The 71394-nt window shown below is 45.1% G+C and overlaps 3 protein-coding genes and 2 pseudogenes across 4 annotated transcripts; 1 reads left to right on the forward strand and 4 right to left on the reverse strand.

Moving 5' to 3' along the window:
* Positions 1–12480: 12480 nt before the first annotated feature.
* Positions 12481–15906, reverse strand: LOC123155742 (putative F-box/LRR-repeat protein At5g54820). Of its 2 annotated transcripts, none has more exons than XM_044573886.1 (6): positions 15762–15906; positions 15539–15643; positions 14210–15085; positions 13953–14114; positions 13531–13876; positions 12481–12773 (listed from the first exon to the last, which is right to left on the reverse strand). In XM_044573886.1, the coding sequence occupies exons 1-6, from the start codon at positions 15828–15830 to the stop codon at positions 12718–12720; spliced, it is 1614 nt and encodes a 537-aa protein (XP_044429821.1). In that variant the 5' UTR covers positions 15831–15906; the 3' UTR covers positions 12481–12717. The 2 variants fall into 2 exon arrangements, with proteins under 2 accessions (XP_044429821.1, XP_044429822.1); XM_044573887.1 differs by having other exon boundaries at positions 15539–15640; positions 15762–15870.
* Positions 15907–18718: 2812 nt separating this feature from the next.
* On the forward strand, positions 18719–22643 carry LOC123158610 (pentatricopeptide repeat-containing protein At4g15720-like; annotated as a pseudogene).
* Positions 22644–24766: 2123 nt separating this feature from the next.
* LOC123158611 (uncharacterized) lies at positions 24767–26647 on the reverse strand (annotated as a pseudogene).
* Positions 26648–27909: 1262 nt separating this feature from the next.
* On the reverse strand, positions 27910–31026 carry LOC123158612 (uncharacterized). The gene is made up of 5 exons (XM_044576531.1): positions 30979–31026; positions 30627–30896; positions 28833–29747; positions 28572–28736; positions 27910–28464 (listed from the first exon to the last, which is right to left on the reverse strand). Exons 1-5 carry the CDS (start codon positions 31024–31026, stop codon positions 28129–28131), a joined length of 1734 nt encoding a protein of 577 aa, XP_044432466.1. The 3' UTR covers positions 27910–28128.
* A 149-nt stretch (positions 31027–31175) lies between these two features.
* Positions 31176–36578, reverse strand: LOC123160040 (endoplasmin homolog). The gene is made up of 15 exons (XM_044577866.1): positions 36355–36578; positions 35515–35635; positions 35274–35427; positions 35103–35183; positions 34899–35010; positions 34600–34726; positions 34336–34474; positions 33993–34107; positions 33721–33902; positions 33398–33613; positions 33145–33310; positions 32926–33064; positions 32683–32833; positions 31817–32221; positions 31176–31706 (listed from the first exon to the last, which is right to left on the reverse strand). The coding sequence occupies exons 1-15, from the start codon at positions 36419–36421 to the stop codon at positions 31464–31466; spliced, it is 2418 nt and encodes an 805-aa protein (XP_044433801.1). The 5' UTR covers positions 36422–36578; the 3' UTR covers positions 31176–31463.
* Positions 36579–71394: the final 34816 nt, after the last annotated feature.

Genomic DNA, 71394 nt, shown 5'->3' on the forward strand with positions numbered 1-71394 from the left:
CCCAATTAAGAGGGGCGCGGGATTCTAAATGAGTATAGCGCCAAGCTGCTCCTATCAATCTCAACACTTGTATCTTTGCTTGTTGCAATCTAAACTATATCACGACAAGTTCTATGATGCATCCAAACTTGTGAAATTCGTGCATAGATTCAAGTATGATATTAAGTGAGCAGGTAGAATCACCCAAGCATGGAGGCAAGTGTCTCACCTGCGGCAACTGACCAGGAGCAAAGTTGAGCACGGCCGGGGCAGGAGCAGCTAGAGTAGCACGGCCTGCCTTGAGGTTCGGGGCATCCACAGCCTGCCTGGCATCGGGTGCCCAGAGCGAGGGGAGCATCGGGGCGTGCCTGCATGATGAAGGAAAGCAGCATCAGAGAGTTAAAGACCAAAGGACATGTGGTAGCAAAAGGAATATCAAACTGCTATCATAACTAGACTGTGAAGTTAAGGAACCTCAAGGAGCATGTAGGTTCATGATAACTAATGTACTAGTAGAGAAGTGGTAAATTAGAAGATCCTCTGGACAATGAATGGGCAGATCCATCCTTGAACCCACTCTAATGGCTCGGAAAGATTAATCTCAAACAGCAACCAAATTCCAGAGTGCTCAGGCCCAAATTCTACAAGACGTCTAAAGTACAGTAATATACAATACATCATAGCAAACCGACTGGACGAGTTTAGTTTAACAACCCACTAAACAATTCAGCAATAAGAGCATACAACTACAACAAAACAGAGCATAATTCCGTTCTAATATGCACGACTGAAACTACTCCAATTTTGGTTTTAATATGTATACAACACGCATCATTGACCACGGAGCATACGGCCACAACAAAACAAGGGAGCAATTCAGGGAAAGGAATACTACAATTGCTTGAGACATGTGCTACTCGCTCGAAAGTAATCGGCAACCAATGAGTCAATAAAAGTGTGCAAGTAGGTCACTCTACCCAGTGAGATTAATACACTACAGTATCTATCTAAGACAAGACCACCACCGACATTAAATTGTACTATATTTCTTGACAGCAAACTAAATAGACAGCTGCTCTCAAACCATACATCCAAACGAAACAAACAAGTACTCTACGGAAACCTTAGAACATGCTTTACAACTCATATGTAGAGGCCAACTTGAAATTATGAGCATAACAAACTCGTTTTTCAGTTAAAAGCTCGCTGCTCAAAACTGTCAGGTAGTGCAGTTCTTTAACTGAACCAAATTCGGTTTACGGAACAGCCAGAGAAATCCAATTCTACAGGAGACATTATCATATTCCTAATCCTATCAGGATTGTATAGGGAAATTCTAAGCAGCGTACATAGCTTTGTCTTATGTAATTAGAATTGTTGAGATGCAAGAAAGGGCAAAACAATCCACACTAACAGTCCAACTAATCAGCCCCATGGCTAACAAAACCTACATGGACTAGGTTGCTCCAGTGCTATTGAAATAACTAAAATAACACAAGGAGTAGAGAGACAACAGACCGGGTGTTGGCCGATGGCCAGCAGCAGCCCGTGCTCCAACGACAGCGGCAGCCACGACAACGCAAGGAACAGGGGAACAACAGGAAGTAGATAACAACTTACATAGAGTCATTTGTTTGCTGACTAGAATGAAAACAACCAACAACTCACAGTGAGGCATTTGTTATTATACTACAGGAACATAAGATGCAATAACTAAATCAGACGAAGACCAAACTATATAAGTTGTGTCAGTGACATTCGTCACAATCTCTACAACAAACACTGCACTGGCGGCAGAGCCTAAGGCAAGCAGATAGGGGGGCGTCTGGTGGATCTGACGGTGATGTAGAGGAGCACAACATATGAAGAGCAAAAAGAGAGTTGATTTGGGCAGTGCAGATTGAATCAACCTTGCCCGCCGCCGATGAGCTTGACCTGGACGCCCTTGTCGACGAACTTGGCCAGGTCGAGCGCCGTCTCGTTGCGCCCCACCTGAGCAGAAACAAACAACAACACAAGACTCGCATCAAACAAACAGAAGCAGCAAAACCACGGGGCCAGACGAACAATTATCACATAGAATAAGATACCATGAGATGAATGATGGCACTCAAATTCTAATCTCACATAGATAAAATTCATTGCCATAGTAAATTAGTAACAATACATCTTCACTTGGGTATATATAGTAAGTCAAGTTCGTTCTCATAAGCAAGTGTTATCAGGTTACCCTTAACATGGCTGCTTAACTTATACTTAAATGTGAACAAACAGTACATATCAGAATCATGGATTTGACTTAAAGTGACAGCGCCCAGGTTAATTGAACAGACAGGGATTTTTCCGTTGATGATGGCGGATACATACTACACCAGATAGCGCATTGTAAACTAGGCAGCATACCGGGCCTTCATTCAGCTACAACTGAATCATGAAGTCCAGGCCAAGACCATACTACACCAGATTTTACTACATTAATTATAGTAACACGTTCAGGAATTACCGTGGAAGGAAAACCCACCGCAATAGCAGAAGTAGCAAGACCCGGGCACTCTCGGGGATCCCTGTTGTAGTACTTCCAGCAGTAAAGAGTCGTTGCGCAGTACCAAAGCAATGGACACAAGAAACCTAAAAGAAATCTGCAAACGGAACATGTTTGATATTTAGAAGATGAAGAATTTAAAGTCAAACTGATGTTTATGTTGATGGTAAAGGATTCTTACGAGGACCATCCTATTCCGCAACCAAAGCAAGGAAGCCGCCTCTCAAACTTTGCCAGCTGTGGGTTCTCTTCATCTCTGAGTAGGGTGTACTTGCCAAGACACCCTTGATAATGGCAAAGATCATCCGAGCTTGCTGCGCAATTACAAGTGTGATTAAGATTAAGAAGTAACCTTATAAGCAAAACTAAAATAATGCACACCACGATCAAGCTAAAGCCCTAATAAACAGAGGAAATTGTAAACTCTGAAACATAATTAAGTTGCCCCTCAATGATGTTCAATGCTACCACATATGCCAATATCGTTATGTAATAGGTGTTACTGGATGAACATTTTTTTACAATGACAGCTAAGGATTCTGTGCTCCTGGAATCAGCTCAACAAGTTTGATCCGAAGAGTAAAACAGAGCAGTACGCAGCTTGGCACGTAAACCCTGCAAGTGCATCAGAATGGTCATCTTGCTGCATCGGAGAGAAAATTATATACATAATGTAATTCCTCTACAAACACGACAAATGTTGTGAGCAATGGCAGGTATTCTTTCATGGCAAAGATAAAAGTAAACCAGCATGTGTCTAAATTCCAGGCATTAGCAGCTATACTAGTTCTTACCGGCAAAAGGAAGAAGGGAACCGCAAGATGAACTCACACACAAATCCGTATCAAGATAATCAAGTCAGGATAGGATAGGGTTTCTTACCGGCAAGACAAGAACCCAATCCAACGCCAGCACGAGCGTCAGCACCAGCACCAGCGCTCCAGGTGTTGTTTCCGCAGCGCTCCAGGAGGGCACCAGCATGGAGAGCAGGTCGGCAGTGGTCGCCGCCGCATCCATCCCCGTCTTCGCGGCCAAAGGGGATCTCAAAAGCCAACGATGGGCGGTGCGGCGGCGAGGGGAGACGAGGCGGCGAGGGAAGAGGGAGGTGGGTGGCGGATCTGGATCTGGAGCGAGGTGGGGAGACGGCTGCAAGGGAGAGGGTCAGGGAGAGTGCTAGGGTTCGCGTGCGGGGCTGTGGGCCGGGTGAGAGGGTGAGGGTGCGGGGCTGTGGGGCGGGTGAGAGCGGGGTGAGGGAGAAAGGGCTGTCGTCGGATCCGGGAGCATCCGACGGTGTTGAAGGCACGATCCGCGTGACATGCCCATGGACCAATCAGAACCCAGTACACGTTATGACCATTTAAATTGGTCGTAATGGACTAAAAATAAGGTGTTGAATCATATAAACAGTTTTATGATATGAAAAATTCAAAAAAATAAAAACATTCTCATTGTGTCAGCAAAGGTGACATAATTTTTAGGAAAACTAACAAACTTCGAATTGGAACAAGACAAATATCTTTAAAAAGTGTTATGAGAATGAGTTTTTAGGAAAAAAATCATTTTCCATTTTTCGAGTGACAAAAGGAGATTTTTTTGTGAAGGACCTACCAAATATTTGTTGCAAAATTGTACCAAATCAATTTTCTAAAATACTAGGCCATATTTAATGCACAATTGATCAAATGATTGGGTGTGAAGAGCTTTTATCCACCTCTGATGAAAAAGACAAATTCCCGCCGATTCAGTAGGAAGCGGGTCCAATTTGAACTTCAGCTGCCTCATAGTTTGCCATTTATTTTTTCCAAAAATCATTTCTAGGTACATAAGTATCTATTTAATTAGAGAAACATCAAAAGTTTTCTAAGATTCAACCACTAGCTAGGAACGATCAAGCCCGCCGTTTTGACCGCATTTTGAAACAAGCATAAAAAATTCAAAAAATTGGAAAACCTTCGCATTGTGTCATTATATGTGACCAAGTTTCCAGGAAAAATAATAAACTTGTAATACGGAAATTATTTTAAAAAAGTGTTCTCAGAAATGAGCTATCATGCGTGAAGATTCATGGCTTTCAAGCCAAATGATCAATCTTATGGCCACATTCATGGCATAGTTTGTTCAAACGATCTCATATTGTGCACAAGGGTGCATCTTGGAATGGCAAACAATGTTCCCCAAGGAAGTTTTCATTTTCTTTGCACGGAAAATTCATTTTCCATTTTCCGAGTGCCTGAAATGACTTTTTTTACGAAGGACCTACAATATTTGTTGCAAAATTGGACCAAATCAATTTTATAAAATACTAGGACATATTTAATGCACAATTGACCAAATGGTTGGGTGTAAAAAGTTTTGATCCACCTCTGGTGAAAAAGACAAATTCCCGCCGATTCAGTTGGAAGCGGGTCAAATTTGAACTGCAGCTGCCTCATAGTTTGTTCTTTATTTTTTTCCAAAAATCATTTCTAGGTACATAAGTATCTATTTAATCAGAGAAACATCAAAAGTTTTCCAAGATTCAACCACTAGCTAGGAACGGTCAAGCCCGCTGTTTTGACCGCATTTTGAAACGGGCATAAAAAATTCAAAAAATTGGAAAACCTTTGCATTATGTCATTATATGTGACCAAGTTTCCAGAAAAAATAATAAACTTGTAATACGGAAATTATTTTAAAAAAGTGTTCTCAGAAATGAGCTATCATGCGTGAAGATTCATGGCTTTCAAGCCAAATGATCAATCTTATGGCCACATTCATGGCATAGTTTGTTAAAATGATCTCATATTGTGCACAAGGGTGCATCTTGGAATGGCAAACAATGTTGCCTAAGGAAGTTTTCATTTTCTTTGCACGGAAAATTCCATTTTCCGCGTGCCTGAAATGAGTTTTTTTATGAAGGACCTACCATATATTTGTTGCAAAATTGGACCAACTCAATTTTATAAAATTCTAGGCCATATTTAATGCACAATTTACAAAATGGTTGGGTGTCAAAAGTTTTGATCCACCTCTGGTGAAAAAGACAAATTCCCGCCAATTCAGCTAGAAGCGGGTCAAATTTGAACTTCAGCTGCATCATAGTTTGCTATTTATTTTTTCCAAAAATCATTTCTAGTTACATAAGTACCTATTTAATCATAAATACATGGTTTGGTGGCGATACGTCTAGGTTTGGACGGTGGCCGATGGCCCCAACTGTAGAGCGCGTAAACTCGCATGCCCGCCGCATGGTCACCGCATGACCGTGGCGTTGCCATGTGTTCTGGGCTGCCTAGGCAAGTCTAGTGGGCTGGGCACTCCCTAGGTAGGTGCTAGGAAGAAAATCACAACATAAGATTCTCACGAGGAGACCGATCGATGCTCAAACATGAATAAGAAGCCAAGTGTTTGATTAGCGGTACGGAAAATGCACATGGCTAATGGGTGTGAGTTTTTGCTGAGGATGATCAATTACTAAGAAGACCGTCTTCACAAATTTTCAGCTCAAAAGGAGGAGCCTAGGTGGTACTTGCTTTGCAAAGTACCACACTGGACATAAATACGAATGTTGAAGCCGGGCTCAAAATAATGAATGGATTGAGCTGGCATTTGGTGGATGATGGTTATTTGGGTAGAGGAAAGCACTGTAGAAAATGGATACCATTTGAACATGCCAAAGTGGTACTTCCTTCACGAAGTGTTTTTCTGAACAGAATAGGAAAATGAATATTTTTGAACTACGCAAGGAAGGTTTTTTTACATATTTGACGAACATATGACCCAAAGAATTTATGAGATTTTTTTGGGAATTTTGGGAATGACAGAAATATAGGTTGCTTCACAACCTAGGGCAAAAACTGCCACATGGACATGACACATAGGCAAAACTGATGAGGTGGCGCCTAGTCATAGCAACCCACCACAATTTACAAGGTTATGACCATCTATATTGGTCATGATCAACTAGAAATAAGGCAGCGAACCTGTGCTATCTGCTTTATGACCATTTCGTGTAAGGAAATTACGACCTTTCTAACCAAAATGGTCGTTATAGTTTAGGGTTTGGAGCCCCCCGAACAGCTTTTGACCAATTGGTCTGAAATGGTCATAGATCTATGACCAATTCTTCCAGGGTCACTGACAGAAGGTCACTAGTTGACATATTTATTGTAGTGCTTGTGTCGAGGAGGACCGCGAGTGGCGGCGTTGGCCGAGGACTTGAAGCCACCGCCGGTGCTGTGAAAATGAGCTACACGCTGATCGAAGTTGCTCAGCATGGAATACAGCTCGTCGAGGGAGACCGGCGTGACACGGGCGTCGAGGGCAGAGACGAGGGGCTGGTAGTCCATATCCAGCCCATGCAGCAGGTAGGAGATAAGCTCATCGTCCTGGATGGGCTTGCCGGTCGCGGCGAGTTCATCGACAAGGCCACGCATATGAGCGTAGTATGCAGCAACCGATTGGGTGCCCTTCTGTGCATTGATCAAGGCAGTGCAAATATTGTTGACATGACTCAAGGATTGAGAGGAAAACATGCCTGCAAGCGCCGCCCAAAGGGTGTGCGCGGTGGTGACCGTGGTCACCGCGATTAGCACTTCTTTGGAGAGGTTGTTGAGGAGGTAGCCGAGCACCTGCTGATCCTCCCTCACCCAGATGGGATGGAGAGGATTGAGCTCGGATGACTCCTTTCTCTCCTTGTCCTTGGTGACGAGGAGGCGGGTGGGTTCCGGCATCGTTCCATCGACGTAGCCGAAGAGCCCAGCTCCCCTCAGCTGCGGCGTAACTTGAGTTCGCCACAGGACATAGTTTGTCCAGGAAAGCTTCTCCGTGACCTGGCCAAGATTGCTTGGGGCGGCGCTGGAGGAAGACATGGCTTGGGACTATGGAGCAGCTAGGGTTTGGAAGAGGAGGCTCTAATTACCATGTGCGAATAGGCGAAAGCGTCTTACCCATCGTGGGAGCGCTATTGCGTGTTATAAAGGACAGGGGCGCACCTCCCTGGATAGCGCATACAGTAGTTGGGATTACAATCTTGAGAAAGAAGAAAGAGGTAGAGATAAGGACTATGGTTAAGATAAATGTCCTTCCTAACTACCTAATGTACATGCGCAAGTAATGTAACCCTGACACGCTACAGAACTATGTTTAACACTCCGTAGATGGGTAAGCAGCCCGCTGCCGGTTTCAACGCCCGACCGGTTTAGAACAACTCTGCGGCCGGGGGTTCCGCTACCGCCCGGCCTCGCAAACCGAAGGGCGGTAAGGGTGGCCGTCCCACAAACCGACAGGGGGCGGTGCCGCCATCTGCTGCTCCTCCTCAGGTGGCTGCTCCTCCTCCTCAGGTGGCTGCTGCTCCGTCGATGCCGCCGGTGGTCCACGTGCCCTTCGCGTCCTCTACATCCACAATGGCAGTAGGGCACGGGCAATACGACCCATTGCATTTGGGCGCTCAGCATCATCAGCCAACGCCTCCTGCCTCTCAGTCTTCAGGTGCAGCTGGAGTTGCAACAGTGCCCAAAAAATTTTGGTGTTCTAAATGTCAGTCTGCAGGTCATAAAGCTGATGAATGCGAGCGAGACGCAACAATACTGTTTTATATGTAACAAGACTAATCACCCGATGACCATGCGCTGGTGCCCTGCTCTCAAATTGCCGATGCCGGTGGCGATAATTTGAGGCTATGGAACTGAGATGCCTCCAGCTTCTTCATCACTAGCTATGACGGATCCTCCGGCGGCCCCGACACCTCCAGTTACCTCTCCAAAGGCTAGGACGCCCATGATAGCACCGCCTCGCCGCGACGAGGGGTCTCAGGTGCCGCCTCACCTTCGGGGGGAGGCAGTGGCTTCGACCAGTTCAACGGAGGCAGTAGCACGGGGCGTCCGCTTGGTTGGGAATGTACAGATGTTCTTGATGCCTTTATATCTTCCTACTTGAAGCAGCAATTTGTCTCGTCCAAGTACGTGTATGCAGTTTCAGTTCTTCAGCAATTTCAGATCGTTGTTGCTTTGTTTCTTAGTTATAATCTGTGTACTGCGATGTACTTGTGATGCTTTAGATTTAGGAGAGGTCCCTGGTAAATGGCTTGGCAAATGCATATATCATACGGGGTTGAGAAAAAAGTGAGTCTTGATGAGTTGAACGTACAACAGTGACATTATTAATCTGAAATATACATGCATCTGGTAGTCACCAAGGATTCTCACAATGTTTTGGTATGGTATATAATCTGAAACATACATGCATCTGGTAGTCACTAAGGATGCTCATGATCTGGTAATATTTATTTTGGTCCAACAAAAAAGTGGGTTACAAACGTTATTCTGAACATCCTAAAATATATAATCGTTCCATAGATCTGGGCTGTGTGCTTGTTTTTGAGCTGTTGAGATGATGCTTGTGTGCAATATTAAAGTTTTTTTATCACATCCAACCACTGGCTTGTATATTTGCAGAAGCATCTCATGTTTGAATTGATCATTTATTTAGATCTACAGCACGTCCAACAAAAACTCAGTTGTGTTACTTGTGTATTTAACTAAGTAGATGTTGACCGATGGTTAATTTCAATGTTCAGCGGTACCATTAAGTGGTGGTTCTAGAACTAAGCTTCGAAGTATCTTTCTCAAGAATAGTTTATAGTTTGTGACTTTCTATTTGGCAAACTAGAGCATCAGGTTGTGGGAAATACACTTTGGTTCTTGGTTTTATATGTACCCTATATGTTTTTTTTAATATTTTAATAAAAAGTCAAAATAGGTAAGAACTATTTTGACAAAACACTTGATTTACTTTTGCACTAGTATATAGATCTCGACGGAAAAAACAAAAGTTGACCTCACAGCTAAAAAGACAAAAATTGTTTGACTATTCACACTATTTTAGCCAAAAAATTGTCTTTTTTGAAAAGAAGTCAAAGGGATGTTTTTTTTGTGGATTTTATTTCTCACGAGTAGAATAGAAGGTCAAGTTTATTTCAAAATATTTTCAGGAATTTTCGACTTTTTGTTGAATTACTAAAAAAATTCCCACATAGGATGCATATGTCCCTATAGACCAAAATTTCCCCTCGTATGTAAATTACTTATTCCTTAGTATCTAAAGTAGATCATTGAGCTGTACTGTTTTTGTTTATCATTCATATGAGGACACCCAAGTAAGCAAGGGTTGCTTCCTTAGTTACCTACTCTTCATAACTGACCGCTGTTCTTTTGTCATGTGATTTTCAGGTCTTGAAACTGCAAATAGGAGTGGCAGTGGCAATCATGATGCAAATGCAAGTGGTTCCCAAACCTCTTGGAAAGGTATTACTATGTTATGCTTGTTCACACGATGCAAATGGAACCATGATCTTGATTTGCTAGGTTCAATTAAAGTGATGTTGTTTGTAACTTTGCAATGCAGGAATTAAAGACAATAACTTATATGATTCTTGGAACCATGCATGGCCGTATTATGGTGGTTACTATTTGTGTCTCTTGCAAGCATAGTACGGCCATGGATGGCACAAATGCAAGTGGAAAAAGAGACACAAATTCAAGTGGAAAAGGAGACACATATAATGTTATAACTAGATTCAAAATGTTGGTTTATATTCGAAGTAGTAACCTAGTTTACAGGGCTAAGCTATGCGCTTAATGAATATAGTCCCTCCATTCCATAATATAAGAACGTTTTTGACACTATACTAGCGTAAAAAACGCTCTTATATTATGGGACGAAGGGAGTAGTACCTTGTATGCCACTTTGTAACTTTTAATTCCCGTTGAATCGAAATTTCTTCAATCTACTATAACTAGGGTGCACCTTACCGTTTAGATCAAAGATAGGAAGTTTTGGCTACAACTCATTACCAGACAGGTTTAAAGAGATTATGTCGTATTCACCTTTATGACCAGGGATAGAAAAAAAAACTTTTAAGTATGATAGTAATACATATAAAATACTTTTTATGAACTGAAATTAACAGTCTGAGCGAATTAGCTCATGTGCATCATCTGCGTGCTAAGTCTAGTCTTACTCCTAATGGTTCTCGAAAAGTTTTCACTCAAACTTCAAGCATTGACATCACATAAAATGTTTAGTCAACTCTCCAAGTTTGACCACTGATATCTTCTAAAATCTAAAGATTATATATGTACAAGTCTCGTAGAGCACAACTTCAAAATTGCATTTTGTTCAAAGCAACATCTTTAGACAACCAGAGAGTATAAATCAAGAAACCTTTCATTCTTTTTTTGCAATAAATAAATAAATTAAGCAAAACCTTAACCAGCAATCTGTTCCATTCCAGTTATCAAGCCATGAAATCCAAGCGGAGCTATAGATATTGAAGGAGGTCGTCATGTATCCACTGCGGCTTCCATCTTCTTGGTATGCCACTTCACTGTGTTCGTTCCACAGGGCTTTCATCTCCGTTCGTGCTACATTGCAATTGGCGTTTATGTTCGACAGCTGGCTATGCAATCATGTTGTACACCCCTAGTTCTAGCTAGTGCATAGTATCAAATCTCTGAAATTTTGCTAGTTCCTGGAGACGTAGGCAGTACTACCTACGGGCATTGTTGCGACAAAACAAAAGGATGAAAGGCATCAAAGTCTTTCAGAGTTGGTGTAACTCTATCAGCAAATGCTAATCAGTAGACAAGGGCGCTCGTCTGCCATCTTCTATATATTCTTGTTTGAGTGCTATCTGTTACAGGTGTTGTACATAAATACATAATAGCTGTTAATCTACCTTTGGTATATATGCATGCATAGTCTGTACATAACAAACATTTATCTCGCCGGAAATAATTGCTGCACAGAATCAAAATCCCCATCTGCTACGTCCCCTAGATGTTCTAGCCCATCAGACCTGAACCTGGATCGCCGTCGTGTGGGTGCCGGTGTTGTTATGCATGATGATGGCAGATTTTATTTTTGGACGGGCTGTCGGTGCTCGCTACTCTTTTGAGAACGTCTGTAACACTGAGAATGCTGAAGCCTGTGTGGTAAGGTATGCTGTACTTTTAGCGGTATTGAGGATTTGGTAAGGTATGCTTCAGACTGTCTTTCTTCTTTGGTTAACAAGCTGAACTCATCATTGTGCAACTCCATGACATCAAATTGAAGGCTGAAACTCTGAGTTCTTTTTCTTTTACCCGTGATATATCGCTCAGTCTGCGATACATGATGCGGGCCTTGTGTGTGTTGGTAAGGCGCCGGAGCTGTTCCGTGCCTTCCTCTCTACAAAACAAGCTTTGTTCCATCAATAGAACCCTGTTGATTATATGAGCAAAATTCTGTTTAATTCAAACTCTTCAGAATTGGAGCTATCGAGATTCTTTCGATTCTAGCCTCTGCTCTAATTCTTTGCTGAACCGCGCAAACAAACAACAAATTCATCTTGATGCCAAACCGTTTTACTTCATCTTTCAAGAGCTGGCAAATGTATACGAGCAGAGAGGGTTTGAGCTTCTATCAGTACAGATTTTTTTTTTGGCATAAAAATGCTCCTCACTATATTTAATTACATACCTGGGAAAGTCAATGCGTTCGTAATGGACTTGTAGGCTGTAGCGCCAGGGCTTGTAACTTCTTTTGTGGAAATGACCTGAATTTATTAACTAAAAAATAAACAAGTTACACTGGACTGAAGAAATTGAACCATACACGGACAAGAAAGGCCTCTGATATAACCTCAAATTTCTTCAAACATTGGTTGTCACAGACAAAAAAAAGATAGTTTCATTTTAGATCAGTCTGGTTTGGTTTTGGTGCCCCACCCACTGAACATGACAGTCATCAGCCTGCTCCTCCTCGTCTTTGTGTTGTCAGACACACTGAGCCTGATGATCAACACAATATGCTGCAGGGCAACCCCAGGTATTTCAGTTGGTATGGCCAAACAAACCGCAAATTCGTCACAATGCCAAACCAAACGAGCAGCAAGATGTCATGTAGCAAAATTTATGTAGATGTTTTGTATGGCTTGAAGATTTGACAGCTTTTCGTTAGAACAAAAGGTAACAACGTTTACTCGGGCTACCAGTTAGTACATAGGAATAATAATCACTCCCGAACATGGTGCAAGACTCCCCAACAGAGAAACACACTCACTCACTCCAGGATCAGGATACAGAGGGGTTAAACAGATATCAGGGGACTACAGAATCTGAGCAACATAGCATCCCACCAATTAAGATCTACTCCTTACAATCTGCAGGCGGCACTCGCTAATGATGGTGCTGAAGAGACCCTGTGTCTTGCCCGGCCAAAGAAGCCTCCATCGCTGCAGGAAAAGCAATATGCAAAAGGTAACGTCAGTTGGATGCTTGATAGCCTTGCGTGTTAAAAAATTACATCATCATTTCAGCTGTTCCAGAGAGCCCACCAAACAGCAGTAACCCCAAACCAAATATAACCGATGCTCCCACTCCTCTCATATTTTAGCCAAGTAATCATATCTTGAGCTGATACCCGGCAAAAGACCAGACAGAGATAGCAATGGGACAACAAAACAAAAGATAATCAGTTGTTTCAGTTTCCCAGAACAGGGGACATCTATAGGCCCATGTCTATGAAGTATTTGTTCTCTCGTTTGGATTTCCAACCGAATGTTTAGCTTCATAGTTTGACCAAATATGGGGTTTGGACTCCCATTACAGCGATGTATACATTTTGTGCGGTAAGTTCTGCTACCAGTGGAGATGCAAGTTTTACTTCTTTCAAGAGTTGGCAAATGTACATGAACATACAGAGATGCAAGTTTCTTTCAGTAGCTCCAACGACGGGGCACCAGGAGAAATAACCATCTTAAATACAGGTTCAAACAAGGCATGATGTGAAAGGAAGGAAAAGGAACATGACAATTAACTATTTATCCCCAGGCACTAAAAGGCACAAAGTCCTGAATAGTAACCAAAACAGTCACTACAGAACATTACATAAATGAATAAACTTCTCCCAGCTACACTGAAATGCTGCAGACTGCAGATTATCGAAGATTTCAATGCTACATAAGATGGGAAAGGGATTGGTTTACTCACTGTGAAGGGGGGCACCTAAGACGTTGATCACCTTACCAAAGCGCTTCGAGGTGAGCTGTGCCCACTCACAGATCCACGGTAAAGTTTCTTTGAGGCCGGTATTCCACGCAGAAAAATCACCTGACCGCCATACTGTGTCTCTGATCCTTGGTTCTATTATCAGCTGCTCAAGAACAGAAGCATTTCCCAAGATACAGAATGCCAGCTCAATCTGAGCCTTGTAACAACGAAACCCGCTCATGAAGACCGTCTTGAGATGATCATGGCGGCGCATATCCGCCACCTCACCGCTGGAGCAACCACTGGACATCTTACACATCATCTCCATTGGAAGCTTGTAGTCAAACTAATAAAAATACAGTTTTTTTACTTGAAGGTCCATATATATATTAATCTTTCTAAATAAATAAAATGACACTCACATGCAAGTGCAATGACTCCAGTCCGGGTGCAACATCCAAACAATTGGCCAGTTGAAGAACTCCATTATCACCATTTGGGTCGTTAGAGTTGACAATTAATTGACAAGTCATATGCCTCGAATGCAAAAACATTCCCTGTTGTCTTGTTGGCAGCTTCTGCAACTGAAACATGACCCAAACGAATAAGATGACGCTGACAGTAACACCAAGTTTGAAGAACTATGAGGTGAACAAAAAAAACAGAAAGACCAGCTAACCTGTGCATATTTTGATATGAAAGCTTGCAGATGTAACGCCTTCACTGGCAAAATGCTTGGAACTGCAGTGAATGCATGTGCCAGTGCTTTAGTGCCATTAAACTTCATTGTTGCCTTCTCTATTTTCGAGCAACCATTAAGCACTATAGGGATCACTCGCCCTTTGTACTCAAAATGAGCAAGATCAGTAGCATGAAACTCAACCATCTGGATGTCCATTCCGGCAATCAGCAAATGTTGAAGTTTATCGAGTTTGTGTGGTACGATTAAGTTGTGCACACCATAGCACCCGATGATCTCTAAGTCCTCAAGTCCTGAACATTTTGCTAGCAAGCCTGGAAAATCTCCTAATATCTTAACAAATTCCAGAACAAGCCTTGTGAGTATTGTAAAGCCAGATATTCCTGAGTTTGGCTTTATAGAAACACTGGCGAGAAATAAGGACTGCACAAATGAGCAACCTTGTGAATCTAAGGCCTCAAGAGGGAAGTGGTGAAATTCGAATGGCTGATAAATTTTCTTTAGATTAAAATGTATTATCTTTGCCTTTGATGAAGTGGCAAACCCAATCCACCTGTCAAGATGATCAGTGTACTCTTTGTGCATGCCGCACCTGACGCTGAACTTATTGATTCCTATCCCACTATGCTGTTGAATAACAGAATTTACAGTCTCAATGAACTTTGCTCGTTTCATTTTGGTAGTATCCTGACCAGCGAACTCGTCATCGGTGTCAGAATCCAGATCATTGGGAGTGGGACCATCAAAACATAGATCACAGTGGAATGTCCAGAGCATTCTCCAACTCCTTGAAACAATGCTTGTCCTCACGGCCTCTTTCAGTGGCAGCAGTGACATTATAACAGGTTGAACCTCCTGTAACAAGAAAGGAGCTGAATTTTTAGCCAGGTTGAATTTTTGATTAGAACTAACTGCCACCTGTAGACACAATGAGCTGAATGTGCATATATTTTGGAAGAGAAATCTGGTGCAAACTGCAATTTTTTGCTGTAGAGAAATCTGGTCCTTGATGATATTTCTAGGAAAGATTTTTTTTTTGCGGTATAAAAAAAAAGTTAAGCAAGATGACCTAAAACATCGAGCCCCCACTTAAAAAACAATAATCATGAAGTGGGTAATAGCTGAAGCCCCCAGGCAATAACTCAAACAGAAGACCAAATATATTTTTGCCGCAGGGGTTCAGATCCGTGGAGAACACAGCAGGCATCACACCAAAGATCAATTATTTCAGCAAACACTTTATTTCCCTTGCTGTAATGGAAGGGGGGAAACAGAGGAACTGAACTGAACTGACGGAATGGAAGTTACCGCGGGAAGGTCCTCCATCCGGAAGGACGGCGGGTCGGCGGCGCCGTGGTGGTGCTCCAGCCTGGTGAGCTTGCCCGCTGCCGCCGCTGTCTCTTCCATGGGCTGCTGCAGGGAGGGAGGATCCATGGGTTAATGGCGAAACAGGAACTCCGCATCCGGCATCGGTGGATCTGTCAGAAACACCTACGGAGAAGGAGAGGGAGGGTATGATACCGCAGCTTACCTTCTGATCTACTAGTAGTGAAAAACAACCATTACAACGTGGATCTACATGACATATCACTGCATACATACCCCCATCGCGAGGTGCTCGCCGGACCAGCAGAAGACGACCCGTCACAAGTCACAACCCTAACTGGCCCGCCCTGACCCAATTCAGGCCCTTTTGGGCCTAGATCTGGGCTTGCGGGGTGTCGCCGGCCACTGCCCACCCGAAGCGCCATCCAGGCCGTGCCGAAGCGTCATCAGCCGAGCCACACCTCCACCAAGCCCACCTGCCCAAGCCGGCGGCAACGGCAAGAGGGAGGGGGTCCACGGAGGTCGGAGAGGTGGGGCAGAGAGGGCCGCCCCGGTCGCCTCGCTCGGGGAGGCGAAGCGCGGGGTACGATGGGGGAGCGGGGCCAATACGAGGGGATGTCTGATTCCAAATGGCGGCAGTTGCAGAGTCCCAAAAGCCAAGTCATTTTTCAAGGAAGACATAATCATATTGCTGACAACATGGAGCCAGGGATAAATCAAGATATGACTCGTACATTATTTAAACATCTATTTAAAAATATTAACTGGTCAATATTACAACTTACCAAAGTCTGTATTATAGACACTCGTGCATGTTAAATATACCGCATACACACTCTATTCAGTCGCATCTAAATTGGTCGGTCTTGATATCTATCAAGTTACTTAATTGATACACTATAAAACACTACCCGGTTCTCTTGATATTTAGGAATACAATAAGAAAGGATACATACAAATACAATATAATCATTAAATGTGTAGTTTATTTTTGAAATATTTTGATAATATTGAATTGCTCAAATCTATGATGAAATCCATTCTAACAAAAAAATAATCTTAAGCATGCATTCTTTTTTTGCAAAATGACGCATTTCACATAGCACTAGAAATGTATTACTAATGATAAATAGTAGAAATGGATGCATTTTATAGTATTATATGAGTTTGTTTACATTCTTAATGTTAATAGTTACCTAAAAGTACTAATAACATAGTATGTCAAAAGCAATCTACATTTGATGATGAGATAGTTAGGAAATAGAAAAATTCGGTATAAACAGACAATTACATATTACTAGACTGGTGAAAGTGTGAATGACGACATAAACGATAAGTTTTTGTCATACCCTCCAATTTTATCACCATCGTCTGGTTGCTGTTTCACGAGACATTTCGCAAAGACTCAACAGGCAAAAACGAAATTTAATGTATTAATCTTTAATTTAATGTGCTCTATAAACCATATCTGATGTAGGTGCAATTATAAATGTTCGTAAATTATGAGTTACCTTTCTTTATTCTGGATTTTATATACGGGCTGTCTCATTTCTCATCTATTGTTGTCAGTTTATTCCTAGTATTGATCTCTGGAGGCCTTTCCTAGGCAAAAGTTATCCCAATTATTTTGTAAACTATTTGATTTCTCCGCTCACGAGAGATTCCTCACTGGTTGAACCTATAAAATCACACTATGAAATGTACTTGATCACTCCGATGAACTAGCAGAAAGTCTTTAAGAGAGTTAGGATTGCCTCAAAGATGTTCAGCAACGTCATGAAAATTTAATTGTGCAGTTTTTTAAATTTCATGATTTTGAGTATGTAAAATCTTTTTTAAATTACATGAAAATTAGAAAACATGTGCATTTTTAATCACATAAAAGTTTCTAAGCGCATTAATAGTTTTCTTAATTGCATGAAACACTTTATAAAATCAGATTAAAAAATTCAAAAAGTGATGGACACATTTTGTTAATTTCATGAATGTTTTTTGAGATGTGTAATTAGTTTTTTTATACATGAACACTTTTTAAAAGTACATGAAACATTTTTTTAGAAGTACATGAGATATTTGAGACATGCCTATTTTTTTACGGATGCCTATTTTCTTTGTAACACACAAATGTTTTGTACTTATGCTATTATTAACTAAATTATATAGATAAATATATATTTTGGAGTTTTCTTAAAAAAAATACGGAGTACTTTTTTGTGGGTCGCACCCGACATCCGGCCCAACTGACTCGGCGACGCGCGCTAAACGGTCGCTAAGAGCGCGGTATAGACGCGCACGCCTCTGCCAGCGGCGCACGCGGGCTAGCTGCTCCACGGAGGCGGCGCGCTCACCTCCGGTGCCGCTCCTCCGTCCGGCGCTCAAAGTAGCTGCATAGCCACTACTAGGGCGCTCAACGTCCCTGCATCGCCACGCCTCTGCAGTGCCGCTCCGCCCTTCAGCGATCAACCTCGCTGCGTCGCCACACCTCCGACGCCGCTCCATCGTCCGGCGGGCGGCGTGCTCAGCTCCTCGTTCGTCCGAAGTCGCACCCACTAGCCCTCGCAGCTTCCAGGTTTTCTCCGTCCCCAGCTCCAAGCACAGCGCACGACCTAAAAAGCTGCAGCCTACAGGTAATTCATATACTACCTGCAAAAAAAAAGGTAATTCCTGTACAATTCTATCGAAACTGACAATAATAATTCTATCGTTATCACACATATGTCACTTAAGTTGATGTTGGCTATCTCACCTGGCTTTTTCAGATTTAGAGGAACTTGCAAATACTTACATTTCAATCTGTATTGACTATTCAATAGTCCTTCTGAATTATTTTCTTGTGTGGGATTGCAGGTTGAAGCTGTAGTTGTGCCAAATTCTACATTGGCATTATTAAAAGGTATTAGTGGGGGGCATGATCCAAGCTCTTGTAATCAGGCCTTCAACCACTCTCTGGTAATCAGTACTTCCTCCGTCCGGAAATACTCGTCATTAAAATGTAAGAAAGTGGATGTATCTAGACGTATTTTAGTTCTAGATACATCTTTTTTTTATCCATTTTAATGGCAAGTATTTTTGGACGGAGGGAGTACCTGGCAATTTCCATTCACCATGCCTATGAAACATCAGATTCTGATCAATTTAAAAAGTTAATTCCATTTGTTAAGTATGCCCTACATTTTAGTGACGCCGTTGTCAATCCACCTACTGCCTGGCACCACCGACCACTTGTCCATAGCCGCCACCCACGCGAAGCTCCTGAAGATCGGCAATGCCTCCGCTGTCTCTTCTTGCTACCACATCATCGCTGCTTACTGCCGATGCGGTGCAACAGCCCGTGCCCATTGCCTGTTTGACAGAATGGACGTTGTCTCCTGGATGGCCCTCGTATCCGGGTACTCTAGCACTGGCCAACCCTGCCTGGCTGTTTCCCTCCCCCGTGACATGTCTCACAGCGGCGTGCCACCGAATGCCTTCAACTTCTCGACTGCCATCAGCAGGTGTGCATGCCTTGCTGATGCTGGACTTGGGTGGAAAGTGCATGCCCGTGCTGAGGTCGAGGACTATGCATCTGACGCCATCGCCACCGCGCTCATTGACATGTATGGCAAGACCGGAGATGTGGAGGGTGCACGTGCATTGTTTGATGGAATGGCTGCTCCAGCGAAGAATATGGTGTCCTGGGGCTCGGTACTGTTTTGTATACGTACAGAATGCACTTGGGCGCGAGGTCATCCAACTTTTTGTCGAGTTCAGAACCAAAAGCAACTCCATGGCGCCCAACCACTTGATGTTGTCAAGCGTTGTGAATGCATGTGCAGGTGGGCCTCAAGATGGCAATGCGGACGAAACCAATCGGGTTTTGCTTGCCCAAACCCATCCGCAAGAGAAAATCGCAAACCCGTCCCCATCCCCATCGCCATGCATGGAGCTAGTTTTTTGCCCGTCCCCAAAACTCGTCGGGTTTTCTAAACCCACGGGGAACCCGTCCCTGCAAGCAGTGAACGAAAACAACATCATTTGAAAAAAAGGAGCATACTACAGCAACAAAAAATCAACATATTTAAGCAACATACATAGTAGTACATTTCATAGGCAGCAACATAAAATAAATAGTAGCAACAATGAATATCATTTCAGTAGCAACATAGTATATTTTCAGCAGCAAAAAGAGCATATTTCAGTAGCAAAACAACAAATTTTAGCAGCAAAAAAATGTATTTTGCCGGGTATTGTCGGGTTTCGGATTCGGGGACTACCGAAACGGGTGTAAACCCACGAAACATACAGGGTTGTACAATATGCCTAGCAACAGCCCTGCAGGATGAAAAGACGTCCATCCCCGTCCCTTAATAGGGTAAGAATCCGCGGGGATGCAAGTTTCGGGGCCCCATTGCCATCTTGAGGCGGGCTGGCTTGGAGCTGGCAAGTCTGTGCATGGAACAGTCCTTTGGTTTGGGCATGGATGCAATGGCGTGATTGTTGAGGATTTGGTTGACATGTATTCCAAGTATGGATTCTACAAGTACTCAGGAAAGTTGTTCAACAGGATTAAAGCAGCCGTCGGTTTTCTGCTATCCCTCCATCATCGTAGCAGCAGCAAAGTACGGTTTTGGGAGGTGCGTACTCACTTTTTTCAATGAGATGATCGATCGAGTTGTGCAACCAAACAGTGTTACACTGCTTGGCGTCATGCACGTTTGCAGCCATTCAGATCTTGTTGACACCGGCCTCCATCTCCTCTACTCCATGCAGAGCAAATATGGCGTCAGTCCATGAGCCAGTTATGACCCACAAGTATAGGGGATCAATCTAGTCCTTTCAATAAGTAAGAGTGTCAAACCCAACAAGGAGCAGAAGAAAATGACAAGCGGTTTTCGGTAAGGTAATTTCTGCAAGCACTGAATTAAGTGATAACAGATAGTTTGATAGAAAAATATTTCGTAACAAGTAACAAGTAATAGCAGTAACCAAGTGCAGCAAGGTGGCCCAATCCTTTTTATAGCAAACGACAAACCGGAAGGGTTTCTTATAATATGTAAAACACTCTTGAGGACACACGAGAATTTCGTCAAGTCACTTTCATCATGTTTGTTTGATTCGCGTTCGCTACTTTGATAATTTGATATGTGGGTGGACCAGTGCTTGGATGTTGTTCTTACTTGAACAAACCTCCCACTTATGATTAACCCCTCTCGCAAGCATCCGCAATTACGAAAGGAAAATGAAGATAAATCTAACCATAGCATGAAACATATAGATCCAAATCAGCCCCTTATGAAATAGCGCATAAACTAGGGTTTAAGTTTCTGTCACTCTAGCAACCCATCATCTAATTACTACTCCACAATGCATTCCCTTAGGCCCAAAGATGGTGAAGTGTCATGTAGTCGACGTTCACATAACACCACTAAAGGGATCAACAACATACATATTATCAAAATATCGAATGAATGCCAAATTCACATGATTACTTATGACAAGACTTCTCCCATGTCCTAAAGAACAAAAGTAACTACTCACAAATCATCGTCATGCTCATGATCAGAGGATATTAAATAGCATATTGGATCTGAACACATAATCTTCCATCAAGTAAACCATCTAGCATCAACTCTAAGATGTAATCAACACTACTAGAAACCCACAATTACCAATCTGAGGATTTGAGACAAAAATTGAATACAAGAGATGAACTAGGGTTTGAGATGAGATGGTGTTGTTGAAGATGTTGATGAAGATTGGTCCTTCCAGGATGAGAGGGTTGTTGGTGATGACGAAGGCTTCGATTTCCCCCTCCCGGAAGGAAGTGTCCCCGGCAGATTCTCTCTGCCGGAGAGCAAAAGTGCTCCTGCTCAAGTTCCGCCTCCTAGCGGCGATGCCTCGTCTTGAAAGTTCTCCCTTCATTTTTTAGGGTAAAAGACCTTATATACGAAAAGATGGGGGCCAGAAGTGGGCCAGGGGCCCCACATAGTACCTGGATGCGCCAAGGGGATGGCGTGCCCAGGTGCTATGTGGGCACCTGACGGCTCCCCTCTGGTACATTTTCCTTCCAATATTTTTAATATATTTCAAAATAATTCTCCCTGAAATTTCAGCTCATTTGGAGTTGTGCAGAATAGGTATCTCTGTTGTAGCTTTTTCAGGCCTTGAATTCCATCTATCGGCATTCTCCCTCCTTGTGTAAACCTTGCATATTAAGAGAGAAAAGGCATTAGAATTACTTCATAAAGTGTTATAACAACCCATAATGGCATAAATATCAATATAAAAACATGATGAAAAATGAACATATCACCAGCCAGTACATATGTGCAGTTGACATGCTCAGCCGAGCAGGACGGCTTGAGGAGGCATTTGAGCTGGCCAACGAGGCGCAGGTCGAACATCGTGACGCCCTCATGCTGTAGAGCTCATTGATGTCAGCTTGCCGGACACACAAGCACTTAGATCTAGCCGCCAGGGCGGGCCACAGAGTGTCATAGTTCAACCGGGATGTAGCAGGTGCACCGGTAGTGGTGTCAAATGCATACATTTCAGCCGGCCAGGCTGACAATGCTTTTGCTGAATGGTCGAACATGGGGCGACAAGGCATACCCTGTGTGCAGTTGGATTGAGATAAAGGACATACCCTGTGTGCAGGTGATGTGATGAAGTAGCTTGATAAGTTAAGAGGGTAAGATGCAGGAGAAGGGTTACAAGGGGTGGACTAGGTAGTAACAGAGTCTTTGATGATCCTGAAGACAATGGATAGGACATGAAAGGTGAGATGGTTGGAGTGCACATTGAGTTGTTGGCATTGGGGTTTGGTTTGCTGGTTATTTCTAAGGGGATGATCATCAAGGTGATGAAGAACCAGAGGATGTGCTGTGACTGCCATGACGCCTTCAAGCTTATAAGTGGCATTTTGGAGCGCGGGTTTGTTTTGAGGGATTTGAATAGGTTCAATGCGGCTAGGCAGGTGACACATGCATCTCTTTCGGAGACATCGAGCAATGCCTGTCGCCGGCAGGTGAAGCCACCGGCGGATACTACACATGACGTCTATTGCGGAGACGTCAAGTCATGTCTGCTACCGGCAGATGCCGCATGATGACTCCGACAGAGGTGTCATGTTTAACCTGTTGCTGCTGGATTGAAGGTGGTGCAATAGTGACGGGGGGTAGGCGGTATGGGACGTCTTTGTCTTTCTGGTGTCCTCTCCAGAGGTATCCGATTATCGAGGAGTCAGAAGCCAGATAATGAATGATGGTACAGACGGCTTCAACGACGAATTTATGCACTTCGGTCAGGCTATTCCGACGCACACCTGTGTCATGTCCTTGCTGAAGGTGGTGGATTCAAGCATGGCTGTAGGGATGAGAATCTGGAGTTCAACCTTGTATTGGACTCGTCATCATCAACGCACGTGCGATGATTCCTTCTTGAAGGCGTAGTCTCGGAGTTGTATATTTTTTGTTTTGATTTCGTCTTGTATCATAGGGTTAGTGTCTATCTGGTGGAGATATTGTCACGAGACATGCAACCTCTTGTTTTCTATTCGCTTTATTTCAGGGTCGATGTTGTTTGGCTGCTGGATTTTGCATCCGTAATAATATATGGCTGTATGCATCGATGCAGAGGCCAGGGGTTATCCTCCTTTTCGAGAGAAAACTCTTGAATTGCCAATTCAAATATATTTTTTTTCTTGAAATAAACGGGAATAATTCTGACAATAAGTAACACATATCTTAGCATCACATGAGATTCCAAAGAAGGAGGAAAATGACAAAACCACCGATCAAGAGGCCTCGCCACCACCATATGTCCAAAAACATACAACTATTGTTCATCCACCTGTTTAGAGGTAGGGCGAGAATATTTCCATAATATCATCATTGTTCATTAATAAATAGGGTCTAGCATATTAGTTCCATATCCAAAATTCAAAAGGGAGTGCTGGCAGGGGAAACAAGACCTAATGTAGGTGTGGTTTATGCTAAATTTTATTCCTCTTAACGGGTAGGAGCGCGTGATTGGAACCGAAGCGGAAGCAAGCCGAGATAGTAAGGGTAAGGCTGAAAAGAGCCGGCAACAGTAGTGGAGCCCCAAAAATGTCATGTAATCTTTGAAATGGGTACACTATTTAGGCAAGTCACGCCAATTATTTTAGAGATATTCTGCTATAGATATCGTGTACACTCTGTAATCATCTATTTTTGGTTTGGGGGGGGGGGGGGGGGGGGGGTCACGGTCTTGAACTTAACAATATCTACCAAGTTACTTGATTCATACACACAAAAGACTCTACCAAATTCTCTAGATATTTAGGAATACATGGGAAAAGATACAAACAAATGAAGTAGCCAACGAAGGCATAAATTTATTTGTGGGATATTGTGATAATATTGAATTGCTTAAATCTATGATGAAATCCATTTAATGAAATATTTTCTTAAGCGCTCAAAACTTTTCTTTGTGCGAAAAAAGCACATTTCACATACCACTAGAAATGTATTGTAATGATAAACATTATAAATGGATGCATTTTTATAATAATACATATAATTTGTTTCACATTCTTAATGATGCTAGTTATACCTAAAAATAATATTAATATAGTATGTCAAAAGATTTATCGTCAAAATGGAAAAAAATGATGAGAAAAATAGCTACGAAGTATAAAAGTTGAATATAAATAGACGATGACATTTCATCGTCAAAAGGACTAAAATTTATGCAGAACCGCAACATAGGCGCAGCTCAACTTGACGATGTTGGTAGGCCCGTTCGCCGCGAACGCGCGCTCCAGCGGCGGCGCGACGGCGCCCTGGACCAGCTCACGTGCAGCCACCCCGTCCGTGGTGTCTCCGTCGTGCCTGCTGGGAATGTGTTGTGGCTTCCCAGAGAAGCCCGGCGGTGGCGAGCACACGATGGACAGCGACATGTTCAGCGCCGAAAGACTCGGAACCTCCTCCCCGCCGCGGGCTTCCTCCCGAATCCTCTTCTTCCCCGACGCTTGCGCGGCCGCCTTGTCCGCAAGCATAGACTTCATCATGTTGTGGATAGGAAGAGATATACCTTCCTCGTCGTTGGCTTCCTCCAAACCCCTTTTCTCCCCGCACAAATATGGACAGGAAGAGATTTCCCAAAAATAAGCGTGATGCCGGAGACAAGACGAAGCTGCTCAGCCTGACATCGACTCTGGGCACCTGCTGGTCACCACAAGCTGGGTCCCCCCCCCCCCCCCGCTGAAGACGGCAAAGGCGATGCCCACCCAGCAAGTGTGCTTTCAGTAGTTACTTTCCTCATGTCTTCTGACATGGGTTGCCAAACAGATTTGTAGCCATTTTCTTTTTAACTTTGTTCTTTCTGTCGAACTACCCTTCTCAGTGGGTTGATGCTGTTTGTGTTGTGTCGGTTTCATTGTTGAAATGGAACCGGGGAGAGGCCTCCCTGTTCTTCTAAAAGATACAAGCATGCATAAATATACTAGAGGTCTGTCTATTTATCTAACTACACGAATAAAATGGCACTCACATCCAATTGTAGAGTCTCCAGTTGGGGTGCAACATCCAAACAGTAGGCCAGTTGAAGAACACCATTGTCGGAATTTGGTAGGTTAATAGACATGACAGTTAATTGACAAGTCATATGCCTCAAATGTATAAACATGTGATATGGACTTGGTGTCAGCTTCTGCAACTGGAAATATGCAAAGACAAAATGAATGACATTAGAGCCCACTTTTTATAACTATGAGGTAAAAAACAAGAATAGATAAATAGACACCAGGGGTAACCTGTTCATAAGCAGATATACAAGCTTGCACATTTAGCATCTTCGCTCACAAAATGATTGGAACCATGGTGGATACATGGGCCAGTCCATTTCTGCCTTCAAACATTATTGTAGCCTTCTCTAACTTCGAGCGACAATTAAAATACTATAGGATTATCTTTTCCTTTGTACTCAAAATGAGCAAGAGCAGCACCATGAGACTCAATCGTCTCGACATCCATCTTCTTAACTAGCAAATGCTGAAGTTTATCAAGTTGGTGCGGTATGCTTAAATTGCTTACACGAGAGCACTTGATCATCTCTAAGTCCTCAAGTGCCAGACAGTTTGCTAAAAAGCCTGAAAAGTCTCCAAATATCTAAACATATTCTAGAACAAGCCTTCTGAGTACTGTAAAGCTTTATATTCCCGAGTGTGGCTTTGCAGAAACGCCGTTGAGAACCAAGGATCGCACAAATGAGCTACCTTGAGTGCCTAAGGCCTCAAGCGGGAAGTGGTGAAATTCAAATGGATCATCAATTATTACCATAGCAAAAGCTATTATATTTGCCTTCGATGTAGCAGCAAACTCAATCCACCTGTCAAGATTATCAGAGTCCTCTTTATGCAGGCCATACCTGATGCTGAACTTCTTAATTCCTATCCCACTGTGTTCTTGAATAACCCAATTTATAGTCTCAATGAACTCTGCTTGTTTTATTTAGTAATACCCTTGAACTCATCATTGGTGTCACAATTCGGATCAGTGAGGCCATCGAAACATAGATTGAAGTGGAATCTCCATAGCAATCTCCAACTTGTGGAAACAATACGTGACCTAACAACCTCTTACAGTGGCAGCAGTGAAATTATAATAGGTTGAACCTCCTGTGACAAAAATGGATGAATTTTTAGGCTTATTGAATTTGACTAGAACTAACTGCCATTGGTAGGCATAATGAGCTAAATGTGCATTTATTTGAATGAGAAATGTAAGCAGACGCAAACATTTTTTTTTTGCGGTTGTTATTGTACTAGGTTTTTTATGATCTTTTCTAGCAATTTGATATGATATCACACATAAAAACCGGTTATGCAAGATGTCGTAAACATTCGTGTCACTAACAAAATAACACGAAGTGATGTTAGAAAACATTTTAGTAAGTACTTAATTTCCTTTTATGTAATTTCTAAAAAAAAGACCATGGTGGAATGGAAGTTGCCGCAGGAAGTTCCTCCATCCGAAATGATGACGGTGAGCTGCGCGCGTCAGCGACACAGTGGTGGCGCTCGGATCTGGCCAGCTTGCCCGCTGTTGCCTCTTCCATGGGCTGCTGCATGGATGAAGAAACCATAAGTTAATGGAGAAAGGGATTTTGAAAGCCAAATAAGAGTTTCTTATGGTCGAAATCAAATGGTAACATGTTTTTATTAATCTCAAAAGCTTACAAATAAGATTTAGCAGTATGTTTGCATGCCATGTTTTTGGTCAACATTGATCTATCTAGCGGAAACACCTACGAGGAAGGATAAGGTAGATGATGATTGTGTTGCTTACTTGTGTGTCTAGAGGGGGAGGAGGAGGAGGAGCTACTTCGTCTTCTCCGGATCTGGCCATCGCAACCCACCCCGCCGTCGGAAGATTGGACGAGTTTAGTCTGGTTTCCCTTTTATGGGGATATTTGATCTTTTGCTACACACATCTTTGCTCGCACATTGATTACTTGCCCTTTTTTACCCGATTTGAGTCAATTTTTGAGTTTACACTAGAAAGTGAATGACCAAAATGTCCCTAGTGCCCACTCGCGAATTCCTCCTCTTCCCTTTGCAGGTTAATTCAGTATATTATCCATGTTTTGGATCCGGTCATCAGCGTCCTTTTTTTTATCTGAATTTTCTTCCAGGGAGAAGGGTGGTCTGTTCATCCTTTGCTTTGGATCTTGCTTGCAGCAACCAAACAAAAAATGTGTTTTGCTCATATTTGTTGGATCACGTGTTTACTTTTTCATTACCGTTCGTCGACCAAACACTTTCTATCTTCCTCTGTTGGTGATGTGCATCCACAACCCTCCTCCTGACCATCTTCCTGGTAATGTTGGTGCGGTGAATAGGCCATATCCAACTTTTGGCAAAATTTTGTTCACTTGGGTTGGGTGGCATTCCGCCCACAAAAACCCGTAAATTCATGCCCGCGTGACCGCTACAGTGAAAACAGGCCTTCTTCACCCCTGAAACACGCTAAAAAACCATGTTCACTTGAGGTCAGGCACCATGGTGTGCTTGGGCGAGCAAATGAGTGCCAGCCAAGTAAAACGACATGCAGCAAATTCTGTGTACATGTAAATGAATGCAGACTTGGCGCAGACTTTTGACTCAAGATGATTTGGCGCAGACTTTGAAGACACATTTCATTTTTAACCCGGAAATAGTTCTACTTCTTTCACAAGAGTCGGCAAATGTAAATGAACGCAGAGTTGTCGTTCAAGCTTTCTTTAAGAGAAAAGATCATATGGTCCTGCTTTATAGAGCGCATACTGGGAAAGTTACAGCTGACAGAATAACAGCATTCATCCAAACAGATAAACAGCCTGAAGAACACATAGAAAACAACGCCAGCCAACATTAACTTTGAAAAGACATGACAAGATCGTTTTGTAGTACACAGAAGGGCAAATGACATAGGCTTACTCACTCTGAAGGGCCGTCTAAGACGGTGATCGCCTTACCAAAGTGCTCCGAGGTGAGTCGTGCCCACTTGCGAACCCTTGGTAGAAATTTTCAACGCCGCTGATAGTTTGATGGTACACAGAAATAGCCTTACTCACTCTGAAGGGGCGTCTAAGACAGTGATTGCCTTACCAAAGCGTTCCGAAGCAAGCTGTGCCCACTCGCGAACCCCGGGTAAAAATCTTCTTTCAACAGCGAAATTCTTCAGATCAGCATAACTGCATATTGCGGCCGCGACCCTTGGTTGTAATTCCATGTGGTCAAGAACACGAGCATTTTCCAGGATACAACATGCCAGTTCGGCCTGAGCCTTGTAGCACCGGAACCCGCTGATGTGGACAGTCTTAAGATGACCATGGTGATGCATGTGGGGGCCTTCCTCCTCCGCCACCTCAGCAGGCGCTGAAGCCTTGAAGTATGAATATATCATCTGCATTTGAAAGTTAGCAGTTAGTCGGTCAGAAACCGTCCGGGCACATGTCTTTCGTGGAAACCATCTGTTTATCTACCAATACCAGTTAATAACATGGCACTCACATCCAAGTGCAACGTCTGCAGTAGGGGTGCAACATTCAGACAGTGGACCAGTTGAAGAACTCCATTATCGGAATTTGGTTTCTTAAGAGACAAGACAGTTAACCCACAAGTCATGTGTCTCAAATGCATAAACATGCCACACGGTCTTGGTGCCAGCTTCTGCAACTGAGTCATGACAAGGACAAATAAGATGACATTAAAATCCAGTTTCTAAAACTACAAGGTAAGAAAACAAGAATATGTAAATATAGACCAGGTAACCTGTTCATAAGCAGATATTTGAGCTTGCACATTTAGCACCTTCACTCTCAAAATGATTGGAACTGCAGTGAATGCACGGGCCAATCCATTGCTGCCTTCAAACATTATTGTAGCCATCTCTAGCTTTGAGCGACCATGAAGTACTATAGGGATCTCTTTTCCTTTGTACTTAAGATGAGCAAGATCGGCAGCATGAGACTCAACCGTCTCGACATCCATTCTGTCAATTAGCAAATGTTGAAGTTTATCAAGTTGGTGCGGTATGCTTAAATTGGTTACACCGGAGCACTCAATCAGCTCTAGGTCCTCGAGTGCTGAACAGTTTGCTAAAAATCCTGAAAAGTCTCTGAATATCTCAACAAATTCCAGAACAAGCCTTCTGAGTAGTGTGAAGCCAAATATGCCTGGGTGTGGCTTTATAGAAACATCAGCGAGATACAAGGACTGCACACAAGAGCTGCCTTGAACAACTAAGGCCTCAAGAGGGAACTGGTGAACTTCTCTGGATGGCGAATCAATTTTCTTCAGGTCAAAATCTACAATCTTCGCCTTTGATGAAGCGGCAAAGCCAATCCACCTGTCAAGATGATAAAATTCCTCCTTGTGCAGGCCACACCTGATGCTGAACTTGTTGATTCCCACCCTGCTATGCCGTTGAATAACACAATTCACAGCCTCAATGAACTTATCTTGTTTCATTTTCAACTTAGCCTGTGATGTTTTGACATATTCATCAACGGCGGCCTCCTCATCAGATTCCAAAGGGGGCACAGAAGGGTCATCATCCAGTTCATTGGGACCATAAAAACACAGATTACAGTGGAATGTCCAGAGCATTTTCCAACTTGTTGAAACAATGCTGGTCCTCACAGCCTCTTTAAGTGGGAGCAGTGAGATTATAACAGGTAGAATCTCCTGCGACAAGGGCCTGGACTGTTAAACTGGTGACGAGCCGAATAGGCACAAGTTTACTGAAAATCAAATTGCACAATGCTGAAAGTGTATACATTGGAAAGTGAGAAATCTGACCAGTCGCAAATCGCATCTTTTTGGAGAGTTTCTATTGGGTGTTTTACTATTCTATTTGTAACAATCTTGCACGTACTCCCGGATGCTGTTACAGCTGTGTAGAGGCAATGTCTGTAGGAATGTTATAGGATAGTTGTGTCAGCCTGTCTGGCTCCTAGAGAGAATGGACAGTTTTCAGTCCATTCTGCTCTAAAGACAGAGAACTAATTTCCCCTTCAAATTTAGAAGGAACGCAAAACTACAAACAAGATATAGGTTTTCGATTTCGGTAGTTACGAGGAAAACTATTTTGACGGATGGCATGGAAACCATGTTTCCCGGTTCCCCTGGAACTAGTGATCATCTGTATGTGCGCACTGTCCTGTAGCCAAGTAACTGTGAGTCAGATAGTGTTCAGTTGGGTTCTGTTGCTCTTTTCTACTAGTACTACTTATCAGTCATGCACATGCTAGTTCTTGCGCCGTTCACTGTTTCGGAATGCAAGGAAAGGTGAAACAGGACTACATTCAGCAGAAGTGATTCACCAATTTTCCTTTCTCTAACAACTCCGGTGCCCTGTTTCGCCTACTAAGCAGCTTCAGCAAGAAAACCCTACACACAAAGCCTCACTTTCAACAAAAGAACTTGAAGTGGACAACAATCGAAGGCCCCTGCAGGCAGCAGAACACAAATTTTCTTCGCCCCGGAGGTGCAGATCCATGGAGAACACCACACCACAGGCTACGTCTTAAGTGAAGAAGGAGGAGGCGGCGGGAGGGGAGTTACCGCGGGAAGGTCCTCCATCCGGAAGGACGGCTCGTCGCCGGCGCCGTGGTGGCAGTGCTCCAGGCTGCTCACCTTGCTCGCCGACGACCCTTCCGCCGTGGGCTGCAGCTGCAGGGAAGGAGGGGAGCGGGGAAACCAAAGGGTCAGGAGCACCCAGGGGAGAGGAGAGGGTGGAGGATGAAGAATGGGGGTGCTGCTTACCTGCTGAGGAGGAGGAGGAGCGGCTATTGCTGCTGCTTCTGCAAGATCGGTGGAGCTCGGTCTGCTTTCCTTTTTGGTGCCAACGGAACGCTCAGTGGCCAAGTGCCAAGTCCCAGGCTCCCAGCAATCTAAAGGGCGTTGGAACGAGTACCTTCTTTTTTTCCCTTCCTCCTTTCCCCCACCTCATCACATAATCCATTTCAGATCCAGTCAAAAATCGATTTCGGCAGCACAAACTGCAAATCATACTTGCGCCTTTTTCAAGATATAATCACTCCGTCCGCAAACATATCAATTTTCTCCGGGAGTGGCAGCTAGCCACGCTCACCACGTGGAAACTCCAACCCCTTCATAACCCCATTATTCATTTCTGCAACTAACACCAAAACAGCAAGTATACAAAAGGGACTTTTAATTCTAAATGATGAAACCAGGCATGCTAATTTGAGCTAGCTAGGGTATCATTGATGAAAAGACTAGGTACAGTAGTACATTACACGGACAAAAACCCCGTATCATGATGATGATTAAGCGTTTTCGCGCGGTAAAAATGGACGTCCCTCGAAACCATCACATTTCCAGTCCAACACACCTCTAGTGAGAGCTAAGCAGGCGATGAGAATACAAGACGGCGGCCTACAGCTCGTCCTTGTCGTACTGCTCATGCTCCGGCTCCTCCGCCTTGCCCGACTCCTCCTCCACCTCGGGCTCCTCCACCTCCTCTTCCTCCTCCACGGCCGCGTCCGGGCTCAGGTCCAGGCTCTTTTGCACCGACCGGTAGATGCTGGAGGCGAAGTCCTTGGGGTCAGGCAGGTTGAACCCGCTCTCCATCAGCGCCGTCTGGTACACCAGCCTCGCCGTCTGCTTCAGGCCCTCGCCCTGCAAACACACACAGACATCATCAAGTTAGCAAATCATCAGGCACCGTCGCCGCCTGCGGCATTCAGAGAGCAAAAATTGCGGTATACAGGGAAGACTGTACTACTTACATCGCTGTCCTGGGCGACCTTGTCGCGGAGCTCCTTGATGATGGGGTGCCTGGGGTTGATCTCCAGGACCCTCTTGCCGCGCATGTAGGCCTGCTTGCTCGCGTCCGACAGGGTCTGCGCCTGCATGATCTTCTCCATGTTGGAGCTCCACCCGTACTTGGAGGTGACCACCACACAGGGGGTGTTGTGCAGCCGGTTGCTGATCTTCACCGAGTCGATGCCCTCCGTGTCCAGGGCCTTCTTCCACCAGTCAGTCAGCTCCTTGAACGACTCCTTGAGGTCCTTGAGCTTCGAGTCCTTGCCCAGCTTCAGGCCCTCCTTGGACACGTTCTGGAACTTCTTGTCCTCGTAGTCCATGAGGTATTGCATCAGGTACTCGTCCACAGGGTCGGTGAAGTAGATAACCTGCAAGAAGAAATGGGGTTGCTATGTTACTTCACAAGCTTCATACAGATTACCATTTAAACCTGCTGCAAATGCCAAGCCTAGCACAAAGTATCCTGCTCCTGACACTCCAACAGGGGTGTGGAAGTTTATCCAGGACTTAACAGGTGTTAAGTTACTCTCTGGCAGAATTGGAATTGACATTACTGGTAACTAGATACTGAAATTCAATCTGTGCGTTCAACTCAGAATTTGCGTCCTAAATCTCCTAAAGTGCTGTATGGCAACATAATATGTGTTGTGATCTTCAGTAAAAACTGGTTTCTGAATACACTGGATAGATGAAATCATCATGTGAATTTGATTTCTTTCAAAAGTGCATATGTGAGTAAGCGGGACAAATAGCAAGTGCAGTGGTAACACAGTTGCATAGGTACTACTAAACCTGACTGGAATGAAAAGGGGACATCACAGTAACATACCTCGTAGTTTTTCTTGGTTAGCTGCTCGAGGAATGGAGATTTCTCTAGCTGCTCCTTGCTGCTTCCTGTAAGGTAGAAGATGTCCTTCTGCCCTGACTTCATCCTTGAAATATACTCATCAAGGGAGACAAGTTTGCCATCTGACTTGGAACTGAAACAGACAAAGAAAAGCAGATCAATTCTGTGCCACAGAGTATAGAACTACAGCATGAATAATACTGGAATACAGAATGCAGGACAAACCTCTCAAATCTCAGAAGCTTCGCAAGACGGTTCCTGTTTGTTGCATCTTCAATGATTCCAAGCTTGACTGATTTGCCAAACTCGTTCCAGAACTTGGCATACTGGCCCTTCTTCTCCTCCATTGCACTCTTCTCATCATCTGCTTACAGGACACAATCTATAAGGACTATCGTCATCAATTATAGCAAGTGACTTAAACTTACCAGAAACCCTAGTTACCTGTCTTTTCTTTGTTGCTGTACTCATCAGGATCCTCCTCAGCAAGTTTCCTAATCATGTCAAGAGCCTTGCGGATCAGTTTCTTCTTGATGGTCTTCAGACTGCTATGTTGTTGAAGCATTTCTCGGGATACATTGAGGGGCAAGGTGTCTGAGTCAACAATACCCTGGAGAGAGAAATAGCAAGTGATAAGTTAATCTGTGCAAGTCGAGCATCACAAAGAAAAAAATCTGTAGAAACCAATATGCAGTACCATCAAAAAGCTGAGGTACTTCGGAAGAAGATCATCGAATTCATCAGAGATGAAAACCCTTCTAACATACAACTTGAGGTTTGACTTGTTAGCATTGTAGTAGCTCTCGTACAGATCATGTGGAGCCTTCGGGGGAACAAAGAGCAAAGCTTTGAACTCAACATCTCCCTCAGCACTGAAGTGGCTCCAAGTCATAGGCTTGTCATCACCAAAGTCCTACAGAAAAAGACAAGTTAGAAGGCGTTCCTTATTTTCTTCTACATGTCACGTCACAAAGCTTGGCATTTTCTCCTATAAATTACAATCATAACCACGGTATGTACCTTGGCTAGTGAGTGGTAAAACTTTGCATACTCTTCTTCAGTAACCTCCTTGGGGTTACGAAGCCACACGGCCTTCATATCATTCAGAAGCTCCCATTCAGTAGTCGTCTCCTTCACAGTCTTTGTCTTTGGCTTCTTCTCTTCATCATCTTCTGTCTCTTCTTCCTCTGTTGTCTCTGTGGCTAAACAATAATGGATAATGCGTTAGTGACTGCACGCACACAAGACAATATGATCTAGAAAGAATGGATAACATTGCGCGTAAAACTTACTTGATTCCTCTTCTTCACTTGATTCCTCATCAGCTGGCACTTCGACATCGACCTCCTTGGTTGCCCACAAGTAAATGGGGAAGTTGATGAACTCAGAGTACTTCTTCACCAAGTCCTGCAAAAACAGCAACTGTATTAAACAAACTATTAACATAAAAAATGCTTCAAAGTGGCAAATTTGTTTTGTCATATAATGTTTCAAATACAACTATTGGACAGAAAGACCTATGGATGGCTACCTTCAGGTATAATTCAGGTCCACTGGGTCTAAGTAGAAATACAGCAAGAATTTAACAAAAGTAAACTGCACTAACAACAAGAAGACATGATAATATGGTGATACCTTCAGCTTGCCTTCTTCCAAGTACTCCTTAGCCTCATCACGGAGATGCAGTTTGATCTCAGTTCCACGGCCCAGGGGTTCATTCCATGTATCCTCAGAAATAGCGAATGATCCATCAGCTTTGGACTCCCACACATACCTATCAGAGAGGAATACAATGTCACAACAGCAACAAGAAAATGGCATAGAGAAAGGCAAGGAATGAACCAAAAGGACAAGGCAGCGGCACTGTGCCAAAGGCATGGGCATTGGTCAGTGTCTTACTGTTTGTCATCATTGTGCTTGCTGACCACCTCAACATAGTCAGCAACCAAGTATACTGAGTAGAAACCAACACCAAACTGCCCAATGAGATTGAGGTCACCTCCAGTCTGCATCTTTTCCACGAAAGCTGCAAAAGGTGCAAGCAATTAATGTTATTTACGGGCACATTTCAAAGTTACATATATGTTGGACGGTATTTGGTGCAATATTCCACACCAACAAATAAATAAATAATGCTGAATTTGCACTTGAAGTTTCAAATATTTTAGAGCAGAGCAATCGGTAGAAAACAACAGTACCTGAAGTTCCAGACTTGGCAATGGTTCCAAGGTTCTTAATCAGATCTTCCTTGGTCATACCAACACCCCTATCCCGAATAGAGAGAATCTTGTTCTCCTTATCCAACTTAATCTGCATGTGGACAACGAAATGCCTTACCAACCAATTCAAAAAGGAATGACGTGGCAATCAGGAAAGGCTATCAGCTCTGCAGTTCACCATACCTGGATTTCAAGCTTAGCAGTGTCACCCTCGCCCAAAGCCTCCTTATCAGTGAGGGTAAGGAACCTAATCTTATCCAAAGCCTACAAACATAAAGGCACCACCCTTTAGTTCCCATCATCCACAATGCAATCTAAATACAGGGGGTCAGAATCAAATGCAATAATACATACATCAGATGCATTGGAAATGAGCTCCCTCAGGAAGATGTCCTTGTTGCTGTAGAGTGAGTTGATGATGATGTCCATGAGCCTGGAGACCTCGGCCTGGAACTCAAACTTCTCGGCCGAGTTCCTGAGGGTCTTCCTCGAGATCGACTCGGACTCCCTTCGCACATCAAAGTCATGATATCAGCACAGAATGTCAACGGCATGAAATTGGAACCATCAGCGTTGGTCAGGCATTAGTGCGCACCTCTGGACAACCTCGGAGTCGGTGGACAAGCCATGGGGGACGGCCCCAAGCTTCTCCTCTACCTTGGGAAAGTCGCCCACCTCGTCGCTGCTCTCCTCGGCATTGACTTGGAGCTTCTTAGCTGCAGGCACATCGAGGATCAGGCAAACAACTCGAATATGGAGTACTGATGTACAGCAGATAGGTACAGGTGTTTGAATTCACTAAGAGTGTGGTAGAGAACTAGATCAGTAGCAAGCAGCACTAGGTTTCCGCTAAGTAAACGCTAGATTGGTGCACAAATCTAGCGAGTTACTGGACTAAACCCTATTTAAACCCCACGACTTAATTAGCAGCATAATTTGGCTGAAAATTTAATAACACACGACGGATCTAAGAACGAAGTAAGCCAGTAATGCCGAACACGGAACAAACCCCTGCGGCCCTGCCACCACACCAGATCGGGGTGGCCGCGAGCCCGCATCGGGACAGAGCCAGTAATTCAGATGCGAGATCTACAGCGGAAACTGGACTAAAATTTACCACCATAGATGGCGCCCGGTGGCACTAGCCTCTACACGAACGGATCAAACAACCGGAACAAATTCCATCTGGACTTCCTACTGGGAATTAAGCGGGATTCAAGCATCAGATGGGAGCGCCGCCGCGAAAATCAAGCGGCCACGCGGGCTGCAGAACTGATAAGCCACCTCCTGCGGCCAAATCTACGCGCGCTGCCTCGAACCCAACAGATCACGAGCTACCACCTAAATTCGCCGGCCAGCGGCACAAATCACCCGAAAAAAACAGGAGGGAAGAGAGCTATAGCGGCGGCGGCGAGGGAGGGGGAGGGGGGCTTGCCTGGATCGGGGAGCGTGGTGAGGAGGAGGACGAGGAGGAGCGCGCAGGAGAGCGCCCACTTGCGCATCGTCGCCGGCCGCCGCTTCACTCTGCAACCAAAACTGGGTGAGCTCGTCGTCGCCTTCGTCTTGGCTTCGGGGCCGGCGAGATGCGCGACCCATTTAAACGGGCGAGGAGGAGACCCCGCACGCCCGGTCCGCGCGGGCGGGATGGCGCCACGCGGACGGGCGGACGGCCGCGATGTGGCTCCGGCCACGCGGCGGGCCGTCAGTGGTTGGCGCGGGGGAGCTCGACGTGGAGCGCGTGCCCCGGCCGTCCGTCGGGGCGAGCTGGAGGATCGGACGGGCGGGGGTCTCGTGTGGGTGTTGAAGGGGGCGGACACGTGGCGGGGCGGGATTGGTGCGGGACGGGTCGTCGACGTCGACGACACGCGATGCGCTAGAAAGTTCGCCGCGGCTCAGTGGAGTGGATATCATTCGTTCGCGGGGTGGACTCGTGGTGGGCCAAGGGCCGTGATGGGTGCGTTTGGGCTGGCCTGGTCAGTCAACTGGGTGTTGACTCGTCGCCGTGGGATGGACGTCAGAGTTAAAGTTACTGGGCTTTCGGGCTGGCTGGGCCATTAGCACCGGCTCAGCCCAACGAGAAGCACAACTCCTCCAGTGATACGATCCTCAAATAAAAAAAAACACGTCCAGTGATACTGACAGAGAGCTAGAGAATGGCGATAGAGCGGACGAGCTCGCCCGCTCCCGCTATGCGTGCCAATGGGACAGTGACGCGTTTGTACGTGTAATGAATGCGACCATAGAGAGTAGAACGGATGCGCAACGCCCAACAGTAGTATACGGTGACGGAGCCGTCTGATCTGACGCGCATTGATGGTACACAAGTCATATGTTTCGTTGGTGAAAACAAAGACACTGACCAAGATAAATATTAGCCATGTCTTCCCTGCTAAATGCCTGAATTGGAATCCATCGTTTGTACTAACTGGTAGAACTCATCCGGAAGTATGGCGGTGATCACAAAAATAAAGCAGCGGGGCTACAAAACAAAACAAAAAATCCTTCATGTGAGATACATAAAAAAACGCTGGAAATTCAGAGTTCGGCATTCGAAAAAGTGGAAGAATTCAGGGGGAAAATTTCATAAAAGATACAACAACAACAACAACAACAACAACAAAGTCTTTAGTCCCAAACAAGTTGGGGTAGGCTAGAGGTGAAACCCATAAGATCTCGCAACCAACTCATGGCTCTGGCACATAGATAGCAAGCTTCCACGCACCCCTGTCCATAGCTAGCTCTTTGTCGATACTCCAATCCTTCAGGTCTCTCTTAACGGACTCCTCCCATGTCAAATTCGGTCGACCCCGCCCTCTCTTGACATTCTCCGCACGCTTTAGCCGTCCGCATTGCCCATAAAAGATACAAAAACATTACAAATACAATTCATGAAAAAAGAAGACAAAAGAATCTGTGCACATTTATATATGTAACAACAAACAGAAAAAATCGACCGTTGCTATTTTCAGCTTTGTGCGAGTGGTATTTGACGGGATTTAGCCTTAACCATATCAGTGAGAGGTGGCGTGAACTGGAAGCTAAAAACATTCTAGTTAGCTCATCAAACATGCATGCCTGTATGTCCCAGGGAAAAAAGTTTTTTGCTTTTGTTTGCATAAAGCACCGGCGACTAATACAGTTGTGCTTAGTTCTTCAGACATGCATGTGTGCCTCTGAGAAAACAAAATTCAGAGAAAATCTTCAAAATTTGATCTCACTGGACTACCCCCTTACTGCAAAATTCAGAAAACTCATTCTAGACGTTCCCCACCTCACCCCAACCACAGCACAAGAAACAACTTTGATTCATGTGTGGCCAGACATACAGATTTTGTAGAATCAACACCTTACAAGGATCAAGGTTTTTGATCTATGTTCAGGAAAAAAGCAACAGGTTTGGCGAACAGTATTCAAATCTATTGGTCTTCATACATAATATACGTCCGGTCTAGCAAGTCATTAGAAGATCCCCATAAGCCCGGATTGACAATCAGATTTTTGTATGCCTAGCTATATTCAGAAGTTTCAGACATATTCAGAGGTTTCAAACATATGTGACACAATTGTTCATGCAGAATTTTCAGTCACACTAAAATCAGTTGTGGTCAGTACATATTGGCATGTTCAAGTTTATTTGCTTCAGCTGTGGGAAAAGTTAAAGAGAAGTCACTTTCAATCTTTACCTGCTGCCAATAGATTGATGCTATGTGTTGCATCATATAGAAACACTCGCCGGCGTTCTGCCCGCGACGGGCTACATAGGTGACTACGTTCCTTCCGCGATCCGGACAAGCCACGATTGGCAGGATGACCGGATCAACACCTTGGTTCGTGTTTGCCATCATGAGGGTGCCTAGCTTCGATTTGGGGTTCATTGAGATGGAGTGTGCGCTTAGAGTTTCTTGGATTTGGGGATCAATTGGAGAAGATTGAGTCGCCGTGAGGGCGATGGGCTGAGTTAAATGGAGCTGGTAGGCCGACCCAGCCCTCTTCAATCTAACGTCCGTCCACGCGCACCATACAACGTCGTTTTCTTTCGTCCGCTATACGCATTAAATGTAGCCACATACATGCCCTGGAATACTGCCTATGTCTCGTATCCCGAAACGAGCCGACGCTCCATGATACCGTGACCAGGAGAGCTCGTCCACGCCTATGGATTTTCGCAGAGAGCTACTACTAGTTTCAGAGGATGCAGTGTGTTTATGGCACATATATATTGAATACTCGATGTAACGAAACATCCAACAGATGATTGAATCCGGATGAGATCATGCAAGAACCAACAAGCAGCCCAAAGTTTTGGCACAACCTGATTATTATTGTTACAGATAATTAGTGACACTTTGTACGGCCGGTTTACATCTTCAACATGGGTGCAGTTTCCTTTTTCCTTTCTGTTTTTGAGAAAAAGAGTCGATCATTCCGTCCTGACCACAGATTACCATTATAGAAACCATGCCCGCTACTCCCTCCGTTCCTAAATATAAGTATTTGTAGAGATTACGATGCGGACTACATACGGCCGCAGTTGTGTCTGCTCGTCTGTCAGATCATCCAAGGCTTTTGTCTGGGTACGGTGGACATCTCTCGACTTAATTATGCTGTCATCACCCTCATACCTAAAGTCAAAGGAGCGGACTTGATCTTTCAATTTAGACCTATTGCTCTCATTAACAACTTCGCTAAGTTCCCTGCTAAGGGGTCTGCTACTCACCTCTCTCCCATTGCTCACCGTACCATTAACCCGTTTCAATCTGCTTTTATTAGAGGTTGTTTCATCCTGGATGGGATCCTTTATCTCCATGAAATCGTTCATGACCTCAAAATTCGTAACTCTAAAGCTATGATCCTGAAGCTTGATTTTGAGAAGGCCTATGACTTGGTCAGTTGGCCTTTCTTGAGAAAGGTCCTTCTGGCTAAAGGATTTGATGGGTCGTTTGTGCACAAGATCATGCAGATGGTCTCGGGGGGCCACACTGTGATCTCTGTGAATGGCCAGGTCAGTAAGTTTTTTGCCGATGGCAGGAGACTGCGGCAGGGTGACCCCGCTTCCCCCGTCTTGTTCAATTTTGTAGCGGACGCCCTATCCTGTATCTTATCCAGAGCTGCTAACCACGGTCATATATCCCCGGTCATCTCTCATCTTATTCCTGAAGGGGTTACTCACTTGCAATATGCGGATGACACCATTATTATGGTTGATCTAAATGACTCTTGCCTCGCTAATCTCAAGTTTATCCTCCTTTGCTTTGAAGCCATGTCGGGCCTTAAAATTAACTTTTCAAAGAGTGAGGTCATTGTCACCGGTGTGGATGACACTGAAGCCTTGTGGGTGGCCCATCTTCTTAACTGTAAGCGTGAATCTTTCCCCTTTAAATAGTTGGGCCTCCCCATCTCCCCTGACTTGCTTCATGCGAAGGAATTCGCCTCGGTTGTAACCAAGGTTGGTAATAGGGCCCTGCCCTGGCGTGGCTGTTATAATACCAATACGGGACAAGTTGCGTTGATTAATGTCTGCCTGTCCTCCCTTCCCATGTTCATCATGGGCTTCTATTTACTTTCTGGTGGTACTCATGCGGGATTTGATAAGCACCGAGGAGCTTTTTATTGGAACTCTGCTGATAATCGTCGCAAATATCATTTTGTCAAATGGAAGTTGATGTGTCGACCCAAAAACCTTGGAGGGTTGGGTATTATTAACACTGCCATCATGAATCAATGTCTCATGATCAAGTGGTGGTAGAAGATTATGACTGTTGGGAGCCAGTCTTTATGGTTCTCCATTCTCAAGGCCAAGTATTTCCCCCTTTCTAGCACGTTGTTTGCCATATCGCGTGGTGGCTCTCAATTTTGGAAGGCCCTGGTGAAAGTGAAACCCCTTTTCCAGTCCCACGTTAAGTTCGTAGTGGGAGATGGCTCCTCCATTAGGTTTTGGCTTGATTGGTGGTGTGGAGACTCACCGCTCTATGTGAACTTCCCCTCCCTGTTTTTGTACTGTCCTACCCTGGGTATCTCCATTGTGGTGCTAATGGTTGGAATCTGGCCTTTCACCGATCTCTTTCACCTGAAGACTTTGAAGATTGGCAACGTCTTGCTACCTTTTTCCCCATGCTCTCGGAGAATATGGATTCGGTGATCTGGCCACATTCGGCGTCCGTCCACTTCAAGGTTAAACCGTTATATTCTAAGCTTATTGGTGGCTCCCCTACTAGCAGATTCTCTCAGGTCTGGAAGGCTAGGATTCCTCCCAAAGTTAAGATTTTCTTATGGCAAGCTTTTAGGTCGGCTGCCAGCGGCATACCAAATTCATAAAAGGAATGGACCGGGATCAGAGTTATGTGCCTTGTGTGGCGACATGGAGGATACAACTCATATCTTCTTCCATTGTGTCCTGTCCTGGCTAAGCTGATTTGGAGTTGTGTTAGAGAGTGGCTCCAGGTGACATGGGACCCTGCTTCCTCTTATGAGCTCCGGGCTCTTGCCAGCACTTTGACGGGCGTAACCAGAGGAGTCTTTTGGGTTGGCCTGGGAGGGATTTGCTGGTCCATTTGGACGACTAGGAACAAGTTTACCATTGAGCATGTGTTTCCCGCTAAACTGGCTGATTGCTTATTTAAATCATGTGCTCTCTTACAGCAGTGGAAATCATTGACTAAGGCGGAGGACCAGGAAGCGTTGAATTTGTTGATCTCTAAAGTTCGGGCCTCGGCGTCTTCTCTCTGCAGACAGGAGCAGGATGCTTAGCTGTTTATGCGCCTTGCTTGGCTAGTTTCTCTTGGGTTGTGAACTATTCCAGCCTGCGTGCCGTGTACTGGCTAGGGAGCCATGTATCCTTCTGACTTTCCTTCGGCTGGTCCATGTTTGGGGTCATGCTGTTTGTGTGTTTGGATGCTATTGTGTGTTGCTACTTTGCCTTATGGCTTTATTTATAAAGTCAGGCACATGCCTTTTCTCTAAAAAAGAATGTCAGGGTGCTCAACGAGAAGGTACATCATGTAATGAGAATATGAGATAGAGAGCATTGATTGCTTCAGCCATGTCCTTGTCGACCAGCTTCGATTTGACAACATGGTTATTGAGGAAGGTGCTTGTGGCCATATGCCAGATAAGCACACTCTTCTACAAGTCAGAACTCATGTTCCAATCGAGCTCCTCACTCTCGTCGAAGCAGCTGAACCTGTGAGCCCAATATCCACTCCGTCCTGATGGCCTTTTCAGAAGCCACGCTTGCCGAACCGAGGAGCACGGTGAGGCGAGGGAAGGTGGAGGCGCAGGATATGAGCGTAGCGCTGCGGCCGCGGTGAGTCGGAGCAGAGAGGGAGCGGCGCGCTGGAGCCGAGACGGAGTAGATAGAGAGAGTGGCGAGGGTGTGGGTTCATTGGGAGAAACTCAAGGGCTTTTCTGCAAAGATACCGGCCGCAACACTCTTTTTGGATCGAAGGGATAATAAATTTATGGGAGGGTGATAGGCGGCGGCGCGCCGGCCCAAACTTTGGGCCGTTCGCATCCCAGCCGTACGATCAGAGCTGCACGGCTATCAGATTTCACCTGAAAAAACGATTCGCCCAGCTCACCCTGCGCCCTTCTTGTACCTCCTGAATCTCACGGCCGTTGACCAAATCTATGGATCGGTCCACACCACGAGGTCGCTCCTCGCCAGCCGCAGCACTGCGCTTCCAGCTCGCGGTCGCCATGGTCGCGTCGCTGGCTGGGTCGCCACTGCTCGCCGGCTTGCATCAAACCTCCTCCCCACCCCCACCCCCACCCCTACCCCCGGGACCGCCATTCCAGCAACCCCGGTGACCTTGCAGTGTGTCTCGCTGCCGTGGCTGTTGCAGCTGTAGCGGTGACCCATCACGGCTGTAAAAAACCTTCCGTTGCCGCAGATTTGGAATTGCTGGTTCCAGCAAAACAAGATGATGTTTGAAGCAAAAATTCTCGCCGGCTGCATAAAAAATTGACTCACCGATACCAGCAAAGAAGAAGAAAAATGCTAACATCTCTGGAAAACACGACTCCAGCAAAAAAAGATGCTGGTTGAAGCAAACCTGCTCGTCGATTGTATCAAAAATTGCGTGTCTATCCCGACGAAGAAAAATGTTTCCATACTCACATCCATGGAAATGGCATGTTACAGCAAAAATAGCTGATGGTTCCAGCAAAAACAATGGCTGGTTACAGCTGGTGACGAACTGTGTAGTATGCCACAGATTACATGAAGATGGAGGACACCTTTTTCTTCGTTGTAAGGAGGTGAAGAAGATGTGGAGGGCGTGCGGGCTGGAGCAGACTAGGCAGAAGCTACTATCATGCCAGTCACCGCACCAACTCCTTAGCCTCAATGTTTCCCTGCCCGAGGATGAGAAGCTACATACGATCTGTCTTCTATGGATGTGGTGGACGGAGCGAAACAAGGTGAACCACAACACTCAGAGAGCCTCGATCCAGGAGTTTGGTCTCACGCTAGCAAAACACATTGCGGAATGGCGTCTGTTTTTTGGGGAGAAAGGAAGCAGCAACGCAAAACCAAAGCCCAGATGGACTTGCCCGGCCACGGATGTTGTCAAGATTAATATTGATGGGTCTTTCGACCCGGAGTCCCGACACGCTGGCTGGGGCTGCATCGCTCGTGATCATACGGGAGAGGTGATCTTCGCGGCGGCAGGTAAACTAACACACATGTGCGAAGCCCTACATGCCGAGGCGTGTGCCCTGATGAATGCAATGAAGCTAGCAGAAGACCATGGAATGGGCGGGTTGTTTTTGAAACTGACTGTACCGGGATCCAGCAGGCTGTCACGACAACTACACTGGATCGTTCCACCCTGGGCACCCTCTTTCATGAGATCAAATACCTCCTCCAACTTTGTTTTATTGAGTGGAATGTCACTTTCTGCCCTCGCTTGTGTAATGTTCCTGCCCATGAACTTGCGGCTATTGGTAGGCGGGACGACAATGCGGGCTTCCATGTGTGGTCGGTAAACCTCCCAAAAGTTGTAACCGATGCGGTGACCGCCGATATGGCTGGTCCATGGTGATTTCTTGGAATGCAAGGTGTTCCAATTCAAAAAAAAAAACAATGGCTGGTTGAAGCAAAAAATAAAAATGCCTGATGGTTCCAACAAAATCACCAGCGTGGATATAACACCGCGGCGTCACATACGTAGGATCGTGCGGCACCGGTTGTAGCTTCGGTGACCAATGGTTGTAGGATCCGCCATCGCCCGTTCCAGCATCCCGTCGCAGACGGTGCCGGCAATTCGATGGCCGGTTGTAGCATCCACAGATGCCGGTTCCAGCATTGCCGTGGCCGGTTCCAGAATCAACCATGGTCGCGTGTAGCAAACTGCCACCGCTCGTCCCAGCACCCTACATGGTCAGTTCCAACAAATTGGTGCCGCCGTTCCAGCATCTGCTGGTGCCTAATGTAGCACCACGGTGCCCGTGCATCTTCTTCAGCATGGGTGGTGCCACCACCGTGTCGCCGGTCGAGGTCGTTGCAGCTCCGGCGACCAGCGGTTGTCGCATCCGCCACCGCCGATTCCAACATCCTGTCGGCGGCGGCGCCAGCAGACAGGGATCCCAAGCGGGAAAAATTGCGGCAGGGAACGACGGGCATGCTACTGCCGGCCGCAAGAGAGGAGGAGGAGAGGGGCAGCCGCATTGGTGAGAGGAGGAGGAGAGGGGCAACCATGGCGTTGGTGAGCAGAGGAACGGGTGGGATGGTGTGCATTGAGGAATTGGTGTAGAAAAGGAGATCGTTCCTGGCTGGATAAGACCGACGCGGCGGTGCAAGGGCCCCACGTACAGGGACGTGGCTCCACATAGGTGGGCACGACGTGGTGAGTGCGCGTTCGACCGGCGCAAAGAGTTGGCCGGTCCGTCAGACAGTAAACGTTTGCCTAAATTTATTGGAATATATAGTGGGCCATATTGAATCTCACAATAGAGAGAGCTCCATACACAATCATAATAATAAAGACAAAACGGCACATGAAAGCGCGTGTTTACTTCTAGTACATAGGTATGCACAATGAGCAAGCAGCTACCCAGAGCCTCCAAAGCAAGGGAACAAACCAATTATCGGCGACGGATCTCCAGTAGCCGCAGTGAGGATGAGAGACAATACGGCAGGCGCAATGGTCTGGCATATCTGCCTGAGTTGGCCCTCGGCGCCACCATCATTCTCCTCCGGTGGATACACGCAGCATGGGTGGAGGCAGAGCTTGCTGCTGTGGTAGTGGAACCCCCGCACGGTGCCACGGCAGGCGTCACATACAAGCCTGGCGCCCTCGGATCTGGGGACTTGGAACCGGAGCTTTATCGTGATGTTCTTGAGCGACGGGTGCACAATCTTGGTCCCTTCGCGCAAGGCGCACTGCTTGTGCAGGTTGAAGTTGCAACTCTGGCACCTGTACCTCTCGCCCCCGCCCTTCTTATGGCAGCCATCACACGTGAACTTCCTCCTCTCGGGGGTCTCCAGCGTCAGCTTGTGTTCCGGATGGGCCGGGTGGCGTTTGCAGGTGGAGCTTGACGAACCCATGGTTTTGCTCACTCGATCAAATCAGCTTCTGATACGCAGACAAAGGTTTAGTTTCCAATGAAAAGGAATAAATGCAAACAACTGGATCGTGCTATTTTGTGCGTTCATGTAATTAACCAGAATGACTAGTGCGAAAAGGAATCTTTGATTCATAGAACTAACTATTGCCATTTGTTAATATGTGCATATATTAATGTAAAAAGAGGAACTAGCACACAAGCGCCGGTGAATAGCATCATGAAGAAAAACTTTGGCTCCCTCAAGAATTTGAACGTTTCGTTGATTTTTTTAACACTAGTAGAAAACGGGCCTTTAGTCCCGGTTCCAGAGGGCCTTTAGTCCCAGTTCTGGAACCGGGACTAAAGCCCCCCCCCCCCTCTTAGTCCCGGTTCTGTTACGAATCCGGACTAAAGGCCCTCCACGTGGCCTCTGGAGCTCCAACTTTAGTCCCGGTTGGTAACACCAACCGGGACTAAATGAAATTTTACGGGTTTTTTTTGAATTTTTCTTGATTTTTCAATTTCTGAATTATTTTACAATTTAATCTCTAATCATTCCTCATCATTGCTCAATTTAATCTATAATCTCTATTCTCTAATCACCCTTATCATTCCAAATCATCTAACTTCCCGGCCGGTCACCCATCCTATCACTACTCCAGCCTGAGCACGCCTAATTTCCGAGTTCTATTCCCCCTAGTTTCCAAGTCTGCACTTGTTGTTTTCCTGACAATAGTAAGATGTCAATCCTATTAACCCTCAGGGGTTTAGCTTGAGCATGAAGTCACACGTTTCACTGTTTGAGTTTGAAACTATTCTTCTAAAAAACAATAATTATTTAGTAACACTAATATTTCTTGAATAAGTAGTTCGACCATAGTTTGACCAAAATTCAAAAAAAACTAAAATAATTATTTAGTAACACTAATATTCTTGAATAATTATTTAGTAATAGTAATACTTATTGAATAACTAGTTTGACCATAGTTTGACCAGATTTAACCAAAATTCAAAAAAACTGAAATTTGAGCCTAACTTTTTTTTCCTTTTAGAATTTTAGGATTCTAAAAACTTGCAAAACAGCCTACAGCTGTCAAAATCGGATATATTATACTTTTTTCCGACATCGTATGCAAAAGTTATAGCCGTTTTACCTTTTCATAATAGTTTTTTTCAAAACATGTCCAAATTTAAGTTTTTTTTAAAATTTCCTAACTAGTAGATGTAGTAATGTAACTACATCTCGAAGGATTTTATTTTTTGAAGTTTTAATCATTTTCTTTTGTTTTTTTCAAAACTCAAATGGTGATACACTGGGGGGGGGGGGGTAGAGTTTGAGACACGAACCCCTTTAGTCCCGGTTTGAGACACGAACCGGGACTAAAGGTCTAATCTTTAGTCCCGGTTTGAGATACGAACCGGGACTAAAGGGCATCACACCCTTTAGTCCCGGTTCGTGTCTCAAACCGGGACTAAAGGTCTCATTTGAACCGGGACTAATCCTTTTAGCCGCTCGAACCGGGACTAATGCTCATATTAGTCCCGGTTCGTAATGCAACCAGGACTAATGTGTATATTGAGCTGTGACCAAAGCCATGTTTTCTACTACTGTAAGCATTTTTTTTGACTATTTGTACTACTTTTTTTAACTATTTGTACTACTTAATATGTGGTCTTTGGCCTTTTCATATGAAGAGAAACCAAAACCAAAACTATAGCAGAATCAACGTATAATTGGAACACTATCTTTGTTACTCCCTCCATCCAGTGAAAAGTATACATATAGAAATTTTAGAAGAAACTATGGAATAGAGTAAAAAAATGCATTAAAAAGGTGCAAGCCACCATATCTCTTCTCTTTAATTACCCAACCCCCAATGAGCTAAGTGCATGTAGAAATTAAAGAGACCATGTGTAGAATGTTATTAGTCTTGATTACCATGTGATGAGAGAGAAACAATTTTTACTTGAAAGTGCATTGGAAATATAGAAGTACACTCTTTTTGTGAACATAATTTAAAGTCAAATGTACACTCTTCAACGAACGGAACGGAGGGAGTATGCACTATCTCCACTAGTAGTTAAAAATCTATACTACTTACAAAGAATGTAAGGGCATCTCCAAGGCTAACCTTCAAACCACTTGCAACCGTCTGGATCGCGCGGTCCGGACGCGGTTTGCCATCCAACGCAGTCTTGCGTCGGTTCGCAGGGCAGTCCAGACACACTTTCTCCCACAAAACGGAGATAAATGTGGGGGAGGGGGGCTTTGCAGGCGTCCGGACAGCAGCCACGCCCGCGTCTGACAACCCTGGCCCAGCCAAAACCCTCCTCACTCGCTAGCATGCACTTCCCACCCGAAACGGTCAGCGCTGCTCCACAGTGTCAGTGCAGCATTCATGCCCAGCCAAAGCGGACGCGACCTCTCACTGGCGCCGGAATTGAAGCGGCGCGCCGGCCGAGAGAGCGCCGCTTGCACTACTTCCCGGTGCACGTGTCTGCTCTACGTTTAAACGTCACCACGACCACTCGTCCATCCGTCTGCCGCCCACCACTGCCATTCGCCCCGCTATATAAACTCCAGCCCCGTCCATAGTCGATAGTCATCCTCCTCCGGTCCCTTTCTCCCTTTGCATCATTCCCACCATGGCCTCCTCACGCTCCAAAGCTCTCTGGGACGGACTATCGTCTGAGCAGGAGAAGGAGATGGCCGCCATTGCTACCAGTCGGCAGACAACAGGAGGCCAACGACGTCCCAATGGCGGACATGACCGAGGATGAGCCAGCGCCACCCTCCTCGCCGGCTCCACCCTCTTCGGTGAATTACAACATGACTATCAGCGAGGCCCATGCCCATTACATGGACATGGTGCGGAATGAGCGGGAGAATCAGTTTTCGGGAGGCGCTTGCCGACGCGGCCTACAACCTCCAGCTCCTCGAGGAGCACCGGCAGACGGAGGAGCAGCTCGATGCCGGCAGGACGCGAACATGGTGGAGCAGGCGATGCTGCTCGAGTCCTACCGTTCTGCCCCCGAGACCCGCCTCGCCTACTGGCGGTACTTCCAGCGTCAGGCGGAACTTGAGGCCGCCTACAAGGAGTTTGACGAGTTGGAGGACGAGGTGTGGGGGCAAGAGCGACGAGGAGAAGGTCATCGCCGGCTCCGCCAAGGCTGCTCCCCGCCGCCACGGCCATGAAGCCGACATGTCCAGTGGCGCCTCCGGTAGCAAGGAAGAGTAGTGCATGGTAGGTCGCTGCTGCTCGGGTACCAGGAAGTCCACCGCTCTTCCCTTCCGCCCGAAGCCAAGCTTGGTGGGCTGATAATCGCCGGCCGATTAGCCGCTCAAGCTGCGGTGGCGGAGGCTAAGGAGGCAGAGCTGAAGAGCGCCGAGGCGGAACTGGAGAAAGCGAAGGCAAGTGCCAGAGCTTCAATTCTCGGGGCTCATGGCAGTCCGGTGGGAAATGGGCGCCGACATCATTGAGATTAGGAAATTATAACTCGAGAGTCGGACAAGTTTCACTTTTAGGTGAAGTATGCCCGAAATATAATGAATTTCGTCGGGTTTATATGATATCTGCTGTGTTTGCATGAATCTCGTCTTGTTTATATGAGAAGCCGATGCGTTCACATTGAATTCATCTGATTTGTTGAAAGAATGTTTAAATGTATGTGAGCAGCATTGGATGGCCGGCTCCCGCGTCAGTGTCCCCGGACCTATCCCTCGTGTCCGCGGACGGATGCGGGAGGAAATTTGCGGGTCGGTGTTGGAGATGCCCTAAGGTTTCATGTTTCACTTTTCTTCCCACGAACCCTTCGTCCAAGCTTACTCGTACGATAATCAATCACCTTAGATTTTCTTACTTTTAGAACCAATTCTACTTTAATTTACTTACCAAAATATAAGGTGTTGGACAAAATTTGACAAACATTTATTTACACAAATCGTATTAATATGGGCAGATAAATCACAAAGTAATGTACTTGAGCCATTATATGCCAAAATAGGCCTTTAATTAGTATATATGCTAAAGGTTAATGTAACTTTTATTATGTTTAGATGCTTTGTATTTTTTATGAACATTTATAACTGCTCGGGGTTCTATTTCTCCAAAGAAATAAGCTTGACGAAGCCTTTCTCCTCGGTTCAATACATGTATGGAAACTGGATGTTGTAGCCCTACATCTAACTATGTGCGTTCGGTTTGCATGGTTCGATTTATATGGTTTTATGGTTTGTACATTATTAATACTTCAGTAAATATGGTATAAAATTAAAATACGGTTCGGTTTCGGTATATACCAAATTATTTCTGTATATACCATAATAACCAAAGTTGACGTGAATTTTTAAAAATGAAGTAATAATTTGCAAATTTATGACTCGAAACACATACTATTTTAGAAACCATAAAAACCATACAATTAATTATGTTTGGTTTATTTCAGTATGATTTATCAGTTCAGTTTGAAAATGCACAGAATAATTAACCTCCAGCGTATGCATGCATATGCAGCCCGGAATGCAGCAACAACATAGGCTTGGAGCACGCACCTTGACACACGTAGGTAGTAGTATATATTAACCTAGTATTTTGAATCCCATGTAGAAAGAAACTTATTATTTTGAAAAAGCAAAATAAGAATGTTCGATCCTCATGCATATGATTTATTAATTGGTGGACAAAATAGTTCTTTTTTGAATGGTAATACGTGTATCATTTATATATCATAAGGATCATAGTACATGCCTCGTAAAGACAGGCTTGACAAGAATGAAAAGACAACCGAATGCTAGCCTTTGCACAAAGAAGCACCATCCAAGAAAAAAATTACAATCAAGACTGGTGCAACATCAAAGGCGAAACCATTGTTGTTGAACAAATCAGACAGGGCCAATACCCCGAACACGTTATCAAACTCTAGATCTGACACCACTGCACGACTAGGACGTCGGAGGTGGAAACCATATCTGTGACCCACGAACCATGAACCTAGCATACGATCCACTATCTTTCAGGTGCAGTCGATGCATACCACAATCTGCACTTGCTCGTGGACTACCTCTCATGCTCCATGCCAGCGCTGGTGCAATTGTCATCGCAACAGCGGAGTTCGAGGACACAGGTCCACTACGAAGATGCCGCCAGCGTCACATCATCCTTGCATGGACATACTGTTTTTCAAATCCACCACCAACAATAGGACTGGCCGCCTCAGTGAGAAATAATCTGAAGATTCTTTATTCAACGTCGCCATTGTCACCATCAAAGTCAAGACAACGAACGACAAAAAAAAAACACTAAACTACAAGGGCCTACCTAAAACTACATGATTCACACGCATAGATTCATCGATCCCATCACCACCGACGACCAATGTCGTCGGTGTAGGAGCCCATCAGAAAAAGGTGGCGGAGAACCTGGCGATAGGTAGGTTTCTAGTCACGTGTACCCTAGACAGAAACGAGTCACAGGATCTGTTCCTAGGAGAAAATAGTACTCCCTCCGAAAGCTAATATATGAGCGTTTAGACAATTTAAATATTCATATATTAGCTTACAAAGAGAGTACATACCGTAGGCACAACTAAACAAGATTGTGTATTTCGCGAAAGAAAAAAAAGATTGCGTATGTATGTGCTAACCCTTTGACTAAATCCGGCGGTCGACGTGGGAGGCGATGATCGATTCCCCACGAGTTGTCTGCTCCCCGGCGACGAGAGCTTCGCCCGGCAGCACCACCAACAACCTTTAAGTAAAGCGTACGTCCGATGTAGAGTAGTATATATATATATATATATGTATATAGGTACATATGTCCAAACAACGTTAAAGGCGACGGGAGTAGTTGAGGCAAACCGCTGCGACTGACTAAGCAAAGGCATCCCGCTTTGGCCACACTGAATCGCCTTTGATTTTGAGTCGTCGCGTCCCTGTCTCGAGACGACGCGTATTTCGTCGGGCGCTTTGTCAGTTCAGTACGATAATGACTGGACTACTTTTTTTTTGCGGGAGAGGGAACTTTCATTTTATTCTTTTGCGGGAGAAGGAACTTTTATTTTATTTTTTTGCGGGAGAAGGAACTTTCATTAAGCAAGAGAGATGCTTACATTCAGACTTGACTATGCTAGCTATCTCATTAGGGAAGTTTCGAAGCCAACAAGCTGTTTGCTGTTGCACCCATCCCATACAAGGGTGTGGCTAGCAGCATTAGCATGCCGACTAATCTTAGCTAAACTAATGTTTCTTTCTTGGGCCAGAATCATTCTGATTTCACTAACTTGATATGCGTACCGTGATCTACCAACATCCCTCGACGGCAGTTGCAGCAGTTTGGCACAATCAATTTCCACAGTCAGTGGCAAGTTCGACCAGTGAAGAGCCAGCCGGAGTCCTTCATCCACCGCATCCATCTCAACTTCCAAAGCATCAGCACAATTAAAGAGCACACGAGTCGCATCAAAAATAACCGCACCTTCGTTTCTAAAGAAGAGGCCGTGTGTTTAGCCCAAGGCTTCAAATATCTCTCTCCCTCTCTCGATCATATACAGAGGAGACATAATTTTATTTTTACGGGGAAGAAGAGAAATAATTTAAATGTAAAGTAAAAACTATATATTCACTAAAAAGTAGACACTCTAAGTACTCGTTTCTTTCCAAGATTTCAGAATGGGCGTTGCCTTTTTCATATATATGAAAAAGAAAAACGTACTTTTGTAGAACAATGGCAAGTTCCTGCTGGCAACCTCCTCGGCGTCAACTTACCAGAGTCTTCTAATCTGGAAGGGGAGGCCGAGATATTTTTCCAGAAAACTTGACCACTCTTTCGTCCCAGAACTTTCTTTTCTCCCTCCAGGCCGCTTTCGTGTGCTTGTTTAGTGGTCGGTCCTTGTTTTCCTGCAACTTGAGCAATTTGAACAATTGTAGTGGCATGACTGTGTCTTCAGATCGGACCCTTTTGGTCAAAGCTATCTTTATCGACGGTGATTGTTGTTCTTTTGCGTTGGTCCTGCGGGGCCGTAACACGATGACTTCCCGACTGTCTATTACAACAAATTTTACGAGGGGGGGACGATGACAGCTGCGCACCTTCGCCTCGCTTTAGTGTTTCTAGTCGTCGCTAGGTGGTCTACAGATCTGGATGTAATTTTTGTTATTTCTACTGGTTGTTGTACTACCATGATTGAAGATGAATAGATTGAATGTTTTCTCGCAAAAAAATCTAGGATTTCCAGGGCGTCAGCGTGATCCCATATCCCCCACATCCAACCGAAATAGGTCCCGACATGACGCTAGTGCTCCGATCCTCCGCTCCTTATTTCCTTGTCCCCACTAAAAGCCTTTCGCGTGGCTAGAGCATGCGATCATAAAACACCTTTGTTCCCTAGGTGAGGGGAGCCCTGGACTAAGGGGTCATCGGGCAGCCAGCATATCTCTTATGGGCCGGACAAGTGGGCCGCTCTTCGACTGCTAGAAGGCCGAGCTATGGGGCAACTCCACATCCGGGCAGAAAACCTTTGAAGCCTTGGTGTGTCCTTCAAGTCAAGATAGGAAAATCGGCGTGCTTATTCCTTCATTTGTAACCGACCATCCTACTTAGTCTGTAGAGGCTAGAAAAAGACCATCATCCTACTTACCTAGGGTTTAGTTCATCTGATCTCGTGGTAGATCAACTCTGTAATCATCATATACACTTCAATATAATCAAGCAGGACGTAGGTTTTACCTCTCCGAGAGGGCCCAAACCTGGCTAAACATCGTCTCCTTCGTCCCTTGTTCCCCATTGATCCAAGATCTACAGCTCGGAACCCCCTACCCAAGATCCGCCGATTTGGACACCGATATTGGTGCTTTCCACTAGTAGAAAAAGGGCCTAATGTGAAGCACATTAGTCCCGGTTTGTAACCGAACCGACACTAATGTGACCATTAGTGCCGGTTCCAACGGCTAGGTGGGAGGCGCTCATTAGTACCGGTTCGTGGCAAACCTTTAGTACCGGTTCATGCCACGAACCGGTATTAAAGATGTGGTGGCAGGCTGTTGTCATGCTGGGGCCCCACTAGCACCTTTAGTACCGGTTCACGCCACAAACGGGTACTGGAGTTTTTTAGTTGATTCTTTTTGCATCGGTTTTTTAATCCCACCTTGCCAAGCGAGAGGGACTCGTAACAGTTTATAAGCCCTGAGTACAGAGACGATGAAGTAGACTGCACGGAGCTATGTGTAGTTTCTCAAGGCCTGAAGGTAAGCAACGTGCAGGTGAGCATTGCGCCTCTATTTCATTTTTAATAATTTATTACAACTCCAGACTTTTTGTGCGTTCAGTATGCACCATTCAAAGCCACGTCATCAATGTTCAGCCCTTCTTGCCTTCGTTTGCTATTTTTCATGCATTTATTGATTTATTTTGAGCTAAATGACCCTGAAATTGAAAAGCACTATAAATGAACTCTAAAAAGGTTGAAACTTGACATGGTATCGTCATTTCACCCACATAACATGTGCAAAAAAGTAGAGAGGGTTACGAAAAAAACTAGATGCACTTCATGTACAAAATGGACAATCTCTTTCGAAATATCAAGATTTCAAACGAAAACTCATCTGTTACAAAGGCATTTCATTTTTTTACTTATTACAACTCTAGACTTTTTGTATGTTCAGTATGCACCATTCAAAGCCACGTCATCAACTTTCAACCCTTTCTGCCTTCATTTGCTATTTTTTATGCATTTTAGTGATTTGTTTTGAGCTAAATGACCGTGAAATTGAAAAGCACTACAAATGAACTCTGAAAAGGCTGAAAGTTGGCATGGTATCATCATTCCACCCACATAGCATGTGCAAAAAAAGAGAGAGGGCTACGGCAAAAACTGGATGCACTTCGTGTACAAAATGGACAATCTCTTTCGAAGTATCAGGGTTTCGGACAAAAACTCATCTGTTATAAAGGCATTTCATTTTTTTAAACTTATTACAACTCCAAACTTTTTGTGTGTTCAGTATGCACCATTCAAAGCCACGTCATCAACTTTCAACCCTTTCTGCCTTCATTTGCTATTTCTCATGCATTTACTGATTTGTTTTGAGCTAAATGACCCTGAAATTGAAAAAGCACTATAAATGAACTCTGAAAAGGCTGAAAGTTGGCACGGTATCATCATTTCACCCACATAGCACGTGCAAAAAAGTAGAGAGGGTTACGGCAAAAACTGGATGCACTTCGTATATAAAATGGACAATCTCTTTCGAAGTATCAGGGTTTTAGACAAAAACTCATCTGTTATAAAGGCATTTCATTTTTTAAACTTATTACAACTCCATACTTTTTGTGCGTTCAGTATGCACCATTCAAAGCCACGTCATCAACTTTCAACCCTTTCTTCCTTCATTTGCTATTTTTCATGCATTTACTGATTTATTTTGAGCTAAATGACCCTGAAATTGAAAAGCACTACAAATGAACTCTGAAAAGGCTGAAAGTTGGCACGGTATCATCATTTCACCCACATAGCATGTGCAAAAAATTAGAGACGATTACAGCAAAAACTGGATGCACTTCGTGTATAAAATGGACAATCTCTTTCGAAATATAAGGGTTTCAGACAAAAACTCGTCTGTTACAAAGGCATTTCATCTTTTTAAACTTATTACAACTCCAGACTTTTTGTGTGTTCAGTATGCACCATTCAAAGCCACATCATCAACTTTCAACCCTTTCTGCCTTTCATTTGCTATTTTCATGCATTTACTGATTTGTTTTGAGCTAAATGACCCTAAAATTGAAAAACACTACAAATGAACTCCAAAAAGGCTGAAAGTTGGCATAGTATCATCATTTCACCCACATAGTAGGTGCAAAAATGTAGAGAGGGTTATGGCGAAAACTGGATGCACTTCATGTACAAACTGGACAATCTATTTCGAAGTATCAGGGTTTTGGACGAAAACTCATCTGTTACAAAGGCACTTCATTTTTTAAACTTATTACCAGTTTGTATATAATGATAAAACACACTAATATTAAACATAATAAAAAAGAATCACTGAGAAATCTATTTTTAAAGTTAAGTTATTCACAAACTAGTGATTCACACAAATTTGAAAACTACTGACACTAACAGAAAGGTTGTAATTTTTTGTACCTAAAGCAAAAATATTCACAAAAAAACTCTAAATACAACAAAATACAACTCAGAAATAAATAAAAGAAAATAAATAAAGCAGAAAAGAAAAAAACAACTTTGCACGCTGCCCAGTGGACCTGCTAGGCCCTGGGACGAGGATGCAGGCCCGTAAGGCCCAGCAGGCCCACAGGGCAGCGCCGCAAAATTAGGCCCAGAAACCTGCTATAGAGAGGAGCTCGAGAGAGGGCTTATAAACCAGTGCGGATGCTCCTCCGCTAGCGAGGTGGGACTAAACTTTGTGCACCGCGGGTGGCAGCGCACCACCTTTAGTACCGGTTGGTGGCTCCAACCGGTAATAAAGGGTGGGCCTTTAGTACCGGTTGGAGCCACCAACCGGTACTAAAGCCCTGCGTTTCCTGCCGCTTGGCCCGGCCAAAACAGACCTTTAGTACCGATTGGTGGCTCCAACCAGTACCAAAGGCCCCTCCAATATATATAGCACTTACGGAAATTTCAGTTAGTTTCTTCTTCATCTGCTTCATCGTCGCACCCGTCCCCGTCGCCGCCCCCGTTCCGCGCGCCCATCCCCGTCGGCATCGCCGTCCCCGTCGCACGCACCCGTCCCCGCCCTCGTCGCCGCGCGCGCCCGTCCCCGTCGTCGAACGCGCGCGCCACCCCTGGCCCGTCCCCGTACGTCGCCGCCCCGTCCCCGTCACCGCCCCAGCCCGTCGCTGCCCCCCGTCGCCTCGCATCGTCGGCTGATACGTCTCCAATGTATCTATAGTTTTTTTATTGTTCCATGCTATTATATTATCTGTTTTTGATGTTTAATGGGCTTTAATATGCTCTTTTATATTATTTTTGGGACTAACCTATTAACCGGAGGCCCAGTGCCAGTTTCTGTTTTTTTGCCTATTTTAGAGTTTTGCAGAAAAGGAATACCAAACAGAGTCCAAACGGAATGAAACCTTCGCGATGATCTTTCTTGGACCGAAAGCAATCCAGAAGACTTGGAGTTGAAGTCTGGGACTCTACAAGGCGGCCACGAGGCAAGAGGGCGCGCCCCCACCCTCGTGGGCCCCTCGTAGCTCCATTGACGTACTTCTTTCGCCTATATATACTCTTATACCCTAGATCGATTAGAGGGAGCCACAAAACCACTTTTCCACCGCCGCAACCTTCTGTACCCGTGAGATCCCATCTCGGGGCCTGTTGGGGATATTACCACTGGGTGTAAACCGGCCAGGAGAGGCCGGGTTAACCCCATAGTGGTTCACTATACCGGAAGCCCATGAAGATAAAGACGGTGACGCTTTATGAAGGCCCAGGGCCCAAAGCCGGTTTAAGGCTTGTAGACATAAATCGGTATGGATATGTAAACTTGTGCTGTAAGATAGAAAGAGCAGAGGCCGAGCTGGACACGTTTATGAGCCAGCCTCGGGATTCTGTAAACCAGCAGGCGTCAACCCGTGTATATAAGGGGATGACCCGGCAGCGGTTCAGGACAACACACGACAACTCGAGACTCAGGCAAAGCGTATTCGCTCCCTGGTTATCAAAACCCAAGCAATCCCACAACAACTCGATCGTAGGCTTTTACCTTCACCGCAAGGGGCCGAACCAGTATAAACTCTTTGCGTCCCTGGTCCACTTTAACCCCTTTAAGTTAACCCGTAGCGATGGCTCCATGACTAAGTCCTTTTTCTAGGACATCTTCCGTGACAAAACCACGACTGTTGGCTCAAGGGCTCAAGGGCTACGCACGATGGTTTCGAGTTCTTAGAGGGCAGGTTCGAAGGACTCAAGGGCTACGTTGTGGGCCGGATGATCAAGAGTCGTCACAACAAGCTCTACATCGACGATGCAGGCTGGGGCGCCGAGGCCGGCTCAATCGAGTACAGGTACCGGGTCCCCTTCGGTGGCATACACATTTTCATTGGCAAGATCGGCGAATCGGGCCCTGAGCCGGACATTTGCACCGACCTCGTCAAAACGGCTCAGCGTGCGAGACCTGCCCGGGTCAAGCCTGTGATGAAGCGTGCCTTCGTGGGAGTCATTGATGTCTACTACGCAACCTTCTTCTTGTAGACGTTGTTGGGCCTCCAAGTGCACAGGTTTGTAGGACAATAGCAAATTTCCCTCAAGTGGATGACCTAAGGTTTATCAATCCGTGGGAGGCGTAGGATGAAGATGGTCTCTCTCAAGCAACCCTGCAACCAAATAACAAAGAGTCTCTTGTGTCCCCAACACACCCAATACTATGGTAAATTGTATAGGTGCACTAGTTCGGCGAAGAGATGGTGATACAAGTGCAATATGGATGGTAGATATAGGTTTTTGTAATCTGAAAATATAAAAATAGCAAGGTAACAAGTGGTAAAAGTGAGCGTAAACGGTATTGCAATGCTAGGAAACAAGGCCTAGGGTTCATACTTTCACTAGTGCAAGTTCTCTCAACAATAATAACATAATTGGATCATATAACTATCCCTCAACATGCAACAAAGAATCACTCCAAAGTCACTAATAGCGGAGAACAAACGAAGAGATTATGGTAGGATACGAAACCAGCTCAAAGTTATTCTTTACAATCAATCCGTTGGGCTATTCCTATAAGTGTCACTAACAGCCCTAGAGTTCGTACTAGAATAACACCTTAAGACACAAATCAACCAAAACCCTAATGTCACCTAGATACTCCAATGTCACCTCAAGTATCCGTGGGTATGATTATACGATATGCATCACACAATCTCAGATTCATCTATTCAACCAACACATAGAACCTCAAAGAGTGCCCCAAAGTTTCTACTGAAGAATCAAGACGAAAACGTGTGCCAACCCCTATGCATAGGTTCATGGGCGGAACCCGCAAGTTGATCACCAAAACATATATCAAGTGAATCACGTGATATCCCATTGTCACCACAGATACGCATGGCAAGACATACATCAAGTGTTCTCAAGTCATTAAATACTCAATCTGATAAGATTACTTCAAAGGGAAAACTCAATCCATTACAAAAGAGTAGAGGGGGAGAAGAAACTTAAGATCCAACTTTAATAGCAAGGCTCGCGATACATCAAGATCGTGCCAAATCAAGAACACGAGAGAGAGAGATCAAACACATAGCTACTGGTACATACCCTCAGCCCCGAGGGTGAACTACTCCCTCCTCGTCATGGAGAGCGCCGGGATGATGAAGATGGCCACCGGTGAGGGTTCCCCCCTCCGGCAGGGTGCCGGAACAGGGTCCCGATTGGTTTTTGGTGGCTACAGAGGCTTGCGGTGGCGGAACTCCCGATCTATTCTCCATTCTGGAAGTTTTAGGATACGTAGGTATAAATGGGTGCAGGAAGTACGTCGGTGGAGCTTTGGGGGCCCCACGAGGCAGGGGGGCGCGCCCTAGGGGGGTGGGCGCGCCCCCCACCCTCGTGGGCACCTCCCTTCTCTCCTGACGTGGGGTCCAAGTCCATCCGGTAGCTTTCCTTCCAAAAATAACTTCTCTAGTTGATTTCATTCCGTTTTGACTCCGTTTGATATTCCTTTTCTTCTAAATACTGAAATAGGCAAAAACAGCAAATCTGGGCTGGGCCTCCGGTTAATATGTTAGTCCCAAAAGTAATATAAAAGTGGATAATAAAGCCCAATATTGCCCAAAACAGTAGATAACATAGCATGGAGCAATCAAAAATTATAGATACGTTGAAGACGTATCAAGCATCCCCAAGCTTAATTCCTGCTCGTCCTCGAGTAGGTAAATGATAAAAAGAGAATTTTTGTTGCGGAGTGCTACTTGGCATAATTTCAATGTAATTCTTCTTAATTGTGGTATGAATATTCAGATTCGAAAGATTCAAGACAAAAGTTTAATATTGACATAAAAGTAATAATACTTCAAACATACTAACAAAGCAATTATGTCTTCTCAAAATAACATGGCCAAAGAAAGTTATCCCTACAAAATCATATAGTCTGGCTATGCTCTATCTTCACACCACAAAGTATTTAAATCATGCACAACCCCGATGACAAGCCAAGCAATTGTTTCATACTTTTGACATTCTCAAACTTTTTCAATCTTCACGCAATACATGAGCGTGAGCCATGGATATAGCACTATATGTGGAATAGAATGGTGGTTGTGGAGAAGACAAAAAGGAGAAGATATACTCTCATCAACTAGGCGTATCAACGGGCTATGGAGATGCCCATCAATATATATCAATGTGAGTGAGTAGGGATTGGCATGCAACGGATGCACTAGAGCTATAAGCATATGAAAGCTCAACAAAATAAACTAATGGGTGTGCATCCAACTCGCTTGCTCATGAAGACCTAGGGCATTTTGAGGAAGCCCATCATTGGAATATACAAGCCAAGTTCTACAATGAAAGATTCCCACTAGTATATGAAGGTGACAAAATGAGAGACTCTCTATCATGAAGATCATGGTGCTACTTTGAAGCACAAGTGTGGTAAAAGGATAGTAACATTGTCCCTTCTCTCTTTTTCTCTCATCATTTTTTTTATTTTTTTATTTTTTTATTTGGGCCTTTCTCTTTTTTTATGGCCTCTTTTCTTTTTTCCCTTTTTTTTATTTATTTTTCGTCCGGAGTCTCATCCCGACTTATGGGGGAATCATAGTCTCCATCATCCTTTCCTCACTTGGGACAATGCTCTAAAAATGATGATCATCACACTTTTATTTACTTACAACTCAACAATTACAACTCGATACTTAGAACAAGATATGACTCTATATGAATGCCTCCGGCGGTGTACCGGGATGTGCAATGACTCATGAGTGACATGTATGAAAGAATTATGAACGGTGGCTTTGCCACAAATACGATGTCAACTACATGATCATGCTAAGCAATATGACAATGATGGAGCGTGTTGTAATAAACGGAACGGTGGAAAGTTGCATGGCAATATATCTCGGAATGGCTATGGAAATGCCATGATAGGTAGGTATGGTGGCTGTTTTGAGGAAGGTATATGGTGGGTGCATGATACCGGCGAAAAGTGCGCGGTATTAGAGAGGCTAGCAAAGGTGGAAGGAAGAAGAGTGCGTATAATCCATGGACTCAACATTAGTCATAAAGAACTCATATACTTATTGCAAAAATCTAGAAGTTATAAAAGCAATGTATTACGTGCATGCTCCTAGGGGGATAGATTGGTAGGAAAAGTCCATCGCTCGTCCCCGACCGCCACTCATAAGGAAGACATCAATAAATAAATCATGCTCCGACTTCATCACATAACGGTTCACCATACGTGCATGCTACGGGAATCACAAACTTTAACACAAGTATTTCTCAAATTCACAACTACTCAACTAGCATGACTCTAATATCACCATCTTCATATCTCAAAACAATTATCAAGCATCAAACTTTTCTTAGTATTCAACGCACTCAAAAGAAAGTTTTACAAATCTTGAATACCAAGCATATTAGGATTATTTAAGCAAATTACCATGCTATTTAAGACTCTCAAAATAATATAAGTGAAACATGAGAGTTCATATATTTCTCCAAAATGACTACCACCATGCTCTAAAAGATATAAGTGAAGTACTAGAGCAATAACAAAAACTACTCCGAAAGATATAAGTGAAGATCAATGAGTAGTCGAATAATTATGCAACTATGTGAAGACTCTCCCATTTAATAATTTCAGATCTTGGTATTTTATTCAAACAGCAAGCGGATCTAATGAAAATAAAATGACACTCCAAGAAAAACACATATCATGTGGTGAATAAAAATATAGCTCCAAGCACTACAAAAAAAGACACATCCGTGACATTTTTGGCCGAACGAATTTTTTTTCTGTCATACATATGACACTTCTATGACGATAATTGTGACAAAACCCGGTATCATCATAGATGTGGTGGGCTCCTACTTCTATGACAAAAAATCATGATAGAAAATGGGCTTTTCGTCCTGGGCAGGCCGGAGACGCAGCTGCATGACATTCTTTGGACTGTCCATGACGGAAAAAACCGTGGTAGAAGCGAGGGGGAGGAAAATTTCGGGGAGTTGCCGGTTACGGTGGGAGGTCGGGGGCCGAGCGATGCGCGTTTCTCTCGTACGTACGCGCGTGTGTGTGTGAGGCGTTGGCTCTAACTGAAGTCAAGCGAGGCGTTGGGCTCTAACTGAACCCGAGCGATTGCACTGCAGGCTACACGTTACTAAACCCGAGCAATCGATCGATGGCTGTTAACTGAACCCGATGGAGCGATTCCTTCGCTACTGCTGCTAACTGAAGCTGATCGGTGCTGCCTCTGGGATGAACAGTGAGCGTTGCGGGGGGGTTTGGATGAACAGTGAGCGGTGGCGTTGCCTCTGGATGAACAGGAACCCGTGGTGTGGAGGGCTGGATGAACAGTAGACGATGGAGGGGTGGCCGTGGAGGGGTGGTTGAACAGGACCCCGTGGTGTGGAGGGCTGGATGAACAGTAGACGGTGGAGGGGTGCCCGTGGAGGGGTGGTTGAACAGTAGCCGGTGGAGTAGCGCGCGGTGGAGGCTGGATGAACGGGAGCCCGTGGAGGCTGGAGGAGGTCGACGGTAGCCCGTGGAGGCTGGAGGAGGTCGACGGTGGAGATGAACAGTATCCCGTAGAGTCCCGTTTTGCGGTACGCCACACCCCTCCCCCCCGTTTCGACCGTAGCACTCCAACACAAGTTTGTTTCGTCCGTTTTGTGGTACGCCACACCCCTCCCGATCAACAGGACCCCCGTTTCGACCGTAGGAGGTCCGTTTAGTCCGTTTTGCGGTACGCCACACCCCTCCCGATCAATAGGACCCCGTTTCGACCGTAGGAGGTCCGTTTCCTCCGTTTGCGGTACGCGACACCCCTCCCGATCAACAGGACCCCCTTTTCGACCGTAGGAGGTCTGTTTCCTCCGTTTTGCGGTATGCGCGACTAGGCGTTCGAGACCCCGCCCGTATGTACACATACGTGACCGTATTTTCTTTCTTGCACCCTGGCTGCTGTACGTACGTGTACATGCTACGTGCGCGCCTCTACTACGACACGTGCGCGCCTCTACTACGACACGTGCACGCCTCTACATCGACCAGTATGTACGTACACGTTCGCGACTAGGATGACAACGCTACGTACGCTTCGACCAGGTGGGTCCCGACTGTCAGGCACTTCCTTGCCTGCGAAGATGTAGCTGGTGGGTCCCAGCAGTCAGGGGGGCGCATTATTTTTTTTTTGCCCGGACGCACTTCCTTGCGTGCGAAGGTGTAGCTGCTGGGTCCCAGCAGTCAGGGGGGCGAATTGTTTTTTTTTGCCCGGACGCACTTCCTTGCGTGCGGAGGTGTAGCTGGTGGGTCCCAGCAGTCGGGGGGGAGGGGGGCGAATCGTTTTTTTCCGAACGCACTTCCTTTCGTGCGAAGATGTAGCTGGTGGGTCCCAGCAGTTAGGGGGGCGAATCGTTTTTTTCCCGGACGCACTTCCTTGCGTGCGAAGATGTAGCTCGTGGGTCCCAGCAGTCAGGGGGTGAATCATTTTTTTCGCGAAATACGGTGGCCCGTCCGGTGGGTCCCCGCTGTCATGTGGAGGAATAATTATTTTGCGTGTAATAAGGAGGCACTTCCTTGCGGCTGCCGTGGACCCAGCTGTCAGCCTCTCCACGTACAGTCCACGTCCGATGGAAGTCGTTCCTTGACCACGTTGACCACGCCGCGCCGAGAGCACCATGGTGATGGACGACGGCGAGGCCTAGGAAGGGGACGACACGGAGCCGGGGAAGACGCGGTAGTGGATGCACACGCGGAGAGGAGTACGAGGGTTCACTGGTTCGGCTGTGCTGCCGTCGCCACAGAATAACAGGGGATGTGGGTCAGTGGGTGAGTGGAGGGATGGCCTGGCCAGCGGTGGGAGTAGTAGGGGGCGGTGAGGCCTCCGCGGTAGCACAGCCGGCCACGGGAGGCAGGAGCAGGCGGCACGACCGGCGCTGCTTTGGGCGGCTGGAGCAAGAAGACCAGAGGTTGAAGAAGCACGGCGGCCGTTGGATGGACATCGTACGGTCACTGCAGCTAGAATCGTTTATATTGACTAAGTTGACAAAGCCCTTGGTACGTCAACTTAGTAGGCCCACAGGTCAGCTTCCGAAATGGTGCGCCCCAGATGTCAGGGGGATGAATCATTTTTTGGGCGGGTGAATCTATAATATCCGAGATTGAAGAAGAAGCACGGCATCCGTTGGATGGACATCCAACGGCCACTGCTGCTAGAACCCTGTGTTGACTATAAGTTGACAAAGCCTTGCATACCCGTCAACTCTGTTTTTTTAGGGGACGCGTCAACTTAGTAAGGCCAGAAGTGTGTGGCAGAGAACTTATAGCCCATTTGAGATTTGTAAGAATGTGTAGCCCATTTTTGAATTCTAATGGAATTTACTACAGCCCATTTACAGTTTGTTAAAAGTACAACACATTTCAACCAACCGTTCAAAACAGAATTCAATAAAATTTCCCACATTTTGATGGGATCTGAATATTTTTATCCCGAAATTCTAGTCAGATTAAATACAATTTCCATATAAATTATATTGCGTAAAAATCCAACGAAACATTCCGCTCGCAACAATTAATGAAATTAAAATTTTCAATATTCCAAAAATAATATTTTATAAAGTAATCACTGTTTGGTGCATTTTTTTATAGTTAATACCCAGTTTTTATTATTACATCCCATTTATTTTTTCTTAAAGCCCATTTTCTTGTTAAGCCTAATGCATCCCTCCTAGGAAAGATTTGCAGCCCAGCGGGGCGGAGAATAACAACTTGACCTTGCCTGGGTATTCCTAAAAAAAATTATAGCCGGGCTAGCCATTTTCAGCTTGAAAAAAATTAATATCTGGGCTGGATATCTGGCTTGGGCTAGACGGGCCACAGCCCGCCCAGTTAATACCTGCAGCGATGTTTTCGTTGTTGTTCAGAGGAGAAAAATTAATATCTGGGGTAAACATCGAAAAACTCTGCAGTGCTCACACCTCAAAAACACAAATACTGCTCGAGCTGCTTGGTCCCAGCTGTCGGCCGCTTCTTGTGCAATTCTCTCGTTTATTGACTACTCCCTCCTTTCCGGTTTATAATGCTCAATTCAAAAATCTCACCAATCAAGGTAGATGGCGAGTGGTGGAATACTTTTTCTAGTTTTGCAAAAGCACCTAATTAATGCTCTTGTTATCCTCAAAAAATTATGTTTATCAATGCATTAATTGCAATGCATGCATGCATAAAGTACATGCATTGGTCAATTTTCTCTTAATACTTGCATGCAATGATTTAATGCACCTTGGAATCTGAACATGTGATGGAAAACAACCAAATTGAGCCTTATAAAATGGAAAAACTAAAATTTTGAGATAAGCCCTATAATCCGGAAAGGAGGGAGTACATAGGTAGACAATGGTGTGGGACCGTGATGTCAGGAAACCAGGAGGAAGCAAAATAAATTATAGTTTATATATATATATATATATATATATATATATATATATATATATATATAATAAGGAGGCACTTGCGTACATGAGGCTATGGACCTGGTGGGTCCCCATTGTCATCCTATCCAAGTAAAGTGATCTCCTTGCCCGCGCGCGCTTTCCGCCCGAAACAGTCAGCGCTGGCCGCCCCGCTTCCCGGTGCAGGCGATTGCTCCGCCTTCAAACGACACAAGTGTCGTCCGTCCGTCCATCTGCCGCACACATTAATGATACGCGGTTGCCGAGGCGGCTACTCCAGCGTCACACGTCTGTCCCTCCGCCCGCCCACCATTGCTATATAAACTGCTGCGCCGGCCATAGCCACAGTCATCCGCATCCGTTGCCTTTATCCTGTCCACACCACTACTGCCCACCATGGCTTCCTTGCGCTCCAACGCTCTTCGGGACGGGCGGACGACGAACCACAAGGAGATAGCAGCCATTGCTGCCGACCGGCTGGCCGGCAGGCAGACGGAGGACGACGACGTCCCAATGGGGAACATGGTAGTCGACGATCCGGCGCCAACCCCCTCCTCCGCGCCATCCTCGCCGGTGCATTGCACCATGACCATCGGCGAGGTCCGTGCCCAATATATGGACAGGGTGAGGCAGATGCATGAGGAACAGTTCCGGGAGGCGCAGGCCGACGCCGCCTACAACCACCATCTCCTCCAGGAGCACCTGCAGGTAGAGGAGCAGATCGCCGCGGAGCGGGCGGAGCTGGAGGCGCTGCTCGACTCGTACCGCTCCGCCCGCAAGGGCCGCCTCGGGCGCTGGCGGTACCACATGCGGGTGGCGGAGGCTGCGGCCGCCTACAAAGAGGCTAGCAAAGAGGGCGATGAAGCGGGCGAGGCGCTGTTTGGCGAGACCGAGGATGAGGCAGAGGACAATGCCGGCTCCGATGAGTCCTTGCTCCGCTGGCGTTGACGACGCCCCGCGGCGCCAACAACGAGGCAGAGGACACCGCCGGCTCCGCCGAGGCCCCGCGGCGCCAACAACGAGGCAGAGGACACCGCCGGCTCTGCGAGGCCCTGCCCCGCCAACAACGAGGCAGAGGACATCGCCGGCTCAGCCGAGGCCCCACCGTGCCGGCAACGTGGGGGAGGATTTCCACCGCTCCGCTGAGGCGCCGCCCGCCGGCAACGAGACAGAGGCATCGCCGGCTCCGCCGAGGCCCCGCCCCGCTGCCAACTAGGCCGCGCCACACAGAAAACGAGGAAGAGTAGAACACGGTAGGTTGCCGCCGCTCGGGTCCAAGTAAGGCCACCGCTGCTACCCTCCGGTTGAAGCCAAGCTAGGCGGGTTGACCGTTGACGGCCGGTTAGCTTCTTGGCGGCGACGTGGAGTCGGAGAGCTGCGCTGGAGAAGAATGCTGCTTCTATTAACTGCTGGTGCAGTTGGCTGACTAACACGTGGGCCCAACAGGCCACATGTCATTTACGCAACTGCACCTGCAGTTAAGTCACTGAAGCTTTTGTCCGGCTCAGCGGGACACATGTGGGTAGCTTCGGTTAATTAATTATACCTCCAGCGCACCCCTTTTTAGTTTTTTTAGAAAAGGAGGATGACCCCCGGCCTCTGCATCTGGGAGATGCATGCGGCCACAAACACCCCTTTTTAGTTGAAGAATGTATGAAATGTAATTAAATCTGGCATGTTTATATGAAATCCGACTGTGTATGAATGAATTTATTTCGATTAGTTCGAATTCCTGTATCACTAGCATTGGATGAACATGCAAAACAATACGTACTAGCATTTTTCCCAGGTTGATCACCTCGTTTGCAGCAGTTTCACATGTACTCCCTCCGGTCCTTTCTATACAAGTTTTGTCTGCAGTCAAAGTATCTCTACTTTGACCAATCTTATACAAAAAAGTATGCACTTTCACAATGTGCAAAGTAAAAAGGAATAGAAGGAGTACAAAGAGTTTGAGCAACTTTTTAGCGTTTTTGTACATTGCAATCAAACACACAGGGCTGGCAATTCATAGAGAACATTCAAAACAATCGATGATTATGCATCTCAGCGACTCACATGTTAGAGGCAATATTTACTTCACAACTAAAGAATAAAGAAAAAAATTGATCGACGCTGCTGACAGCAAGGGCGTCCCATTCAAAAATATCAAACGCATGTCTTAAAATCAATGAGAAAAATTTGACAAGGTTGTCCCATTCCAAAATATCAAATGCCTACGATTGTGGAATGGGCAGGGTTTGCCATCAGTTCGGACATTGACATGGCACCTCGTGCTAAATAAACCAACTGTTCTTTTTGTGCAGTTCCACCAAAATCAACCAAATTCACGCGTAGCTTGTATGATTTCACCCTTATATGTTGCAACGCCTTGAACCTATCGGCACCTCCTTTCTTGTGGTGGAAATGAATGATTCAATGTATTCATGAACATTTTGTGCAGTTCACATTGAAATCAAGTCGATCACCCTTGTTTGCACAAATACAAAAAAAGTGATTAGTATAAAGCAAAATGTACTATGAATTGACAGTTTAAATAGGCACCTATATGGTCCATGTAGAGCACACTTTTAGAAAAATGGAACTCACCGGAAAGAATCCTAGAACAACATTGTACTCCCGCATCACAACAAAAAAATGGAGATTTGTCAGTCCTTCTGAGCTGAAGTTAGTTTAGTCTTGTGGGGAGTAATGTAACCATCCTTCAACTGCTCCTTCTGATGAGAATCCTAGAACAAAATTGTACTCGCGCATCCCAGCAAAAAAATGGAGATTTGTCAGTCCTTCTAAGCTGAAGTTAGTTTGGCCTTGTGGGGAGTAATGTAACCATCCTTCTACTGCTCCTTCTGATGAGAAGATAGACAGTGCTTCTTCATCCTGGCATAATCGAAACTAGTCACTTCACATACTCCATATTCTTCTTCAGAGGAAGATGATCCTATTGTGCAAAGACAAGAGGACAACTAAATGCTAGCATCCCTATTTGCTCGAAAAAAAGGAAAGGAAATATTTAAAACAGCACAGATGAAGCACTTCTCAAGGAAAATACCACTTTTTCATGACAGTATCTAAACAGTAGCACAACGCTAATAGAGATGACAAAGCTCAATCATATGGATGAATTAGTGGGCGAGTAGCAACCTTTGTCAGGAGGCTGATTGTGTAGAGCATACAGATGAAGCACTTCTTCGGAACCATCTGTTGCTATCTACTATGGTGGCCATGCTTACTATATACTCCTCGATTAGTCTAATGTTTCCAACATCTTTTTGTGCAGTTCCACTAAAATATATGGTATTGCTACGTCTCGAGCTTGCGTTGGATTTCCCCGAAGAGGAGAGGATGATGCAGCACAGTAGCATAAGTATTTCCCTCAGTTTTTGAGAACCAAGGTATCAATCTAGTAGGAGACCACGCGCAAGTCCCTCGTACCTGCACAAAACGATAGCTACTCGCAACCAACGCTTAGGGGTTATCAATCCCTTCATGGTCACTTACGAGGGTGAGATATGATAGAGATAATATTTTTGGTATTTTCGGTATAAAGATGCAAAGTAAAAAGTAAAAGCAAAAGCAAAAGCAAGTAAATAAAGTGATGGAGATTGATATGATGAGAATAGACCCGGGGGCCATAGGTTTCACTAGTGGCTTCTCTCAAGAGCATAAGTATTCTACGGTGGGTGAACAAATTACTGTTGAGCAATTGACAGAATTGAGCATAGTTATGAGGTTATCCAGGCAATGATCATGTATATAGGCATCACGTCCGTGACAAGTAGACCGAAACGATTCTGCATCTACTACTATTACTCCACTCATCGACCGCTATCCAGCATGCATCTAGAGTATTAAGTTAAAAATAGAGTAACGCCTTAAGTAAGATAACATGATGTAGAGGAATAAATTCATGCAATATGATAAACACCCCATCTTTTTATCCTCGATGGCAACAATACAATACGTGCCTTGCAACCCTTTCTGTCACTGGGTAAGGTCACCGCAAGATTGAACCCAAAGCTAAGCACTTCTCCCATTGCAAGAACTACCAATCTAGTTGGCCAAACCAAACGGATAATTCGAAGAGACTTGCAAAGATAACTCATTCATACATAAAAGAATTTAGAGAAGAATCAAATATTTTCCATAGATAAGCTGGATCATAAACCCACAATTCATCGGTCTCAACAAACACACCGCAAAAAGAAGATTACATCGAATAGATCTCCACGAGAGAGGGGGAGAACATTGTATTGAGATTCAAAAAGAGAGAAGAAGCCATCTAGCTACTAACTATGGACCCGAAGGTCTAAAGTAAACTACTCACACTTCATCGGAGGGGCTATGGTGATGATGTAGAAGCCCTCCGTGGTAGATGCCCCCTCCGGCGGAGCTCCGGAACAGGCCCCAAGATGGGATCTCGCGGATACAGAAAGTTGCGGCGGTGGAATTAGGTTTTTTGTTCCGTCCCCGATCTGTTGGGGGTACGTAGGTATAGATAGGAGGAAGGAGTACGTCGGTGGTGCGTCAGGGGGCCCACGAGGCAGGGGGCGCGCCCAGGGGGGGAGGGCGCGCCCCCACCCTCGTGACCACCTCTAGCACTTCTTGGAGTAGGGTCCAAGTCTCCTGGATCACGTTCGGTGAGAAGATCACATTTCCGAAGGTTTCATTCTGTTTGGACTCCGTTTGATATTCCGTTTCTTTGAAACACTAAAATAGGCAAAAAAACAACAATTCTGGGCTGGGCCTCCGATTAATAGGTTAGTCCCAAAAATAATATAAAAGTGGAAAATAAAGCCCATTATAGTCCAAAACAATAGATAAAGTAGCATGGACCAATCAAAAATTATAGATACGTTGGAGACGTATCAGGTATCTTCAAAGAAGATCCCTGTTTGCACAAGTAGAGATAATTATGTATGTCATCAAATCAGTGGCAAACCAATTGCTCGTTCCAGCCATAGCAATAAATTAAGATGCAAAACTATATCATTACTTGTGTCATCACAGTTCCAGTGCTTCATTACAACACCGGGAGTTGATTTTTGTTTTTCTTCCGCTTGTTCTTCCCCTTCATCACTTGGTTCAATAGCAGACAAGCTTCACCTTCAATGTAAGATTTGGCATGTCAATTAGGGAGCACAAGTATAGTACTAAACTTAATTTTCTGATGAAAGTGGCAAAATATAGGCCAACAGTTGTGAAATATCCTTATCTTACCTCAATGGGATATTACGGTGCACATACAGATTGGAAGTCTTGTCTCCATTTGTGCAGTTCACTAAAGTCAAGCAACATTATCGTACAAGTAGCACAACATATGAAAGCACACTGATGAATCATGTGAAAGAAGGCTAGTACTGACCTCTCATGATGCGGAATTCAAACAACTCACAAGAAGAAGATCTGAACCAAATTCGCCTTAATGGATAGGAAGTAAGATCTCCTCTTGTACAGTTCCACTAAGATCAAGCAATCAAGCAACGTTGTCAGTGTGACATTTTGGTAGAACTGCACAAAACACTCTTAAAACAAGGTAGGGACTAGGGAGTTTTTAACCAAACATGGCCATAGATTAACAACAGCTAATGAGTTGCACGGGACAGTGGACGCACCAGCACCATGTGCATCTACCGATGTACTGTGGTCATGCACAGTCTGTTGCAACAAAGAACAAACAACCAAGGAGCATATTTGTGTTGGTCCCAGTTTTGTTATCTTTAGACACCTTTTCCTATGTGAGCGCAGCAAATCAAGTCCTGCTCACACTACAAGAAATATGTCAACTAGTGACCTTCTGTCAGTGACCCTGGAAGAATTGGTCATAGATCTATGACCATTTGAGACCAATTGGTCAAAAGCTGTTTGGGGGGCTCCAAACCCTAAACCATTGCGACCATTTTGGTCAGAAAGGTCGTAATTTCCTTACACCAAATGGTCACAAAGCAAACAGGGCTGGTCCGCTGCCTTATTTCTAGTTGTTAACGACCAAAATAGATGGTCACAGCCTTGTAGATTGTGGTGGGTTGTGATGACTAGGCGCCATCTCATCAGTTTTGCCTATGTGTCATGTCCATGTGTCAATTTTTGCCCTAGGTTGTGAAGCAACCTATATTTCTGTTATTCCAAAAATTCCCAAAAAATCTCATAAATTGTTTGGATCATATCTTCATCAAATATGTCAAAAACCTTCCTTGCCTAGTTCAAAAATAACTCAACAATATTCATTTTCCTATTCTGTTCAGAGCAGCACTTTGTGAAGGAAGTGTTATTTAGATATTCTTGATTTCCCTAAAAATTTGTGAAGACG

The sequence above is a fragment of the Triticum aestivum genome, chromosome 7B, assembly GCF_018294505.1.
Source record: "Triticum aestivum cultivar Chinese Spring chromosome 7B, IWGSC CS RefSeq v2.1, whole genome shotgun sequence".
NCBI lineage: Eukaryota > Viridiplantae > Streptophyta > Magnoliopsida > Poales > Poaceae > Triticum > Triticum aestivum.

What these genes read in the sequence shown, in the direction of transcription:
- LOC123155742 (XM_044573886.1), bottom strand. Translation starts at nt 15,830, where the DNA reads ATGTATGCAGTGATATGTCATGTAGATCCACGTTGTAATGGTTGTTTT. An exon ending in TCATATCAAAATATGCACAG is followed by an intron (nt 14,115 to 14,209) that starts GTTAGCTGGTCT and finishes GTCATGTTTCAG; the next exon opens with TTGCAGAAGCTGCCAACAAG. An exon ending in TGGAGTCATTGCACTTGCAT is followed by an intron (nt 13,877 to 13,952) that starts GTGAGTGTCATT and finishes TATTTTTATTAG; the next exon opens with TTTGACTACAAGCTTCCAAT.
- LOC123158612 (XM_044576531.1), bottom strand. Translation starts at nt 31,026, where the DNA reads ATGGATTATGTGATGAGGTGGGGGAAAGGAGGAAGGGAAAAAAAGAAG. An exon ending in GAGGAAGGGAAAAAAAGAAG is followed by an intron (nt 30,897 to 30,978) that starts GTACTCGTTCCA and finishes GGCACCAAAAAG; the next exon opens with GAAAGCAGACCGAGCTCCAC. An exon ending in TGCAGACGTTGCACTTGGAT is followed by an intron (nt 28,465 to 28,571) that starts GTGAGTGCCATG and finishes TTTCAAATGCAG; the next exon opens with ATGATATATTCATACTTCAA.
- LOC123160040 (XM_044577866.1), bottom strand. Translation starts at nt 36,421, where the DNA reads ATGCGCAAGTGGGCGCTCTCCTGCGCGCTCCTCCTCGTCCTCCTCCTC. An exon ending in TGCCAAGTCTGGAACTTCAG is followed by an intron (nt 34,727 to 34,898) that starts GTACTGTTGTTT and finishes CACCTTTTGCAG; the next exon opens with CTTTCGTGGAAAAGATGCAG. An exon ending in AAGCACAATGATGACAAACA is followed by an intron (nt 34,475 to 34,599) that starts GTAAGACACTGA and finishes CCTCTCTGATAG; the next exon opens with GTATGTGTGGGAGTCCAAAG.